The sequence below is a fragment of the Hippopotamus amphibius genome, chromosome 15 (assembly GCF_030028045.1).
Source record: "Hippopotamus amphibius kiboko isolate mHipAmp2 chromosome 15, mHipAmp2.hap2, whole genome shotgun sequence".
Taxonomy (NCBI): domain Eukaryota; kingdom Metazoa; phylum Chordata; class Mammalia; order Artiodactyla; family Hippopotamidae; genus Hippopotamus; species Hippopotamus amphibius.
In genome coordinates, this window is record NC_080200.1 from 28,728,670 (window position 1) to 28,799,461 (window position 70,792).

A 70,792-nucleotide genomic window follows, 5' to 3' on the forward strand; every position below is an offset into this window, starting at 1 on the left:
AGACAGTACCTGGTAAATATAACAACCATTACTGGATCTGTCACCTGCTCTAATGAAGGGCTTTCTTCTTTGGGCACCCCAGCACAGGTGGAAAGAGGAAAGATAGATCCTCTTGACACATTGTCCACACAGCTTTCCTTGAAGTTCGTCTCTTCTTGTGCACTCTTCTATAAGTATAAAGTATGTAAATTTGAAACTTCATGCTAAAACTCATTCATAAATCCTAACCTTGTGCACAATTTTTGAAGATACTGTGCATCCCTCTGCATTAAAAGAAATAATTGGGGCCATGATTTTCAAAGATCACTAGTATTCAGCACGTGGCCACATGGCACAACATGGCCACATGGTGGCACCAGTTAGGCAGTAACCAAATCGTTGCCATCGTTGCTTAGGATCTTGTAAGCCAGACGGCAGTATCCCTGCATCTCACCATCTGCAAGTGGTTTCTGTGACTATGCTATTTTAAAATTCTTGTCACAGTGTAAGCTTGGTATCCATTAGGTGGCAGGGCTCATGTCAGAGCTGAGAAACATATTAATCAGAGCTTGAAATTACATGTGGTAAAATGTTGTGAAGCAGACAAAACTTCTATGCTGCATGCCATGCTGTCATCCAAGAAAGAGAGTCTGTAAGGTAGCAGAGACGATGTGGAGAAGAGACAGTATTAAAGTAGAAATGCATGACAATAGCACCAAGAACACACGTATGCACATACACACACAGGTCTAAGGGAAAAATTAGTCTTCAAAAATGTATATTTTCAGTTATGCAGGGGCTTCAAAAGCACATTACTTCAAACAAAATGGAACGCTTGAAGACTTGATTGTGTTCCTAAATTGGGTCCCCAGAGCCAGGTAAAAAGAATCAAAAGAATCAAATCTAGTTCCCCACAACAGACCGTGAACTATTTGAAGATGGGGTGCTGTGGGCCAGTCTTTGGGGAAATGAGGTCACAGGCATGCCCTCTGTAGGGGGAGGGAATGGGGGCCAAAGGCAGGGTGACCCATGAGGGTGGGGTTGGGGCTGCTGGCATGTGTGGGGGCTCTACTAAGGGAGGGTCTTCCTCTTCCACCACTCAAGATGCAGCAGCAGCACCTTGACTGTGAGGCAGTGGCGGATCCTTACCATTCATCCTCCCCAGCTCTCTCCCTCCCTCCCTTCCTTTTTCTCACTTCAAGGGGACCACAGTGTACATTTTTCTTTGCCATTTGCTTTTTGCCACCTAACAACACCTCATGTGCTTCTCTCCACCTCAGTGCGTATAAAGCAATCACCTCCATTTAATGGCTGTCTGGTATTCCGTGATGCGTAGCTAAACAAATAATTTATTTAACTGAATCTGTTCTTGGGGCTCTTCTCTCACAAATGCGGAGATTTTGTCATACACACATTGTAACTCAGAGGCACAGACATATATGTTTTTTACCTATAGTGGGACGAAATTATTCTCAGGCACCATCCATTTCCACAGATGGTGTAAACAAACCTGTGCCTACACTTTTGTTCAACCATTTCTATGCTGAATCTCAGATCCTCCCAAGCTAACTCAATGTCTTTTTAGTCATTGCTTGGTCTGTCAAGGTTTCCCTCCCTCTCCATTATCTCCCCTCCTTCTTGAAGGTGATCTAAGTTTGAATGTCTTAGAGGCTCCCTGAAGTTCTTGCTTCAGCAGCAGGCTTGAGGTCTCCTGTCTTGGACCACTGGCATGTGTCTGACCAGTCTAGTGCCCTGCTGTGGCTTCCAACTGTGACCACAGCTCCTCTAGGCCATACCTGCTGAGTGCATGCTGTGGTAACCCGTCCAGGGACCTCTCTTTTGCCCTCCTGGCATGCACGGTAGAAAGCCATCTCTGGGAGGCTGCCTTGGGCCTGTTATTGCAGGCATCTCCCTTGGCCCTTGCTTGTTTACTCTCCACAGGCTGGGGACTCCAGCACTGTGCTAGACATGGGCATCTCTGTGGTGCCCGCATTATTCCTGGGCTACCCCCAAGCGAACAAGGCACTGCCTCTGTGCCCTGAGCTATCCCCCTAACAATCATCTCATGGCCCCTTCCTGGGGCAAGCCCGAAGTACTGGGGACATCAAGTCCCTCTGAGGACCCAGGCCTCATCAGACTCCTACTCCAGTCCGTACTCTTCCTCCTGTATACCTATGACACATAGGCCTTTCCAGGGCAGTGAAAACTCCCCTGTAATAGTGGGTGTGTTTGTCTAAGCCCACAGAATGTACACCACAAGTGAACCCTAAGGTAAACAATGGACTTTGTGTGATAATAATGTGTCAATGTATGTTTATCAGTTGTAACAAATGTACCACTCTGGTCGGTAATATTGATCATAGGGGAGGCTAGGCCTGTGCGGGAGCTGGGGGTATAAGGGAAATCTCCATACCTTCCACTCAATTTTGCTGTGATTCTAAAATTCCTCTTAAAAAGTCTATTTCAGGGACTTCCTAGGTGGTGCAGTGGTTAAGAATCTGCCTGCCAATGCAGGGGACATGGGTTCGATCCCTGCTCCAGGAAGATCCCACAGGCCGCAGAGCAACTAAGCCCATGTACCACAACTACTGAGCCTGTGCTCTAGAACCCGTGAACCGCAACTATTGAGCCTGTGTGCAGCAACTACTGAAGCCCATGCACCTAGAGCCCGTGCTCCACAACAAGAGAAGCCACTGCAATGAGGAGCCTGTGCACCACACTGAAGAGTAGCCCCCACTCACTGCAACTAAAAAGAAAGCCTGTGCACAGAAAAAAAAAAAAAGAATGATGTTGGTTGTGGGATTTTCAAAGATGCTCTTTATAAACAGGTAAATTATGAAAATATTATAGAGCTAAAAACATTGTCGGTTACCATTTAAAGTGCAGAAATTTCATTATTAAGATTAATAATGATTTACTGAAATCATTAAACCTTTAAAATTTTTGAGTAGAAACCTCTCCCATGACACAGTTACTTTCTTGAGAATAATATTTTAGGTCATTGCCTGAAATTTAAAAAAACATGAAATATGTGGGAAAGCAATGGCATTTCTACCTCTTATGCATGTAGTTATTTATTTTCCTTTACTGTATATTAATTTAGTGGTTACAATCTAATTAACATTAGCAGACAGCTTCAGATAGGTAAAGAAAAGCCCTGAAGCAAAGGTCTCCATAATTCACAGACAATTTTAAAAGCATTAGGTAATTAGTCAAACTTAGAAAATTGTGAAGAGTGGCTTAATGGCTGCCTGATAAAGGAAATAAATTTATTTTGCTGCACGCAATTAGAACTGTGTTTAAAACAAAAACAAAAACAAAGATGCTCTTTATTAGGTTGTGGAAGTTCATGTCTGTTCCTACTTTTTAGTGTTTTTATTATGAAAGGGTATTTGATTTTGTCAAATGTGCTTTCTGCATCTATTGAAGTGATATTTTGGGTTTTGATTATGTATTCTACAGCAGTTGATTTTCAGATGTTACACCTTGCATTGCTGGAATTAATCCCTAGTATATAGTTATTTTTATTTGTTGGTGGAGATGATTTGCTAGTATTTTGTTGAATATTTTTGTATCTATATTCATAAAAGACATTGGGGTATAGTTTTCTTTCTTAGTGATGTCTTTGTTTTGTCTGGGTACCAGGATAATAATGGCCCTATAAAATGAGTTGGGAAGTGTTCCCTCCTCTTCCGTATTCAGGAGAGTTTGTGAACTATCAGCATTAATTCTTCTTTAAATGTTTAATTGAGCTTACTGATGAAGCCATCTGGGCTCGAGATTTTTCTTTGTGGGTAGTTTTTTATTCCTAATTCAATCTCTTTAGTTATTGTAAGTATATTCAGATTATTCCTTCTTGAGTCAGTTTTGGTAGTTTGTGTCTTTCTAGGAGATTTTTTATTTCATCTCAGTTATCTAATGGCATACAATTGTTCATAATATTCCTTCATAATCCCTTTATTTTCTTGTAAGGTCAGTGGTTATAGCCCACCTTTCATTTCTGATTCTACTAACTTGCAATACCTTTCTTTTTTTCTTAGTCTAGCTAAAGTTTTTTCAATATTATTGACCTTTTCAAAGAATGAACTTTGGTTTCATTAATTTTCTGTTGTTTTTCTATACTTAATTTCATTAATTTCCATCCTGATCTTTATTATTTATTTTCATCATCTTGCTTTAGGCTTACTGTGTTCTTATTCTAGTGTCTCAGGGTGGAAGGTTAGGTTACGGATGAGATCTTTCTTCTTTTCTAATATGGGCATTAACAGCTATAAATTTCTTTCTAAGCATTGCTTTAGCTACATCCTGTAAGTTTTGGTGTGTGTGTCTCTACTTTCCTTCATTTCAAATTATTTTCTAATTTCCCTTTTGATTTCTTCTCTCACCCATTGGGTATTTAGGAATGTGTTTAATTTCCACATTTGTGAGCTTCCCAAATTTCTTTTCTGTGATTGATTTTTAATTTCATTTTATCATGGTCAGAGAACTTACTTTGTATAATTTAAATCTTCTAAAATTTTATTAGCATCTCACCTCTTCTAAAGACTCTTACGTCTGCTCTTGAGGATAATGTTTGCTTCTGCTGCTGTTGGGTAGAGTGTTCTATAAGTTCTAATTGGTTTATAGTGTTGTTCAGGTCTTTTATTTCCTTGTTGATCTTGTGCATACTAGCTCTATCCATTATTGAAAGTAGGTTATTAAAATCTTTAACTTTGTCATTAATAGCCCCTTTATTGTTGTCAGTTTTAGATTTATGTATTTTGATATTCTGATGTAAGGTGTATCTATGTCTAGGATTGCTATATCTACCTGATGGATTTATCCTTTAATCATTTTAAAATGTTCCTCTTTATCTTTGGTGACCTTAGTTATTGATATTTTAAAGTCTGTTTTGTCTGATATTAACATAGCCAGTTCAGCTTTCTTATGGCTGCTATTTACATAATATATCTTTTTCTATCCTATTACTTGTAATTTATTTGTATCTTTGAATCTAAAGCATCTCTACCCTAGATAGCATGTAATTGGATCTTATTTTTTATATAGTCTGACAGTCTCTGCCTTTTGACTAGATCATTTAATCTATTCACAATTAACATTATTATTTATATAACTGGATTATGTCTGCCATCTATTTTTTTCTGTGTCTCATGTCTTTTTTGTTCTTCTATTCTTCTTCTACTTTCTCCTGCATTAAGTGACTATGTTACATTATGTAACATTTAAGTTACATATTTATATATGTTACATAATTATGTAACATTTTAAGTTCTTTAATGATTTTTTGCACTTTTTTTTTTTTTTTTTGCTGCTTCACTAGTGATTGCTCTTGGGCTTACATATACATCTTAGTCAATCAGAATCTATTCAGATATATAGTAACCTAATTCCAATGAGATATAGAAGTGTTACTACTATATAGCTCTATTTCCTTTTCCCATTTTTTGGTATTTTTATACACAATTTCATCTATAAATATTAAAAATACAACAATATGTTGTATAATTATTACCTTATATAACTTTATGTCTTTTAAAGAAGCTGATAAAAGATAGGAGATCAAAGATATAGTTAATAGCTTTTGTCATATTAGCCTTCTAATTTACCACTTCCAGTTCTCCTCATTTGTTCCTGTGGCTTCAAGCTAACATCTTGAGTCATTTCTTAGCCCAACACAGATTTGTTCCCATACTCCTCCTTTGAGATATCGTTCCTATATGTTAAATGCCCAAAACACAAATATATACACATTATTTTATACAATTGTTTTTTTTAGATCTGTTAGGAGTAGAAAGAAAAGGAAATATGCATTTATACTCTCTTCAGTATAATTACTTTACTGATGTTCTTTGTTTTTCCATGTGGAATTAAATTACTGTCTGAGATTACTTGCTTCCAGCCTGAGGAACTTCCTTTGGTATTTCTTGTAAGATGTGTTTTCTGGCAACAAATTCTCTCAGGTTTTGTGTATATGAGAATGTCTTCATTATGTCTTCATTTTTGAAATATAACTTTTTTGGACATGTAATTCTTCATTGACAATTTTTTTTCATTGAATACTTTGACTATGTTATCCAAATGTCTTCTGGCATCCATTGTTCCTGCTGAGGAAAGAAATCTGAGGTTACCTGGTAAGTGATGATTTATTACTGAGGTTACCTCATAAGTGATGATTTATTTTTCTCTTCTTGCTTTGAAGATTTTCTCTTTGTCTTTCAGCATTTTTCCTATGATGTGTCTACTTGTGAATCTCTTTGTGCTTATCCTACTAGCAATTCATTGAGCTTCTCAACTGTGTAAAGTTTTTCCTCAAATTTGGGAAATTTTCAGCCATTGTTTCCTCAAATGTTTTTCCTGCTTTCACTATCTCCTATCCTCTGGCACTCTTCTTACACATATGTTGATGAACTTAATGTTGTCCCATGTTCTATGAGGCTCTGTTCATTTTTCTTCTTTTCTTATCACTATTCTTCAGCTGATATAATTTCTGTTGATCTATCTTCAAGCTCACTAATTTTTTCTTCTAATAGCTCAAATCTGCTGTTGAGCCTCCTACCGTGAATTTTTCATTTCAGTTATTATACTTTGCTCTAGAATTTCCATTTGATTCTTTTTAATCTTTTCTGCCTCTTATTGATATTTTCTATTTGATGACACATTTTCATCTTACCTCCTTTACTTTAAGCATGGTTTTCTTTAGTTCTTTGAAGGCATTTATAATGGCTACTATGAAGTCTATGTCTGTTAAACCAGACAGTTCTTCTTTCTCCAGGCAGTTTCTGTTGCCTACTTTTTTCTCCATGCAAAGATCAAATTTTCCTGGGTTTTTTTCCCCCATGTTTTGTAATATTTTTTTTTTGTTGGAAACCAGACATTTTAAGTAGTGTATTGTTACTGAGTCCAAGCTTGCTTTGCTTACCACACAACAGGCCAATAAATTGTGATATGAGGTGTTGAGGCAAGGAATACGACTTTATTCAAAAAGCCAGCAGACCGAGAAGATGGCAGACTAGAGTCCCCCAAAACACCATCTTATTGGGGTCTGGATGCCAGTTTCTTTTATGGAATCAGAGAGGGAAGTAAAGTAAAAAGGCAGAATAGAGAGGAGAGGTAGGGAGGAAGTAAAGTAAAAAAGGACTGTCTCGCAAAATGTCTCCTGAAATGGGCAGCCTTGGGGAAGGAGTGTGTTCGTTTCTTCTTTCTTACTGCTATTCATAGGTAGGTAGGGTTTCCTTAGGCAGGCCATTATGTATGATTATAATAACAAAAGCAATGAAAAGTAAAGCCTAAAGTCAAAGAAACAGATCCAACATGGAGTCCAAATTGGCTCTTCCCCGTTACGATATTATAGCAATTCTGGGTACTGGTTTCTGTCCTCCCCCTCCCCAGGACTTGTTGTCATTATTTGTTGTCTATTTGCTTAGTGACTCACTGAATTATTTTAGTGAAGTCAATTTCTCCCCTGCAGTGTGAAGTCTTGGAGAGTGCAGCCTTAAGCATGTGCACACTCACCCTGGGAAAATAGTGATTTTAGCCTCTTTGTCTCTTTCCCTGCCCACACCCAGATGTTGAGCTCCACTAATTGCTGACTGAATGCTCTATTGTTTTTAATAATGCCCCAGGGTTTAAATTGTTGCACAGACTGATCAAATTAAATTTGGATTCTCGTACAGGGACAGATTTTGAAGTCAGTGTTTGAGATTTGTTCTGCCAACAAAGAGCCCAAGGAGGGCTCTTCTTAGCAGTCTCATTTCCTGGTTCTCTGGTAAACTAGGCACCGCATGGTTTAGCTTATAGTTCTAAGAAATCTAGCAGTGTCCCCTTTCATTGTTTTTTACCACAACCTCCACTATTTTTTAGCGTATTCCTTAGGCTTGAACAGTCCAACTTTCTGTTGCAAATAAGCTCAGTTCCTTTTGGAAGAGGTTCAAAGTATTCTGTTTTACACCTACCTCTCCCTCTGGGCAAAAATCTTGGTGCCACATCTCTAGAGTTGGGGGGACAGTGGCATGCTTCTCTCTGAGAAAAACACCTGTTATAAGAACTGGGTGCTCCATAGAAGAAGAGGGCAAGCTGCAGCCTCTGGTCTTCTTGGTTTGCCTCTCCTGGTATGGAATCTCCACTTTACATGCTGGCTGGGGTGAGGGCAACCCATTGTATTCTCAGCGGACCACACTTAAAGCAGACCCTATCTTTCATGAGTGGAGACTGGACAGAACGTGGGAGCCCCCCCTCTTGACCACATTCACCAGGAACTTAGCCTCTACAATGGATAGCCAAGGGCAAGATGAGAAATCCTGATGCCCTGTCCTTCCTGGGCCTCCAACTGGGGGGAAGGATGCCCTGTGTTCTTGTCTGAAATGGAGTTTCCAACACTCTGAGCTGGGGGAAGGGAGGGAGGGAGCAGGTTGTTGTTCAGTTACCACAGACGCTCACTGTTTTTGCCAAGTTTTAGCAGGTCTCCTTGAATAAATGTTTCTTCCTTTTCTGTATGCTTCACACCATTTATAGAGACTTTAAATGTTTAAAATAATTTTAAGCAGTGTCCACAGAGCTCCTCACACAGCCATAACAGTGGAATCTGTGCTACCATTTTTACTAGGTTCCTATCTTTTGTATGTGTCCCTGATGACGTCTGTGAGTTTTATGCCCCTGGTCCCATTTCCCCAATACACTCCATGGTTTTAATTGTGGGATTTTGTATGGCATGATGAGTTTTAAGAACCCATATGTTGAATTAAAACAGAATTGATTGTGGGTTGAAAGTAAAAGATAAACCACGCAAATAAAAACCAACAGAAAGCTGGTGTGTCTATAATAATGTCAGACATATTACACTTTAAGATGTATTACAAGAGATAAAAGTTACAAACATTACACACCACTAAGAGAGTCAATTCAATAAGACGATGTAAACAATCTTAAATTTGCATGCCTCTAATAATTCTCTTTCAAAATACATAAAATTGATGATAGGAGCTTCCAAGTTGCATTGTAAAGGGCATGGATAGAAAGAGAGGTAAAGGACAGTGACTGCCTTTGCCATCCATCACAGTAACAGAAGATAAAAAACTATAACAATAAAAAATACTTGATTAATCCATTCCAAAGCAAAAACACCCATTTCATTAACTCATAGGAAGCAAATATATAAACATGTAATAATATATATTGGAATTATGTAAAGCAATAATTAACAAAACTAAAAGAAAATTTGACAAACCCCAATTATAGTTGGAATTTTAGCATATCTCTTTCAGTAATTGCAAAGAACAAGAAAACAAACAAACAGAAAGTTGAGGATATAGAACATTTGGAGAGCATGATTAAACAACTTGACTTAGGGACATGTATAGTGCCATGCTACACCAAACAACCTTGTCAAGGTTAGTAAGTTTACCAAGATAGACCACATGCTGAGCCTAAAAGCAAGTTTCAATAAATTTCATACAATTGAACTCAGTGAGAATACATTCTCTTATCACATAAAATTAAACTGGAAATAAAAACCTCCAAGTATTTGTAAATTAAACAACATATTTCTAAATAACCCATAGTTCAAAGAAGAAATAACACTGGAAGTTAGAAAATACTATGATTGGAATTATAATAAAAAAAAAAAGGTAAATCGGGGCTTCCCTGGTAGTGCAGTGGTTAAGAATCCATCTGCCAATGCAGGGGATACAGGTTCAATCCCTGGTCCGGAAAGATCCCACATGCCATGGAGCAACTAAGCCCATGTACCACAACTACTGAGCCTGGACTCTAGAGCCCATGAGCCACAGCTAATGAGCCCATGCTCTGCAATTACTGAAGCCCATGCACCTAGAGCCTGTGCTCTGCAATAAGAGAAGCCACTGCAATGAGAAGCCCACGCACCACAACGAAGAGTAGCCCCCACTCTCCACAACTACAGAAAGCCTGGGTACAGCAAGGAAGACCCAATGCAGCCAATAAATAAAAATAAATAAATTAATTAATTTTTAAAAAATAAATCAAAACTACAAAGTGTTATAGATATAAATAAAAGAAAAACTAGATAAATAGATTGACATAGCATATTGATAAGTGAAAACTGTTAAGATGATAATTCCTCCAAATTCCTCAATGTAATTCCAATCAAGGTTCTAGCATATTTTTTGTTTCTGAAAATTGACAAGCTGATTCTATAATTAATATGGAAATGCAAAAAGCCAATAAAATGTAAAACACTGTGGAAAAAGAAGTATGAATTTCAAGGACCAACGTGACTACCTATTAATAGTTATTACAAAACCACAGTAATTACAACTGTGTGGTACTGGGCAAGATAGGCAAGCAGACAAATGAAACATAACAGTCCAGGAGCAGATTAATCCATATAAGGTGACATGGTTTGCAGTCAGAAAAGTCTGGTTATTTCCATAAAATACACTAAATCAATTAAATAGCAATACAAAACCAATCTTGATACCAATCTAACACCATACACAAATCAGTTCCAGATGGGTTGTCAATATAAATGGAAAGAGGAAAACTAACATACTGAGGGAAAAAAAGTGGAGGAAAATATCCTGATCACTTTCGGATACACAGAAAATTTTTAGAATATAACACACAAAAATGCACAAGAGGAAAAATTATAAAATGTACTACATTAAAAATAACTTCCATACTCTAATGAAAATTGATTTAAAAATAACTAACTCTCATTTACCAAAGACAGTGTTAAAGTAAGGCAAAGGCGAGTCACTGAGTAGATGATATTTGCAACGTAAATGCCTATTGAAGGGTTTGTATCTAGAATACATAAAGAAGTTCTACAGATTAAAAACAAAAAAAGACAACCACAAAAAAAAATAGACAAAAGAACTGAACAGAGACTTCAAAACAGAGAGTGTCCAAATAACCAATATACACATAAATGCAAATTCGACTAAAATTAGAAGACTTCCACTTTCACCATGACAAATTCTCCCTCTGACTATAAACAACTAGAAGAGCATTCAACATATATCAAGCGATGCTTTTCAGGTATTGGACAACAAACCAGGTGAGTTCTACAAATAGTCCAGCTGTCTGACTGGATGAATCAGACAAAGTTTTAAACTTTCTAGATCATGGCACAAGGAAAAGAAACCCAAATAAAGCAGAGTCGACCTGCTGAGTTAAGACAACATAGTTTAGAATTAGGAAGGCCAGGGAGGCTGGAATTTGTGGTACAGAGTTCAGGACAAGATGAAGTTATGCATAAAAAGTACTCCAGAAATCTGTAAATGAGTCACCTCAAGTTTTTGCTGAGTGTCAAGCTGCATTTGCCTTTGCGTGAGGCAAAACTCCAAGAGGCTGGGAAGAAGGCTATGGGCTGAGCAATTCCAAGAACACACAAAGGACTAGAAGCAATAGCCAGAAAGAGACTTTCTTGAACACCTGAGACATTCATTAGAAACCCCAAGATAGTAAAGCTTTAGTAAGATAATACCACATCTCCACAACAAAGCTTAAAAATGTCAAAAGAAACAAGCTGATCTACAAACAACTTGACTGTCTACCAGAACAAATATTAGTGCCTTCAGAGGGAACATAACAAACCCAGACATTCATAAGTATAATATTTAAAATGCCTAACATCCAATAAAAATTACTAGACATGCAAAGAAGCAGGAAAATGTGACACAAAACCAAGAGAAAAACCAGTCAACAGAATACAAACCCATAAATGAGAGAGAGTATGGAATCAGCAGACAATGACTTTAAAAGTCATAAATATGTTGAAGAATTTTAAAAGAAAAACAAATGAACCCAATGAGCATAAAACTAGAAATATATGAAAATATCAAATGGAATCCTAGAGCTTAAAATTATAATATTAGAATTGAAAAATTCACGGGAGGGGTTAAATAGCAGATTACCCGAAGGAAAACCCAGGAACTTGAAAAACAACAATAGAAACTATCCAACGGCAACAAACTAGAAAAAAAGGCTAATGGAAAAAAAACCAACCCAATTTTTTAAATGGGCAAAGAACTTGAATAGACATTTCTCCAAAGATGTACAAATGGCCAATAAGTACAAAAAAAGATGCTCAACATCACTAACCGGGAGGGAAATGCAAATCAACCACCACAAGAAGATACTATGTCACACCCATAAAGGATGGACACTATCGGGGGAGAGGAAAAAATCACAAGTGTAGGCGAGGATGCAGAGAAATTGGAATCCTTGTACACTCTTGGTAAGAGTGTAAAACAGTGCAGCTGCTATGGAAACAGTATGAAATGGTATGAAAATTCCTTTAAAAATTAAAGATAGATTTATCATATGATCCATCAATTCCTTTAGGAATTGAAATCAGGGACTCAAAGATTATATGTGTATATATATATATATATATATATATATATATATATATATATATATATGTCATGTTCCTAGCAGTGTTATTCACAATAGCCAAAAGGTATAATATCCAAGTAGACAGTGATAGATGAATGGATAAAATGTGTTATATATATACTGTATTATATTTATATTTATACATGTAATGGAATATTAAGCCTTAAAAAGTGAGGAGACTCTGATACATCGGTGATCACTGAGGACACTGTGCTAAGTTAAATAAGTCAGTTACGAAAGGACAAATACTGTATGATTCCACTTACATGAGGTACCTAGAGCAGTCAAATTCATGGAGACAGAAAGCAGAATGGTAGTTCCCAGAGACTAGAGGTGGAGGGAATGGAAGTTGTTGTTTAATGGATATCAAGTTTCAGTTTTACAGGATGAAATGAGTTCTGGAGATGGACAGTGGCAATAGTTGAACAACAATGTGAATGTACTTAATGCCACTAAACTGTACACTTTAAAATGGTTACGATTCCCAGGACCTTTTTATCGCTCTTCTTCTGGAACCCCTATAATGAGAATGTTAGTGTGCTTGATGTTATCCCAGAGGTCTCTTAAACTGTCCTCATTTCTTTTCATTCCTTTTTCTTTTTCCTGCTCTGCAGTAGTGACTTCTACTACTCTGTCTTCCAGCTCACTGATCTGTTCTACTTCATTTATCCTACTATTGATATATATATGTACAATGGAATATTACTCAGCCATTAAAAAGAATGAAATAATGCCATTTTCAGCAACATGGATGGACCTAGAGATTATCATACTAAGCGAACTAAGTCAGACAGAGAAAGACAGATATCATATGATATCACTTATATGTGGAATCTAAAAAAATGATACAAATGAACCTATTTACAAAGTGGAAATAGTGTGGAGCAAAGGGAACCCTCATGCACTGTTGGTGGGAATGTAGGTTGGTACAGCCACTATGGAAAACAGTTTGGAGATTCCTTAAAAAACTAAAAATGGAACTACCATATGACCCAGCAATCCCACTACTGGGCATATACCCAGAGAAAACCATAATCCAAAAAGAAACATGTACCATAATGTTCATTGCAGGACTATTTACAATAGCCAGGACATGGAAGCAACCTAAATGCCCATCAACAGATGAATGGATAAAGAAGATGTGGCACATATATACAATGGAATATTACTCAGCCATAAAAAGTAATGAAATTGAGTTATTTGTAGTGAGGTGGATGGATCTAGAGACTTTCATACAGAGCGAAGTAAGCCAGAAAGAGAAAAACAAATACCGTATGCTAACTCATATATACGGAATCTAAAAAAAAAAAAAGGTACTGATGAACCCAGAGACAGTGCAAGAATAAAGATGCAGATGTAGAGAACAGACTTGAGGACATGGGGTGGGAGGGGGTGAAGGGGAAGCTGGGATGAAGTGAGATAGTAGCATTAACATATATACACTACCAAATGTAAAATAGATAGCTAGTGGGAAGCTGCTGAATAACACAGGGAGATCAACTCGATGATGGTTGATGACTTAGAGGGCTAGGATAGGGAGAGTGGTAGGGAGTTGCGGGAGGGAGGGGATATATGTATAAATACAGCAGATTCACTTTGGTGTACCTCAAAAACTGGCATAAGAGTGTAAAGCAATTACATTCCAATAAAGAGCTTAAAAAAATCACAAAACAAACAAACCAAAAACAAAGAAGAAACCACTACTTTATAAAGTTATTAGAAAAGTCTGAGGAAATCTCAATGGACAGTTTGGAGGAAAAACAAACTAAATTAAATGTATCTAAAGCATGCCAAATTCTCCAATACATACAAAAAATTAAAATTTAAACCTAGTTATTAAAAAATGGAAATAGATTCACAGACATAGAAAACAAATTTAAGGTTACCAAGGGGAAAGGGGGGGAGGGATAAATTAGTAGTTTAGGATTAAAATATACACACTATTATATATAAAATAAATAACCAACAGGGACCTACTATACAACAGAAGGAATTATACTCAATATCTTGTTATAACTTATAATGAAAAAAGAATCTAAAAATGAAAAAATATATATATGTAGATCACTTTGCTGCACACCTGAAACTAACACATTTGTAAATCAACTATATTTCTTTTTTTTAATACAAATCTTTATTTTTTTTTACAATAAACTGGATATATTTAAAGTGTACAATTTGATTTTTTTTCTTATTAGTAATGTATATATGGCAATCCCAATCTCCCAATTCATTCCCCCCACCCCCCACCCCCCACTTTCCCCACTTGGTGTCCATATGTTTGTTCTCTACATCTGTGTCTCTATTTCTGCCTTACAAACCAGTTGTAAAAACTATATTTCAATAATTTTTTTAAAATAAAAATTGAAAAGAGATACTACATTTTCTAAGTGTATTTTACCACAATTTAAAAAATAGGAAGGCTAAAAAACAATGAAGAGAGTCTCAGGAAACTATGGGACAATATCAAATTGTTAATATTCATAATATTCATATCATCAAAGTCCCGGAATAGAGAAGAAGAAATAAAGACTTTTCAGATATACCAAAGCTGAAAGAATTCATCACTAGCAGACCCATAGTAAAAGAAATGTTAAAAGAAGTCCTCCAGGCAGAAGGAAATTGATACCTGATGATATCTGATGAAAATATGAGATCACAAATGATAAATATATAATATTTTTCTTTTTATTTAAATATCTTTAAAAGTGACTAGCTTATACAAAAGTAATGACAATGTATTGTGGAGTTTATGATACATATAAATAAGATGAATGAATGACAACAACAGCATAAAGGCTGAGAGGGAAGAATGGAGATAAACTATTGCAAGGTGTTTTTTATTACACATGTGGTATATTATCAGTTTAAGGCAGATTACTATGAGTTGAAGATGTATAACATAAACCCTAAAGTCAGAAAACAAAGAGATGCACAGCAATAGTAACCAGAACAATAATAACCAGAACTGGCAAAGGACTCATATCCAGAATATATAAAGAACTACAAATCAATAAGGAAAAGATAATGGGTTGTACTAAGAAGCAAAAGATTTGAAATCCAAACGGACAATTACAAAAATGTGCTCAAATTCAACATTAATTAAGGAAAAGCTAGTGAAAACCATAAACAGATGCCACTACAAACCAACTAGAAAGGCTAAATTTAAAAATTAAAACAGTATGTGTCCATGAAGATGTGCAGCACAGGGAGCTAGTTACACTGCTGTGGAGCACCAAATGGTACCAAATGAAAAAGTAGTTGGTACCACTTACAAAGTTGAAGATGCATATACTAATAGGGTCACTCCTAGACACACTACCTAGAGAATAGGGCACGTGGACACCAAGAAACATATAAAAGCAGGTTTGTAGCAGGAAAGTTGGAAGCTGGTGACAACTCAAACGTCCATCAACAGTATATGGACAAAGGAACGATGCTTTATCACACAGAGGACTATGCAGCAATGAAAATGCCTGAAATATAGGTCTTCATAGCAGTACACATGAATCTCACAAAAGATGCTGAGCAAAAGAATGTGTGCACGATGAATCCATTTAAATAAGGTTAAAAAACAAGCAAAACATATTTGGGCAATAAAATGATAAAGAAAAGCAAAGAAATGATAAAGCCAGGATTTGGGGGTTAGGGAGGGGAAAGGGAGGGCTTCTGGAAAGCTAGTGCCATTCTATACACCTTGATCTGGGTGGTTGAAACATAGGTGTTTGGTTTAAAATTTACATTTATAATACATTCATATATACTTTCCAGATACTAAAACTAAACAAAAATCGAAAGAAAATCAATACATGGTTGAGGAAAAAAATCTAACTTCATTTATTGGGTTGCCTACTTTACCCAACATTACTTATTAAATCATCTATATGTGATTACAACTTAATATATTCTTACTTGCACTGAAGATTTGGTAACAGTTGTCATCAACAATGGTTTTTGGCAAGGATGAATGGACTTTTACAGGGGGTAGAGGGGAGGGATAGTAAAAGTGTGAATTAAAAAGCAGGAGAGGGAGACAGTCATCCTCACGGGATTTGTTTTTAAATAGGAAAATTCTAGAGACAGTACAGAAAAGAGAAAGGAAGTCTGTGAGAGGGTCGCCAAGTCACAGAGCAAAGTGTCACCTGATAAAAGGACTTATGAATGAGCTCAGAGCAAAACTATTTGGAGGAAATCTAAAGAGGACATGCCTGCAGGATGGAGGTTGGTTATAGTGAGTGGCTTGATCCAAGTGTACAGCCTCCATCTACACCACGTAGGCGGTAAGATAAAGTCTGCCGAATATTCTCAAAGATTTGATATATTGCCATTTTAAATTATATTTATTGCTCTTTTGTTTTTTTCCCTTACTTTGAACATAGTATTTATTGATCGAAGAAAATTACAGAAATATACGTGCGGCCACATTTGGTCCAACCTTGACGGCGGGGTTTGTTCCCTTTTTAGCGCACAATGAAGGACTGGCCGTAGCAGCCCCAGGGCCGGCCTGAAGGGGCTGCGATTGATTCGGAAGTGGGGCAGGGACCAGCAAAGCCAGCGCAAAGCCAGCACCCTCAGATCTAGGCGGGAGTCTCCTTAGGAGGGAGGGCGGGGCTGAGAGGTGCGAGGGCGGCTTTAGATGCCAGGCCCCGCCCCGGGAACCCCGCCCCGGCCCCGGCCCGCCCCGGCCCCGCCCGCGCCTCCCCTGGCGCCCACACTTCCAGCCCTAGCAGCCGCAGCGCATCTGACCCGAGCCGCAGCGGCCGGAGATGCAGCGGGGTGCCGCGCTCTGCCTGCGCCTGTGGGTCTACCTCGGACTGCTCGACAGCCAGCGTGGTGAGCCCTCCGCCCGCGCCAGTGCGCAGCTGGCCGCAAGGGGGGGAGGCTTTCCCTGGGCGGATAGTGGGAGCGCACCGACGCGAGACGGGCGGGGGACAGGGCTCCGGGGACCCTCGAACACGCGGGGAGACAGGGTCGGGAGCCAGGGATTCAGACGCCGGAAGGAGCACGGCGAGTCGGGCCGGGCTGGCGGGGATGAGGAAAGGGCGGGGACGGGGCGCCGGGCTGCACCGCAGCGCAGAGATGGTGTTCATTCCCGACTTCGCTCCACCGTCTGTGGCTCAGCTCCCTTGGCCCTGGGCCCCTTCGCTTGCTCACACGCTTTCTCGTGGAGTCCAGGCACCGCACTGCTCTGTCCTCCGACCCGCGCGCACCGGGGATTGTCCGCCGGCACAGAGGCTGCAATCCCCGCCGGGTCGCAGACCTTGGTGCGCACTTCCAGACGCCTGTAGTCTGCGCTCGAGATCGGTCCTGCGCTGGGAACTCTGGTTGGTGGCCACCTTCCCCAGGCCGAGGACTGCGCGGGTAGGGGCTCGGGATCGTGGGAGATAGGCGCCGTGGGGCAGATTGGGCTCAGGTAAGTGCTGAAACTTGAGGTGAATCTTGAGTCGGCAACTCATAAGTGATAAGGGTGGCAGAAGAGGCAGAAGGCCGGCCCTAGCCCTATGTGAGAGAGTAGGACCCTGCAAGGCCATGCTAAGGATCTTGCATCACAAGGCAGGGCCCGCCAAGGACGGGTCTTAAACACAGGAGAGGTAAGGTCCCGTTTGTGATGGGAACATGATTGGAGGTTGCTGCTGGAGGGATTGGAGGGAAGAGAGTGTGCGGGATGAGTGAGGGAGCAGAGGGGTATGGTGGTTCTGAGATGTCAAAATAAAGTATCAGGAATGAGGGGACGATGAGCTGGAAGCCCGTGCAAGATCTGGCGCCCCTGAAAATCAGAGGAGGAGGGGTCATGGGTCCCCAGTGGTAGAAGGAGGAGTTCTGGGAGGCCTGAAGGGAGAGATGGGGACCTCGCTATTTTTAAACACCGTGGGCTTTGAATGATGGCTTTACATGCTTCATTTCTTTTAATCTTCACAAGGGAGTGTTAGACCCATTTTACAGATGGGAACACTTAGACCAAGGACACGTGTAACTTCCCCCAAAGTCCCTGGGAAGACAGTGGTAAGGGAAATGGTCATCCCAGGTCTTTGGGCTAACAGAGCTCTGTTCTCTGTGCCTATATGGGCTGAAGGGCTGGGGATAGTGGAGGTGAGTGAGGTGTGGGTGAACCTAGGGGGAGGAGGAGAGAGGAAGACATCTGTGTGGCCTTCAAGTCAGGGCAGGTCTGAGCAGAGGGGCTGCCATGTGGCCCTTCCTTGCTCCTCTGCACCCTGACCAGGACCAGGCTGGCACAGGTGCTCAGCATGTGTTGAGTGACTGAATGAGTGTGGGGAGAGAATTGAATGCAGCTGTGGCTGGGCTTCAGGGCTGAGGAGTGGGAGATCCCACCTTGAAGAGACATCGAGCAGGCAGTGGATGTAGTGTCCAAGGCTCAGGAGAGAGATGGGGCTGGGGAGCTGGAGAGGAAACAGAGCAAAGGGTCCAGGTTGGGACCCTCTCCCCCAAGGAGGGGACCAGAGAGGGAGAGGTTTCCAGGGAGACAGGAAACATTCTGCATGCAGGGTGTAATGAAAACCAGGAGGGGCTTGTGTTCTGGTGCTCCTCACTAGAGCAGAGTGGGAGGTGGAGAAGGCGGGGGGATGAGGTCAGCCTTGCAGTGAGTGCAGGTGATTCTTACCAAAGTTGGGCAGTGAAGGGGAAGAGAGAGAATGAAGCTAAGGGGCCCATGGAGGGGGGTGGCCCAGGCTGGACCAGGGCATGGCTGTTGAGAAGATGCCCCATGCAGAGCAGACCATCGCCACTGTTCCTGAGCCTTGCTTGTGTGCCACCCATTTCTGGGCTGAGGAGGACCTGAGGAGCTCCCAGCCTGATGGGGGATGCTGGAGCAGAAGTGCTCCAGTGCGGGCAAGTGTCAGTGCAGCCAGCGTGGGAGGCCATGCGCTGGCAGGTGAGCAGTCTGGCCCTGAAGCTGACCCTCAAAGTTGTGAGATTGGGCCCAGAACCAGACTCTTGTCCTAGCTCTATTCCTAAATTCTTTGCTATATTGCCTGGGCCCCTCTCTTCCTTTCCTTGTGCCTCAGTTTCCCCATGCATAGCAGGGCAACAAGCTGGCAAGCACTGAGGGCCTGTGCTTGGGGCTGGACTTTTTGCCCTAGTAGTGTCCCCATAGAGAAGGGAGGTAGCAAAGGTCACCTCCAACAGGCTTTGTTTCTTGCAGCTTAGTCTAGAGAGAGGCTGCTTGTGCCTCTGAACAGTGGCAGTCAGCTGAAGGTCATGTAGGGGAAGGAGGCAACTGCCAGAAGCTTGGTTGGCCCAGCCTGAGGATGCGGGCACTTGCCATGGGCTGAGCGCACATGACCATCCTAGCTCTTCGCCGTCCCTGCTCCTCAGCCGTGAGCCAGACCCAGGAGTGGACAGAGGCGTGGGGCTAGGGTGGGGATGCAGGTCAGTGCAGGCAGAAGTGGGGGCTAGGCCCATCTCACTTGGTGCCTGTGGATCACCGGCCCCAGCTCAGTGCTCAGGGACTCAAATGCAGGTGCTGCTTCCATACCTAGCATGCCTGAGGCACCGGCTCAGGGTGGCTGAAGGGCTCTCTGCCTCCCCAGAGCACGATGCCCACACGGCCAGGCACGAGACTGGGTAGGAGGTGTAACAAGGGGCCTATCTTGTCAGCTTCTTGCTGTGCCACCCCCACCCTGACCCCCAGGCAGTGGCACCCCAGCCCAGGCAAGGGGACTGCTGTTCTGTGCAAGTTGAAACGTATAGTGTCTGCTCAGGGTGGCCTAGGGAGGATTTGGACCAAGCTCATCCTGAGGGGGCTTCCTGAGCAGGGACACAAACATGGCATCATAGCCCAGGGACAAAAGTGCTCAGTGGCCCCAGTGAGGCCCAGCTGGTGGCTGTGGGCTGCACAGGGTTGCTTCCAGCTTGGGGCTTTCTGGAGGAGTCTGCAGTCTCCAGGGAAGCGGATTCCAAGTAGGGCAAAGACCCCCTCCATGGCCCAGAGGCAGAAAAGTCAGATGGTGCTCAGATGAGGCTAGACTCCTGGGGGCGGAGGCATGGGGTAGAGGAGACAGGCAAGTGGAGGTGGCAGGAGCCAGCAGCACACCTGGAAAGGGGAGGTCTGAGGAGGGAGCTGCCTGGTCAGACTCCCTTGAAGGCATCCCCAGAGGGGTGAGACCAGATGCAAGCCCACAGCAAGGAGGCTGTGGATGAACCCAGAAGATACGCCAGGGAAGGAGGCAACAGGGGATGGTGGAGAGAGAGGGATGAGTGCCAGTCTCTGGCTTAAGCAACAGAATAGGTCATGAAATTGTTTGCCAGATGGGGACCCTGAGAAGAGGAGGATGTGTGGGGAAAGAGGACACACTCCACTGGGGAGGCAGGGCCTCCAGTCGAAGGCAGGAAGGAGGAAAGCTGGGAGCACTTGAATGTGATGAAGCAGAGGGGAATCAGGGAACCTAGGGAAACTAAGTGGGGTCTCAGCAATGAGGGGAAGTTCTCTCTGTCTAGCTTACATCCCTCCTGCTGCCATTTGGGTGTTTCCCCCCATATTGCAGATTTCTCTCTACGAGGGCCTAACCTGTGATACCCCCCCAGAGAGGGGTATGGGTCGGGAGAGGAGAGCCTCTCACACTCCTTGCACCAACCTCTGAGCAAGACACGGCCGACGTGTCCAGCTGGAGCCAGGGATTCCTGAGTTTCGATCCTTTTCAGACACTGGCTTCCTCTGGGATCTCAGTTTTCCGGTCACTCCGAAGGGAGAAGTCTGGGAGCAGGAAGATGCGGGCTTTGGTGCTGGCTGCCGCAGAGGCTGGGTGTGGCCAACAGCAGGCACGCCCCTGCACGGCTCCAGTGCCCCAGGCCACTCCAGTCCCCGAGGCCTGGCTGGGTTGAGGGTGGCCCAGTGAGCAGGCACAGGTCAGGGTGGCAAGTGGGGGAGCCCCGCCACGTGGCCAGCGAGGTCAGCATGGGTTCATGGGAAAGGACTTGTCAGCCACAGGAGAGGACATCCTGCCTGCGTTTCCCTCTTCCTGCGGCAGGAGCCCGTGGCCCAGATTTAGCAGCGCTGGGGGGCCACCTCTGAGCCAGCTGGGCTGTCTGATAACACCACCCGTCCTGTCGCCACAGAGCAGAGCCCTGACCCTAGAAAGGCCAGGGCAGCTGCCTGGCATAGCTGACTGCACCCACAGCTGTGCTGTACTGGGAGCTCCGCAGCTACCAGGGTGCCCGTCCTTCCCCTCTCACCCCCAGGAGGTACTCAGGCAGCCCTCGGTCCCACTCAGCCACTCTAACACTCCCTGCTTCCCAAAACTGCCTCTGTGCTGCTTCAGCAGGACCACGCTAAAACACATATCCGAGCCTTCCTCAGCGCCCCCACCCCCTGGCTCCCCTCGGACTGATGGTACAGGCCCTCCTGCTGAGGTCCCAAGGGCAGCCATACGTAGCCCCGCATCCACTTAGCCTGCACCCATCACATACCCCAGCCTCAGCGCATGACCTTTCTCCTGCTCCAGATACTGTGGGAGGCTGCTCTAAGTGGGAGGGGTCTGCTAGGACAGGAGCAGGGCCTCATTCCCACTCCCTGTGTGCCCTGGGAGCAAAGTATCTAGGCTTTCAGGCAGGTTCAGGGGAATCTCTTATCCTTACCTAACCTAAAGCACCATCCTCAAAGCTACCCTGAATTCTGCCAAATGGAGTTTCATTTGTATGAAGCAGCACTCGTGCACACACACACACACACACACACGCACACACACCTCAGTCTGAAATGGTTAACTAAATTTCTTCACACTAGAGTGTGTGAAGATTTTAGCCTTGTGACATAGGCTATTGTGCCCATTTTGGAGATTAGAAAATTAAGACCAGAGGAGTGAAATGGCTCATTAGATGCTATAGAGCAGCTTTGAGGGAGCTGGCAACTGTCTGGTGTCTGGTGCCAGATGGCATAGGGGCTGAGGGGCAAGAAGGGGCAGGCATGGCAGGTGTTGTCTACAGTCCCCAGGGAAAGCACTAGAGAGGTGGGCATGTGGGATCCTAAATTTCTGACCACCTCATGGACATTTGCACCTTGATGTCCCAGAGAGCTTTCAGAAGCAGGCTGCCACTAGACACATTGCTTTCCCCTAGTCCTACCCCTGGCAGATGTGCCTGCTTCAGTGCAGGACATCTGCACCTCCGTCCCTCGCCACCGAACCTGCCCACACACTTGTGTGCCGTAGCTTTATTCCCTGGAACCACAGAAGGCCAGTCAAGAGCAATCCAGGGCCAAGTCCCATGCTGGGGTGCCACCCTGGAAAGGCTCTCATCCTTGCATTGAGGGACTGTCAAGCCACTGCATGAAGCTATGGAAACATGCAGAGAGGCCCCCAGGAGGGAACCTTTTTAGGTTTTTGCGTGACCCTGGGGCTAGAGTGGGCATCCGGCAAGTGATGAGGGTGACTGGAGAATCATGTGAGAAGATCACATTCCACTCCCAAGCAGTGGAGAGGCAGGAAATGGTTTTAGACAGAACAGGGATTTGTGTTCTAGAAAGACACTCTAAATAACCGCTGGGAAAGGCCTGGATCCGTGGGGAGACACGGGTGTGGGAGCCAGAGGAGGGATGCTGAGGCTGGGCAGGCAAGGAAGGGGCCTGGAAGGGGCAGCCCCGGAAGGTCTAGGGGTGGCACTCGGGCTGGAAGGCATCTGCTGCTAAGTATCTGAGCTCTGTAAGCGCAAAGCACTTTGCCAGGGTGGCAGGGAGAGGAGAGGGGCAGGCCTGGTGCTTCCAGATGCCCTGCCGTTGGTACTGGTTCTGATGAAGTATGGAGTAAATAGCAGCTTCCCATAATCCTGTCCCCCAAAGATAATCTCCGACTAGCAAGTCAACCTTTGTGTCTTAGTGTTCTCATCAGCAAAATGATAAGAATGGTACCCACCTCTGGGGGGACAGTAGAGGGGTATGGTAGGCACAGTGGCGTAGGCTGTGCTGGCATACAGCACGTGTTTGTTCTTGTCTGTTGTCGTAACAGGGTGTACTGGGGAGAGCAGAATTGGGGGATCAAACTGTAGGAGCATTTTTTCATGCCCGTGAGTACCTGTTTGCCCATGTTGTTGCCAACACTGGGGATTCTCTATTCTTTTATTTTATTTATTTATTTTTTATTTCAAGCTCTTTATTGGAATATAATCGCTTTACACTCTTGTGCCAGCTTTTGAGGTACACCAAAGTGAATCAGCTCTATTTATACACATATCCCCATATCCCCTCCCTCCTGTGACTCCCCTCCCCACCCCACCCTGCCCCGTCCTGGCCCTCTGAGGCATCACCCATCATCGAGTTGATCTCCCTGTGTTATACAGCAGCTTCCCACTGGCTATCTATTTTATAGTTGGTAGTGTATCTATGTCTATGCTACTCTCTCATCTATTCTTTTAAACACTTGCTCATCTGGGCTGGAGGACACTTCTGTGCCCCCTGGCTGTCCTCCTCAGTGGTGGGTGTGGTCGAGGTCTGAGTGGGGCGGGAGGGGCACCTGGCAGGAGACATCTGGGAAGCAGAGCCCCCTAGGGCTGGAGCTCAAGAGAGCTGCCAGGGAGGGTGGGGGAGCTCAGAGATGGGCTCGAAGCCCTGGGGCTGTGCCATCTCCAAGAGGAGGGAGCACACCTTGAGCAGGGCTGCAGGTAAATGAGCCAGCCCCGAGTCTAGGGCTGGGCCTCATTGCCCCACACCACGCTCCATGTGTTCCACCTACCTGACAGCCCAAGGTCACCTGGTCTTTGCACACATCCCTCTGCCCTCTGTGCCCTCCTCCTGGGCCAGCAAGCTCCTGTTCAGTCTACAAAGCCCATTTCAACTCACACGCACACTCCCTCCCACTGGCCCGACTTTCTCTGACCACCCCCCCACCTTGGCACAGTGACCACAACACAGAGTCACAGTGCGATGCAACAGCTGTGACATGCAAAGCACTCAGCAGGCAGTGACAGAGAGGGTCTCAGTGTGCCCCAGCCAGCAACAGTTTATTCTTACAACGGTTCTTAGTGTGGTATTATGTTATTTGGGGTCTTGGGGACAAGTCTCATTTCACAAGCTTGGAAGGGGGAAGTGACTTGCCCAAGGTCATACAGTCAGAGGGACATAGCAGGGCATGCAGCTTGGCTCACGGAGCTCTGAGCACTCTCTCTGAACAGCCCTTCCCATCTCAGCCCTCTCAGTCCTGTGGGGTGGGAGGTGGGAGGACTGATGGACTCTTGCCCTCACCCCTGACCGCTGGAGGCACAGAGGCTGCTATCCAGGTGGGCATGGGGGCAACTCCAAGACAGAACACCCCTGAGCCTACTCCCAAGGTCTATGCACAAGCCGGGCCCCAAGAGTGAAGGGAGAGGGCCCTAGAGCAGGCTCCCCAACTCGGCCCAGCCCTGGGACTGATGCATGGAGACACCAGCCTGGCCTCACCTGCTGCCCAATGCTTTCCCTTTGGCTTGCCTTTAGTCTGCAGCCACGCGCCTGGCCCTGGCTGCCTCTGTCTTCCAGGGCACAGCTGCTAAGGAGAGTGGGAGCCAGATTAGCAGGACTGCCATACAGCCCTTGTCACCCACCGGGTGACCATGACAGGGCTTGAAATAAGAAATTGCCAAATGCAAAACCCACTGCTGCTACACTCTGCTGGAGCATGGAGGGGCATCCCTGAGCTCTCAAACCCTCCTGACATCATCTCTCAGTTGGTTGTGCTGGGCCTGAGGACAGAGCCATGGGCCAATGACATCCTGGCCTCCAGGAGCCACCCAAAGATACAAAGCTTCCCTGCGTGGTGGGTGAGGGCCTGGTGTGCTCAGCAGGGGGACACTGGGTGTGGCTGGTATCTTGCCTGTGTAGCAGAAGCATGGGGAGGTGAAGCTGGCCAGAAGGGGGGCCTGTTGGAGGCCAGGCCAAGGGTGTTCACACCTCCAAAGGGCCACAAGGAGCTGTGAAGGTGTCCTCTAGGCTGAGGGACAAATTGGAGGCCAGGAAGGAGACTGCTAGGGAGCACAGAGGTAGGGAGAATGGCACTTGGAGTGGCAGTGGGAGAGAAGGAGATGGAGAGATGTGAGGGCTGGGTCCCAGGCAGGGATGGGCCTGGATCGGCCAGACTTGGGCTCCTGCATAGCTGCTGGGTACCACTGATGTGGAGCCTGGAGACTCAGTTTCCTCACTGCTGACTGGACTCATGACCCCTCCCTCCCTCCCAGGCTGTGATAATCAGGTGAAGCAGTGACTGCTGGGCTGTGGTCAGTACCTCACCCACAAGACTTCCCACCTCCCTGCCTGCCCCTCACCCAGGATCTTGGTGTGCTGTCCCACAGCCAGTGCCTGTGGCTGATCTCAGGGCCCCACTGCTCAAGGCTGCTGACAGCACAGAGAAGAGGAGGTATGCACTCTGGCCTCCCTGACCTCGGCCTGGAGCCTGCCCCGACCGCTTTGCTCAGGCGAGGAGGCCAGGGCCGCTGTCCAGGGGAAGGAAGAAGCCAGTTCCTGGGCCAGGAACAGGAAGGCAGGGGGAGTGCGGCAGAGGCCAGGATGACAGTGCTTCCTGCTTCGGGAAGGGAAGGACAGCAGGGACAGACAACAGCCAGGCAGGAAGGATGGGCCTTCTTTGGGGCTTCAGGTGGGGGCTGGGCAGCATGGAGCCTCTAGGCATGGCAGCCCAGGCCTGAGTCTGCCCCAGCTGCAGAGCAGCCTGGGGGACACATGGTCACCAGGGAGCCGGGCCTTTAAAGCTGAAAACATCTTTTCCAAAGGAACAACAAGGTTTGACACAGTTCCAACCCAAAGGAAGACATCAGAGGTTTGTTTAGCCAACTAGTCAGCCATTCATCCATCTTTCCATCCACCCATCCTTCCATCCATTTTATCCATCCATCCATCCATCCATCCATCCATCCATCCATCCATCAGCCCATCCAGCTAGCCATCTTTCCTTCTATCTTTCCACCTGTCCATCCATCCACCCATCCTTCCATTCATCCACTCATCCATCCATCTGTCCATTCATCCATCTGCCCATTCGTTTATTTATTCAGCAAGGATTTATGGAGCCTTGACTCTGTTTCAGGTGCAGTGCTAGGCATGGAGTGGGGTAGAAAAAAGCACTGTTTGGGTCTTTACCCCATTGAAACTGTCTAGTAGAGGAAATGGAAAAACGTAACTTATATAAATGAGTAAATAACAATTACATATTGTGACAAGGAGAATGAAATAAGCAACCAGGAGGTTAAGGTGGAACTTAAAAGAGCACTTAGGTTTTTGATGGGGGGGATGCAGGTGAGGCCTGAAGGTGAGAAGAAGCCAGCTGTGCAAGGCATGTGAGAGGAGGCAAATCAGAGGTGTGTGTAAAGGCCCTGGGCTAGGAAGGAGCATGGCATTTTATGGAACACCCTGGAGGCCACGGTGGCTGGAGGACACGAACAGGGCATAAGAGTGGACCAAGTGGGTGTGGAGAGGGGACGGGGCCAGGCCATGGTCAGAAGTGTGGATTTTCTTTAAAGTGCAGTGGAAAGTCACTGACAAAATTTAAACATGAGCGCGATTTGGCCACTTTGTGTTATTAAACTATCACCATCAACTTTGTGAGGGACTGGAGGAGGGCAAGAGGGGGCCAGGGGGCCACTTTGAGGGCAAGTGCAGGTGGGTAATTTCCCGCAGGAGAGCGGAGGCTGGCTCTGGGATGCTTTGGTGGCGGATGGATGGGCCAGGGTGGGAGAGGTGGGCACCCACAGGCACTCCCGTTTGGGGAGATGGGAGCTATCAAGGGGAAGCCTTTGGTAGGGGTGGAGAAAATGTGTCTGGAGTTCAGCATCAGAAATGTAGAACTCAAGGTGTCTGTGGGGTGGCCAAGTGAAGTGGCAGCTGGATACTTAAGGCTGGAGTTGAGAGAAGGGGTCTGGTCTGGAGGTAGAGATTTTGGAAGTATAGGGACGCTTAGGAGAGAGACTGGTAGAGAAGAGAGCAAGGAGCAACAGCATTTAGTGTTGGCCAGAGGGGATGGAAGACAAGGGGAGAGTGAGCTCACGGAAGCTAGCAGAAGAAGGAACAGCTCTCCTCCCTGCCCTGGAGTGCCGCCTGCAGCAGCACAGAGGTCACAGGATACCCTGACCAGCGGCTCCATGAAGCAGGGGAAGGGGCTGCGCCCTGTGGGAAGATGAGCAAACGTGAGGAAGAAGATGGAGCAGAGCTTTTGCTCTGAATGGGAATAGGAAAGGGGAAGGGAATATAGGGTCAAGGACTTGGAGAGTTTTTGTTTGTTTATAAGTTGGGAGATGATTCCATAGAGAAAAGAAAGAAATTATCTGCAGTGGTCAGTTTTGGGGGATGGGATCCCCAGCATGATGGAGGGCATGGCCTTTGGAGCAGGCATGTCAGAGAGTTTCCAGGGCCTAGGGCAGGGGTGTGGGATTTGGATGTGGGAAGATGAGGTATCTCTCTCTGATGGCTTGACTTCATTAATGCTGAGAGTGAGGGAGGAGGGAACACCTTGAACTTCAGCCTGAGGGCTATTTAGGGTCTGCCAACAGGAAAAGAAAGGGGGAGGCAGCAGCACAGGGCTCTGGCTTTGGGCTGCATGCCGACCTACTGAGGGACACGGGTGCTGCAGGGTTGGGGTGGTGGGCAGGGTCAAGGGAGCATTCCGAGTGACGGGTGATGGGCCGCACGGTGCCGAAGAGGGGTGAGGCCAGGAGCAGGCCGCCTTGCTGAGAGGTCCTTGGCCTCAGAGTTTGGATGAGGTTGAAGAACTTAGCAGTGGTGAGATAGGGGCACCTATCAAGAGGCAGAGGAGGCAGGGAGAGAAGTACAAGAAAATAGGCACTCAGGGATGGCGCAGCTTCTGGTGGGGCCCAAGTCCAGGGTATGCCCAGGAAGTGAGGGGCTGAGGGGGGGACGGAGGACAATGGAGACAAGGACCGAAAAGGCCAGGGTGCTGGTGACTCACCCGTGTGAATGCTGAAGTTATGGGGAATGGCCTGAGTTGGGGTGGAGGGGCCTGAAGAGTCAGGAGCAGAGAATGTGGGGAAGTGACCAGGACAGCAGCTGATGACAGCTTTAGTGGGGAGTGGGTGGTGCTGCTGGAAAAGGGGAAGTGACTGCAAGGAGTTCTCTGATGTCACCCCAGGGGCAGTGATGTCCTCAGAGAGCCAGGTTTCAGTCAAGGCAGGAAGGATGGAGGAGGCCAGTGATGCCTCCAGTGAAGACTACTGGTCACTCAGGGTCCAGCGGACATGAGTGAAGAAATGAGTGCTGTGGAAATTCTGGACACGTGGCAGCAGAGGAAAGGCTCTCTCAGATGGGCGAAAGGGTTGGCAAACACTGTGGGTGGTCCTCCATTTGGCACCATGATGCAGATGCTTCCTTTGATGGTATGGTGACCTCTAGGGAGGAAGCTCCTATAGGCTCCATCCCCCATCTGTCCACTCAAGCCACCCACCCTCCCACACATCCATCCATTTATTCATCTGATCATCCGTCTTCCATCCTACCGTTCTTGAATCCATCCCCTCAGTCTCTGGTGTGCACCTCTTTTGTACTAAGGTTAGAAAGATGAGTAAAATACAGCCTCTGTTCAGATGTGGCCAGAAAACCACAATTGAGTCCAATAAGTGTTCTAACAGCATGAGGCTTGGAAGCCAGAGCTGCCCGAGTAACAGGGACTGCCTCATAGAGAAGAGACTCATGAACTAGATCCTAAAGAGGGAGCTCCACGGGAGCGAAGGAAATACAAATGTCCAGGGCAAAAAAAAATGAGTAGTCAGAGACGTCAAGATATGAAAAACCTGGCACTTTGGGACAATGGTGAGAGGTCTGTGGCTCTCAGATGTGTCAGGAGTTGAAGCTGGAGAGCACGGGAGTGGACAGAAGGGAGAGGCCTGGGGTCCCCCACTTTATCTTGGAAGTAAAGGGGAGCTGTCCAAGGAAGCTGGGCCGACCACTGCCATAGCTCTGTTGTCAGGGGTACCAGGTGTGTGCCCTGGAGGAGAACCCCGGAGAAGGAGACCCTTGATTGGCCTCCCCAGGGACCCCAGGGCAACGCTGCGGACCTCACCATGGGGCGTGCGTGACCCAGGGCAGGTGGGTCCTGGCCGCTACACCTCTCCTCTTGTACCCACCTACCAGCCTCAGGCCTGACTCCTGAGTGGTCCACTGGGAGAGCCAGTTCTTTCATCCCCTCACAGATCCAAACCCAAGTCCATCATCCCCCTCACCCCTTCTGTAGCTCAGAGGCCAGTTTGCCTGGCATGGCTTTATTTACTTTCCACTGCCTGGAAAATCCTACTTTGCTTTCAAAGCCCATCTTGGAGGTGTCCTTCTTGGATTCCTCCCTGGGCCCTCACCACCAGAGGGGAGGCTCCCCGCTGTGGGGCTCCTCCACCGCAGCCGCCCCAGGGTACATGGTGGGGAGGTGTGATACGGGGCTGGTACCACCCTGGGGAGGACTGGACCTGGTGGCAGAGCCCAGGTCTGCTTTCCCAGCTCAGGGCCCCAGGGTGGGGCTGCTGCCCTGAGTGCCAGGAGGGGGTGCACTGGATTCAAGCTAAGGAGAGACTTCACAGTGGTCACGGCAGCTGGCCAGAGGAGGGGCTGCCTCCTTAGGGCTGCGGTAGAGGCCAGCTGGAGGGTCTCAGTTTCTCTGGCTGTACTAGATACTAGTGGGATTACATGCTGGATGAGGGCCTTCTGCCTCTGACCTACAGTGGTGTGGCACCCAGAGAAGTTAGGCCAGCAGGAGGCACATAAGGGAGAGGCCGGCCAGGCCCTGGCAGCTATCTTGTCCGTGTGATGCCAAGATGAGAGCTTGGTGTGCAGAGTGTGCTGTCCTGGTGCTGCTTCCTGAGGCAGCTTGTAAGGTGGTGTAGAACCAAGTATGGTGGGGCTTCCCCTAGGCTCTGCCTCCCACAGTTACCCACCAGGGCAAGACCCCGAGCCAGGGAGCTGGGCTGGGAAGGGCAGAGGAGCTGAACCTGTGGCGCTGGGGGCTGGGGCAGGAGAGTGGGCTGTGCCCCCCAGGAGGACAGGGACTCGGGGGAGGGACAGGACGCAGCCCTGGGCCTCCAGCCACATGGTCCTCTCTTCCTGTTGTCTCAGGATGGTCCTGGCAGGATGCATCTGCCAGAGTTCCAGGTCCAGACCTCCCCTGGGGCTGCTCCCATCCTCCCCCAGGATTACACACACACACACACACACGTTCACATGCGTGCACACGCAGACGTGTCAATGACACATGCACAAAGTCACACACACCACTCATATATCCGTCTTATAAACATAGATCTACCCGCACGGATACAGAGACAGCACACACGTGCACACTGTCCTGCTGGGAGGAGGCTGGGGAGTAAGGAGCCGCATGGGCTGCAGGAGGGTTTTTAACCAGGCAAGGCAGTTATTTGTTTGGGGATTAGCTCTGTTGAAAGATGGGGTGCTGAGGCAGGGGGAGCAGAGAAAGGGGAGCTGAGGCAGCCAGAGGGTGCCTCGGGGGTGAAGAGAAACTGATGGGACCAAGGGCATGTGAGGTGGACTCCACGGGACATGGCACAGGGCCAGGGCACAGTCAGAATTCCGGGGAGAAACTGAGGCCTCAGTTCTGGGTATGTCTGGGGGTCTGCACTATGCAGGACCCCCTCCCAAGCAGTAGCTGTGCATCTTGTGGGAGGGTCCTCCAGGCCGAAATGTGGGGGCTGCAATGCCGAGGAGATGCGCTCCAGGCCTCCCCCAAAGTACGATGAGGCCTGTGGTCTCCCCTCTAGACTTCATGTTGGCGACTCTCCTCCTGTGGGGCTAGGGGTCTGGGTTCAGTCCAGGCCTCAGTCAGGGCTCCCTTGGGGCTGGGCCCAGTCTGCAGCTAGGAGGCAGCCTGCAGTGGTGCTTACCAGCTGTCGTGGGGCCTTATAGGTACTGCTCAGGGCTGAGAGCCTAGGCGGCCCCTGCCCTGGGTGCGGCCCATCAGTGCCAGACTGATGTCATCTGGTGAACTCATGACCCAGCCTAACCCGATCTCCCACCCCAGGCCTGACGAGTGGCTACTCCATGACCCCCCCAGCCCTGAACATCACGGAGGAGACACACGTCATCGATTCCAGTGACAGCCTGTCCATCTCCTGCAGGTATTCAGCCCTCAGCCAGGGGAGCAGGGGCCTAGGTCCCTCCTACCTGGCAGGCCAAAGAGACTACAGAAGGGCGAGCAGATGGTGGCAGAGAACCCAAGAGGCAGCCCCTCCCCAGGGCAGAGAGGCTTTGAGGCTTAGGGGTGCTCCCAGGTGGCTTGACTGTAGGTACCTGGAGGCATAGACCATCCCCTGCCCTGCAGACACAGGAACCCTGCACCCCCGCCCCCCATTTCACCCACACCCACTCCTCATAATTTCATATGGACCACAGGTCAGTCACCCTATGTCCACCCTTGGGTCACCCCACAATGGCCCCAGGCTACCCCATGCCCATCCCCAGGTCATCCTGCATGGACCCCAGGTTGCCTGCACCCACCCTCAATCACCCTTCCCTGGCCCCAGGCCCACCCACACAGACCCCAGCCCTGCTATCTTCCCTGAAGCCGCAGTTATAATCTGAAGCTCAGGCTTCCCTGCAGGATAACCTGCCGCATGCAGGCCCAGGAGCCAGGCAGAGGCCCCAGGGGGCTCAGGGAGCACCCTGTCCCGGGTTTGCGGTATGCGCCCAAACGCTGGTCTGCCCTGACCTCTGGGTGAGATGAGCTACAGGCAAGCCTTTGCCCCTGAGGAGGCTCCACCGGGACGGTCTCCCAGGGCTGCAGCCTGGGCCCCTCTTGACCTCCTGCATTCTCTGCAAGGGGGCAGCACCCCCTGGAGTGGGCCTGGCCAGGGGCTCAGGATGCACCAGTCATGGAGGAGAAGGACGGCGAGGACACGGGGATCGTGCGAGACTGTGAGGGCACAGATGCCCGGCCCTACTGCAAGGTTCTGCTGCTGCAGGAGGCCCACGCCAATGACACGGGCAGCTACCACTGCTACTACAAGTACATCAAGGCTCGCATTGAGGGCACCACTGCAGCCAGCACCTACGTGTTTGTGAGAGGTGAGGGAGGCCCAGCACCCGCCTCCACGGCCGCACAGAACCCATGGGCAGAGTCCTGGGTCCTGGAGGGGTAGCTGGCACCTGCACCTCCACCCCCAGCCTTGGGACTCCACGGGGCTGCCTGTGGCCCCAGACCTGGGCAGAGACCCCCTGAGGCCCACCTTCCGCTCCCACAACCTGGCCCCTCTCCTCAGATTCGGGGCAGCCGTTCATCAACAAGGCAAACACACTGCTGGTCAACAGGAAAGACTCCATATGGGTGCCCTGCCTGGTGTCCATCCCTGGCCTCAACGTCACGCTGCGCTCGGTACAACCCCGCCCCGCCCCCTACCCTGGATCGGGTCCTCCTGTCCTGTCCCTGGGGAAACAGCTGCTGGTCTGGCCGAGAAGAAGGGGGCAGCCGGGCGCTGACAGCCACCGTGTCTCCACAGCAAAGCATGGCGCTGTGGCCTGATGGGCAGGAGGTGGTGTGGGACGACCGCCGAGGCATGCGGGTGCCCACGGCCCTGCTGCGCGACGCCCTGTACCTGCAGTGTGAGACCACCTGGGGCGGCCGGGCCTTCCTATCCAACCCCTTCGTCGTGCACGTCACAGGTAGGGGCTGCCTAGGGCTGCGGGGCCCTCCCCGAGCGACCACTCCCCACGTCTTGGGAGGAGAACTGCAGGAAGAGGACAGGGACCCCGCTCCGCCCCCCCCCCGCCCCCCACAGTTCCCAGTAATGGGGCTATAGGTGCCACGGTTTGGCTGCTCTCAGGGGGCACCCTGTGCCCTGTACTCTGTGCGTGCTGTCCTACAAGGGGCATGGGGGTCACTGTGCGTGTGTCACCAGGCAACGAGCTCTATGACATCCAGCTGTTCCCCAAGAAATCCCTGGAGCTGCTGGTTGGGGAAAAGCTGGTCCTGAACTGCACTGTGTGGGCCGAGTTCAACTCGGGTGTCACCTTCGACTGGGACTATCCAGGGAAGCAGGTGAGGTCAGCAGCCCTGCCAGGGGCTGTGCCTAAAGTATCCCCAGGAATCCCCATCACTGTGCACACTCGCCCTGGTCTGGCACACACTCACCTCTGTGTACAAGAGGTGAGGACTCAGTCCTGCCCCAGGAGCCCCTGTCTGATAGGGAGGTTTTCCTATCCCAAAGAAAACTCTGGGTCTGGGTCCAGGGCTTCTGGAGCTATCGCTGGCTGGGCTGGGGTGTGTGCCTATGGGAGTCCATTCTGCCAGAGCCAGCCTGCTCTAACCCTGTGCTTCCCCTGGTCCTGGGCAGGCAGAGCGGGGTAAGTGGGTGCCAGAGCGGCGCTCCCAGCAGACTCACACGGAGCTCTCCAGCATCCTAACCATCCACAACGTCAGCCAGCGTGACTTGGGCCCATACATGTGCCTGGCCAACAACGGCTTCCAGCAGTTCCAGGAGAGCACTGATGTGATCGTGCATGGTACGGCCTGCGAGGTCATGGTACCCAGCGTGGCCTGGGCGAGGTCAGGTGTCAGTCGTCAAGCCTGGGGAACAAGGGTTCTTGTGTAGTGTGGGCCCAGGGTCATAGGTCACGGTACACCTGAGCAGTGTGGAGTCCAGCCAGAAGGAAGGGAGGGCCGTGAGTGGATGGACCGCCCAGTTCCCACACCCCAGAGAGCAGGACATCTGGCCACTGGGAGTGGCTGCACATCCCTGGGTGGTGGTGGGTCAGTGATGCTGGCCCTGGCTTTACCCTGATGCCCCCCGTCTGGCAGAAAAGCCCTTCATCACCGTCGAGTTGCTCAAGGGTCCCGTCCTGGAGGCCACAGCAGGAGACGAGCTGGTGAAACTGCCCGTGAAGCTGGCAGCATACCCCCCGCCGGAGTTCCAATGGTACTTCCCTCGCTCCTGTCCCTCACTACCCACCAGGTCCAGTGCAAGAAAGGACCACAAGGAGGGAAGGGCAGCATTCTCCCCATCAGGGCTACTCCCTGAGACCTCGATAGGGACCTGTCCCCCCCATCAGGGCCTGCACCCTGGCTGGGGAACCCCTATAAAAATTCTAAGGACTATGCATATAAAGCAATATTTTGGCTAGAGGGAAGGTTGGCCTGAATTGCTGCTAAACTGTACAAGAGTGTAAATAGCGGCCTCCTGTGACGTGTGTGTGTAGTGGGCGCAGCACAGGGCTTTACCTGTTTCCTGCACCCACTCAGCCTCTCAGAGGGTCCCTGCTGGAGGGTATCCTAGAGGGATGGCTTTGGGTGTCCTAGGCCCCTCTCCAAACAGGTCGCCATGCCCAGGATCCCTCTAACCAGAATTTCAGCAACGTCACAGGGGTTTCACAAATTATCATGGTGCTGGGTCCTGGGCTGGGCCTGAGCTGTGTGGCAGTGAGCTTTGGGGTCCATCGGGGGCATCTGGTGCAGGACCAGGACCCTTGAGACAGGGTCCTGAAGAGCCTCCCTCACAGGTGCAGCGTCCTGGAGATGTCTAGGGCCCTGTCCCCCGCCCTCCAAGGCCAGTAGTACGGACCCTGTCTGGGAGGGTGGCCAGCTCTGTCGCATCAGAGGTCTGGCCCAGGTCTGCTCCTCAGGCAGCTGACTGCCTCTCACCATTCCCACCACATCTGGCCTTTCTTTTCTCACTTGGCCCATACCCGCCTCCAAGAAGTGCTCAGCTGGGTCCACTGTTCACTGAGACACCTGCGCCAGGGCGCTAACGGTGACCGTTGCCCCATAGGGGCCCAGTCTTCTGGGTAATCGTGTGATGACTGTGAGTAACTCAATGGATGGAGATCTAGTGGACACAGGCAGGCTGGTCCTGGTTCCCAAAGCAGCCTCTGTGTGTCTGGCATCATACTGACCCTAAAGGCCACATCTCAGGGAGGCCTGACAACACCTGCCAGAAGGTGCATTTGGTTTCCCTGGTTTTCAAATGAGGACACAGGGGCTTGGGGGCTGAAGCAGTTCACCTAGGATCACAAATGCAGCAGGTGGCAACCAGGAGTCTGCACCAGCGCCCAGCAGGCCTCACAGCCTGGGTCCTGCCCTGCCCTGCCCTGCCCTGCTGTGTGACTCCTGGCAAGTCGCATCTCTTCTGACCCGTCTTTGGTGTTGCAGTTGAGAGCCAGGCCCCTGCCTCCCCTTCACCGTCACTCTCTGCCCCAAGGGCTATGCTTCTCCTAGTGTCTCCCCGGCCTAGTAAAGCAGGGAAAGGCACCTGCCTAAGGGAGAGCTGCTTCCAGGCAGAGTCCAGAGCTTGGGTTACAGGGGCACTCCCAGCTCAGGACTGGGGAGGTGCCATCCGTTTATTCCCATGTGTACCGAGCACCTACGTGTGCTGGGTGCCGCTCTGCGTGTAGGGGATATGGCAGCGAAGGGACAGCCCCGGTACAGCTCAGTAACATAGCTACTTGTGAACACTGGTGTGCGGGTGGGCAGCCAAGGCCCGAGGGCTGGCTCTTGATTCCCACAGATTCTCTGACGAGTGGGCGATGATGAACATGGGAGAGAGGGTGCAGGTGTCTAGCATCCAAGCAAGGCAGGACAGCGAGTTGCAAAGGCCCTGGGGAGGGGGCAGGGCAATGAGAAGGCCCCACATCTGGAGAGCTCCAGGAAGGGCAGAGCCAGGGTCAGGGCTCCTGGACCCCCGTGTGGTAAGGGGCTGAGCTGCGCCCCTCGGGGACTGCGCCTCCCCCCCTTCCCAGCACACACCTGCGAAGCCTATGAGAGAGAGACAAGGCCCCCTGGGGACTGCAGTTGGTCCTGAGCCTGTAGGCGTTGTGAGACCCGGACACCATCCCCATAGCCTTTAGGCCATCTGTTCCCCAGTCCAGAGGAGCTGCCGCAGCCCTGCCACACTCCCTAGCAGCCTGCTCTGGTGCAGGAAGGAACTCTTGCTTCTGGCCTCTCCTGCCTCCTGACGTATATTCCAGTCATAGGGGCTGGTGTGCTTTGGGGAAGGAGTGCCAGGACGGGGCTGGGGTGGGGTCCCCACAGCCCCCTGAACTCCCTTCCTGGGCCAGGTACAAGGACAGGAAGGCCGTGTCAGGGCGCCATAGTCCGCACGCTCTGGTGCTCAAGGAGGTGACGGAAGCCAGTGCGGGCATCTACACCCTTGCCCTGTGGAACTCCGCGGCTGGCCTGAGGCGCAACATCAGCCTGGAGCTGGTGGTAAATGGTATGTGTGCGTGGGACGGGAGAGGAGATGGTGGGCAGGCAGGGGGGGTGGTGGGGGCTGACTGACTGGCTGTCTGCCTGTGTCCCCAGTGCCCCCCCACATCCACGAGAAGGAGGCCTCCTCCCCCAGCATCTACTCCCGCCATAGTCGCCAGGCCCTCACCTGCACTGCCTACGGGGTGCCCCCTCCTCTCAGCGTGCAGTGGCACTGGCGGCCGTGGACGCCCTGCAAGACCTTCGCCCAGCGCAGCCTGTGAGTGTGGCTCCACCCTGTCTTCCCCTTCTTCCCAGCCGAATCTCCAACTTCAGCCATAACCCCCACTGACTGCCCACATCCCTCCCGAGAGATCTGCTCTAAATCCGAACCCTATCACGAGTCAGGGATTGTAGCCAGTTCCTGATCACACCTCGCCTGAGCAAGGCTCAGACCCTTCCTGATATCCGTCAGGCCAGGCTGGACACTGGGGATGGTCCAGCCCACACCCACATCCCTTGAAAGCAAAGTCCCCCAGACACACAAGTGCGTACCTGGAGGGGACCAAAGGACATGCCTCTGGGCACCAGCGAGGACGCCTATCACCAAACAGGTGGACCTGGGCTAGTTTTGTGAGACTTGTACTGAGACTCAAGGCTCCTCAGCTCATCTGTGCAGCGTTCACCGTGACCCCTTAGAGAGGAGAAAAGTGAAGTCAGAGAAGGGACGTGACTTTCCTAAGGTCACGGCAGTAAGCAGCAGATCCTGCCCAGCTGCTGGGCCACACTGCCCTACCTGAGTGGGCACCAATAACACAGATGGTCTGGGAGGACAGGGAAAACTTGGACAGGCAAGGGCCAAGAATGGAGGCCGCCAGGGTGGTCAGTGGTCTGGAAGGCACTAGAGAGCCAGTGAATGGTGCTGAGTAGAAGAGTGACTAGTCACATTTGCCACTTAAACCGAGTTTGTGGAGGATGAAAATGCCATTTCCTGATGGGCAAGGTGCAGGGTCACAGGCTGGGGAGGGCCGGGAGCTGGGAACCTAAGGGACACAGGGTGGCTATAGCAGCAGCGGGGCTGTGGCCCTTGCATGGTCAATTAGGAATGTTCAGTGGGGGTGGCCAGCCCACAACATTCAAGGCTCATGAGAGATGCTTCTAGACCACAACACTGCAGGTCACTGGCACCTCCAAATGTGCTTCCCTCTGACTCTCTACCATTATGCTCTGCGTGATTGCAGTGTGCTGGGGCCAACTGCTCCATTAGGGACAGACAAGAGCCTCCCTTGGCTGCCCCTTCCCCCTAGACCCCCATCCCAGCAGGAGATCAAAGGTGCTGGGATGCACAGCCAGCCCAGGGAGGGGCTGCAGCTCTAGAAAGGGGAGGGAGAGGCCTTCCTGTAACAGGAGTGGTGACTTTGCTTCCCCAGGAGATCTGGATGGACTTTGCAGGAAGGGACACATGCAGGCAGGAGCAGGGAGCACATCTGACTGTAGGATGACCACAGAGCCAAGGGCATAAGGTGCTCTGCAGGTGCAGGTCCTAGCTTACTGGGGAAGGCTGTGTTCAGCTGCCCGTGCAGGATGGGTCACCGGGCCCTGAATAGTGTTCTAGAAACAAAGTCCCTTCCCCACCACTCCCTTTGGCCCAAGGGCCAGCCTTTACCCACCATGACGTGAGATGACCCTGAGTATGAGCAAAGCTCGACCCTACCCCCAGTGTGGGCCCTCCCTGCCTGTAGCCCTGACCTGCCCTTGCCCCTCCTTGCCTTCAGCAGCCGGCGGTGGCAGCAGCGAGACCAAATGCCACAGTGCCAGGACTGGAGGGAGGTGACCACACAGGATGCTGTAAACCCCATTGAGAGCCTGGACACCTGGACCGAGTTTGTGGAGGGCAAAAATAAGGTATGGGCCAGCCAGGCCACTGAGTGGCTGGGGGAGAAGAAAAGAGGCAGGGTGGGGCCCCCTGCTGGCCTTCCAGGTTTCCACTGGGCTTGCAGAGCTCTCTGGATAGCAGCTGAGAGTCGGTCACCTTTCTGCAGTGTCTCTGGGCATCAGCTTCCCCGCCTGCGTGTAGACTGTGGGGGCCAGATTCCAACTGCTTCCCAGACAGGGAAGCTGAGGTTCGAGGCTGTGGGCCCAAGCCACCTAGGGCTGGTAGGGTTGGGGCTGAGGGCTGGCTCCATCCCCACCAAAGGCTGCTGAGCCGCTGGCCCAGGCTGGGGGCAATGCCTAGAAGAGGCCAGGCAGGGGAAGGACTGAACAAAGGCACCCACTTCCTATAGTCACTTCCTGTTTTCCTACACACCTCCAGAGCCTCTTCCTGTTCCAGGCTGGCCAGGAAGTGCCCGGCTTGGGGTTGGGGGGGTGGGGTCTTTGGATGGTGGGCAGGGCCTATGGCCCTCTCTCCTCTTCTGCTTCCAAGCTTTCTAACCGCACCCCGAGGCTAGAGTCCTTCAGGAGCCCTGGAAGCCAGCCCCTCCTCTTGCCACTCCCCAGGGCACTGGGAGAGGTGACATGGGCAGCCACACGGGATTTCTGGGCACATCACAAGGATCTCAGTGACCAGCTGCTGACCTTGGACCACAGGCCGACCCTTGATGTGACCAGAGCATGAATTCTAACTCTGGCTTGGACCAACCCAGTGCTACCAGGCCCCTGTCCCCTCCTCAACATGGCCACAGCCTGAGCCCACCCACAGCCAGAGCTCTCTCTGGTCCTACCTAATGCTGCCCTCTGACCTCAGCCACAGCTGAGGCCAGCTGTCCATAGTGCTGTCCCCTGAGTTTTCTGGGCAGCCACCGCTTGCTGCTGCCCGAGGGCCTCACCACCTTCTCCCTGACTCACTATTCCTGGTACTGTCTCTGGGCTTTCGTCATCCCCAGCCCATAGCCTGTTTCCCCCATTACTCTAGTGGGCACAGCAACCTCCATGCAGAAAGAGGAGGTTGGGGTAGGGGACCTCGGGCAGGAAATGGGTCCTTATGCCTGACCCACATCCTGTCCAGACGGTGAGCAAGCTGGTGATCCAGGACGCCAACGTGTCCGCCATGTACAAGTGCGTGGTCTTCAACAAAGTGGGCCAGGATGAGCGGCTCATCTACTTCTATGTGACCAGTGAGTGACTTGGGCAGGCCTGGATGGAGGCCAGGAACCAGGTGGGCACAGGAGGAGAGCAGACCTGGAAGAAGATGATATGCCTAGATTGGGGTCCATTGAGTTTCTCGTGATCTTGAGGCACACAGGAGAGAGATCCGGGCCCAGTGGGCCCCCGGTTCTGGGCAAAAGGGATAGGTTTGGAGGCCATCAGCCTGTGGACCAGGGTGGTAACCCACTGGGATGGATTGGCACCATCTGCCCCCAGACCTGGAGGTGCCTCCCCTAGGGGTGCCCTCTTTTTCTCCACAGCCCCACTTAACTCCACTTCCCACCCGCTGCCCTTCCCGAGCCCTGGATCTGGCACAGCAGCTGGCTCGTATGTGTGTGTAGCCCTGAGGAGAAGGTCCATAGTTTCCTCAGATTTTCAAACTTGTTAGTGACCTCAGAAGAGCTAAGAAGAACATGGAAGGACAGTCATTGGGCCCAGAGGTGTAGATGAGGGCACCTGGAAGAGAAATGGAGCCAAAGAGCACATTTTTTTTTTTTTTTTTTTGAGGGGAGAGGAGCCCATAGGAACTTGACAGTGGTGCTCGCTTCAGCAGCACATATACTAAAATTGGAACTTGACAGTGAGCACCCAGAGGGGATACAAGGAAATTGGGAGGCATTGCGAAAAGCTAACAAAACCAGATTGTTTCAGGGAGAGGACAGTGGTGAGGAGTGTGCTCAGCCATGAGGGAGGATGAGCCTGAGGGCCATGCTGAGCCTGCGAGCAAGGAACCTATCGATGATCTGGGCTCCTGGGAGAGGTGGGGGCAGCAGCCAGCTTCGGCTTGTCCAGGAAAAAGCTAGAGGGAGGCAAGGCAGGCGGAGACCCTGGTGGAACTGACTTCAGAGAACTGGTCCCTTGTCAGTGAGAGGGAGAAGAGGGCTCCAGTGTGGTGTCCCTGGCCCAGCTACGAGGGATGTACACCCTTAACTGAGAGCTCAGTGAGTCCAAAGGCCAATGAGAAAGGGGGAGAGAGAGCCCCTGGCCAGGGGAATAGGTGAGCCAGCACATGCCACAAGGTCGCAGCTGCTCCTCCTCCCTCCCCAGCCATCCCAGACGGCTTCAGCATAGAATCGGAGCCGTCAGAAGAGCCCTTAGAGGGCCAAGCCGTGCGCCTGAGCTGCCGGGCCGACAACTACACATACGAGCATTTGCGCTGGTACCGCCTCAACCTGTCCACTCTGCATGACGCCCACGGGAACCCACTGCTGCTGGACTGCAAGAACGTGCACCTATTCGCCACCCCGCTGGCCGCCAGCCTGGAGGAGGCGGTGCCCGGGGTGCGCCACGCCACGCTCAGCCTGACCATCCCCAGCGTGGCACCGGAACACGAAGGCGACTACGTGTGCGAGGTGCAGGACCGGCGCAGCCAGGACAAGCACTGCCACAAGAAGTACCTGGCAGTGCAGGGTGAGGCAGGCAGGGCCCAAGGGGCAGGGCCGCGGGGCGCTTCTCGAGGAGACTTCACCCCCAGCCCAGCACGCTGGGCGGTCCATTCCCGAGCTGGAGCCTGCAAGCGCATCCCCCTCCCCAGTCCCCTCCGTGGAGGTGTGCAGCCCTGCCCACCCCGAGCTCAAGAGAGCTTCAGCTTTGAGAGCTCCCAGCCCTAGGGGAGATTTCTCCAGTTCCACTTAGCTCCGTCTCCACCCCGCCCCCAGCTCTAGAAGCCCCACGGCTTACGCAGAACTTGACTGACCTCCTGGTGAACGTGAGCGATTCCTTGGAAATGCGGTGCCCAGTGGCCGGGTCGCACGTGCCCAGCATCGTGTGGTACAAAGATGAGAGGCTGCTGGAGGAAGAGTCCGGTACGGAGATGGATGTGGGTGAAGGGCAGGGTGCAGAAGCTCACGAGGCCATGGCCCCATACTTACCGGAACCTCCACCCCACTCGCTGCAGGAATCGACCTGGCGGACTCGAATCAGAGGCTGAGCATCCAGCGCGTGCGCGAGGAGGATGCGGGCCGCTATCTGTGCAGTGTGTGCAACGCCAAGGGCTGCGTCAACTCCTCAGCTAGCGTGGCCGTGGAAGGTCTGGCTTCTCCCCTTGTGCCCCTCCATCCTCCTTCCACCAGCAGTTGGCGCAGTCTTTTCGTGGCCACCTCACTGCAAGTCGTGCCTACCAGAAGGGACACTTCCCTCAGGGTGCACCCTCTCCCCCCTCACAGCACGCACACAGTAGCCTCTTTCTGCCCACTCAGGCTCCGAGGATAAAGGCAATATGGAGATCGTGATCCTTGTTGGCACCGGGGTCATCGCCGTCTTCTTCTGGGTCCTCCTCCTCCTCATCTTCTGTAACATGAGGAGGGTGAGCACTTCTCCCCCTGCTGAGTCTCTCCCCAGTTCCTCATGGGCTCTCCACCCTATCCAGCCCTTAAGCTAAGGAATATGGTTCCACCCAGGGTCACCTGGAAGCCTTGTAACCTGGGAGGCCTCCCTGACCCCTCCATGCTGGGCTCTTACAGGACCAGAGGTTGTCTGTCCCCTCTTATATTCAGAGTCCCTAAGGAGATCCCATCTGTCCTGGGCAAAGTTCTACCCAAGCCAGTGTGGTATGGCCAAGTCAGTGAGCTGTCTGCATCCCCACCCCCAGCCAACCCATGCAGATATCAAGACTGGCTACTTGTCCATCATCATGGACCCTGGGGAAGTGCCTTTGGAGGAGCAGTGTGAATACCTGTCCTATGATGCCAGCCGGTGGGAGTTTCCCCGGGAACGGCTGCACCTCGGTGAGACCCGCACCCAGCCTGTTTCACCCAAACTGTAATGCTAGGTAGACACAGCTTCAGCTGCTGTGGAGCTGGGCAGGCTGGAGCCCTGAAATGCCTCCATTCTCAGAACTCATGCCATAGAGTCCCACCTGGCCCCCACCTGGCCCGACCTGTCCATCTGGGCGTGCATCCCCAGAGCCGTGATTGGGGCTCTCAGTTCCCAGGCCCCCGAGGTCACTTCCTGCTGCTCTGAGCAGGGTGGGCCCATCACACCTGCTGGGAGAGGATGCAGGCCTTCCTGTCTGCCTCTCCTCTCCCTCACTTCCCACTCCCGATCCCCATGCACTTCCTGTTTGGCAGAGGGGCCCCCAACTTTCCTCCCCCTCCTGGGCCTTCCTTCCTGGCCCTCCACAGGGGTTGTCCCTTCTGCCCAATCCTCTCCACCCTCACCCCCATACAGCTCACCTGGAACCGGCTCCCTGCTCCCACAGGGAGAGTCCTCGGCCACGGGGCCTTTGGGAAGGTGGTGGAAGCCTCCGCCTTTGGGATCAACAAGGGCAGCAGCTGTGACACTGTGGCCGTGAAAATGCTGAAAGGTGTGGGGTCAGTGGGTAAAAGGGGTGGCTGAGCTGGTGATGATCGGCAGTTCTGGGTGGGCTGGTGGGTCTGTGGTGCAGGAGGGGAAACTGAGGTTCAGAGCTGCTTCTCACCCTGGGTTCTACAGGGAGTCTGTGGGAGTCAGAGCCCGGCCCGGGGCTCACCTCTGAGTAATACTTACCAGTTCCACCTAAACCCTTTGCCTCAAAGAGGCAGGTGGAATGTGCTGTGCCCCTACCAGCAAGACCTCTGGCCATGCCTCAGCTAAGCCCAGGAGGAGAGGCGTGCGGGGGCTGGGTCCTAGGCCCAGCGAGCCAGGCACCATGTGAGGCCCCCGTCTTCCCTGCAGAGGGCGCCACAGCCAGCGAGCACCGTGCCCTGATGTCAGAGCTCAAAATCCTAATCCACATCGGGAACCACCTCAACGTGGTCAACCTCCTAGGGGCATGCACCAAGCCCAACGGTAAGGAGCTCAGGCACCCTGGCGGGAGGGCCAGGCCCCCAGGGTGCTCTGTCTTTGCGGACGCGAGGGGCCAGCTGGGCTGGGGATGGGCAAGGACGAGGAGGGGTGCAGGAGGGCTTTGGGGCGGGGCCGTGGCTGCGGTGTTCACCCTCCAGCGCTTCCTCAGTCACCAAAGCGCCTGGCTCTTGCCCTGTCGCAGGCCCCCTCATGGTGATCGTGGAGTTTTGCAAGTACGGCAACCTCTCTAACTTCTTGCGCGCCAAGCGGGAGGCCTTCAACCCCTACGCGGTAGGTGGGCGCTACCCCAGGGGCCAGAGCTCTGCTGGTGAGCGGGCAAGGCGCCTAGGTGGGCCGGGGGGAAAAGGGCGGGGAGGGACGTTGCTGCGGATGTCGAGCCTCCGCCCCCTCGGACCCGCTTTGTGCATCGCAGGAGAAGTCCCCTGAGCAGCGAAGGCGCTTCCGCTCCATGGTGGAGGGTGCCAAGGCTGACCGGCGGAGGCCAGGGGGCAGCGACAGGGCCCTCCTCACAAGGTTCCTGATGGGCAAGGGCGCAGCAGGGCAGGCCCCTCCGGTATCAGAAGGTGAGAGGCTGGCTTCCTCTTTCTGAGATGGCTGGTGCCCCCTGGGATAGCTGACCTGGGGCCCTCGGGGAGGGGCTGCCATGCGAGAGAGAGCATGTGATGCATTCTGCCCTAGGAAGAGAGGACACCTCAGAAATAGTTTTCACAGAGACTTGTTTGTTTGTTTGTTTTTAAAGCTCTTTATTGGAATATGATTGCTTTACACTGTTGTGCCAGTTTTTGAGGTACACCAAAATGAATCAGCTGTATTTATACATATATCCCCTCCCTCCCACGCGTCCCTCCCACCCTCCTATCCCAGTCCTCTAAGTCATCACCCATCATCGAGTTTGTCTCCTTATGTTATGCAGGAACTTCCTACGAGCTATCTATTTTACATTTGGTAGTGTATATATGTAAATGCTACTCTCTCACTTCGTCCCAGCTTCCCCTTTGCCCCACCCCCACCCCCATGTCCTCAAGTCCCTTCTCTGCATCTGCATCTTTATTCTTGCCCTGTCGCTGGGTCCATCAGTGCCATTTTTTTTTTTTTTTTTAGATTCCATATATATGAGTTAGCATACAGTATTTGTTTTTCTCTTTCTGGCTTACTTCGCTCTTCACAGAGACTTTTGATGTTTGATTTGGGCATCTGTAGATGAATAGGAGTTTGCCCTGCAGAACTCCAGGCAGAAGTAGCAGGGGCAAAGGTCTAGTGTGGCAACAGTATTTATTGCTCTGAGAGTAGTTAGTGGGTGTCACCGAGAGAATGGAAGCTGAGGGTCAGGAGAGGGGGCCAGCGTGCTTGTTAAGCCCAGCAAGGAGGGATGAAGCCAGGTTCAGTGAGCAGACGCTCCCTTTGGAGCTGGGTGGAAGATGGGAGTCCCAGATGGGGACCCTCCTGAGCCAGCCTCACTTCTTTGTGCAGCTGAGGACCTGTGGCTGAGTCCACTGACCATGGAAGACCTCGTCTGCTACAGCTTCCAGGTGGCCCGAGGGATGGAGTTCCTGGCTTCTCGCAAGGTGACTACCCTGTCAGGCTCTTCAGAGAGAAGAAAGGCCAAAACACATCAGCATGTCAAGCTTGGTCCTAGCTCACCCCACAGCAAAGCTGTGGTCCAGGCGCATCTCTCCCACTTTGCAGAATTGTAAACTCAGCCCAAAGGGTGGAATTGACTTCCCAAGATCTCCAGCTAGTCAGAGGCAGAGCTAGATACAGAATAAATCTGTCCCACTGCATAGCCTCCTCTGCTGTCCCCACAGTTCCAGGAGCTCTCTCCATGGCAAGTCCTGGCAGTACGCAGAAATCTGTTCTTAAAAGAGCAGGGCTCAGAGGGGGTACCCTGGAGCTCTGTGTGTGGGTGTGGCCCCGGGGGCCTGAACCGGTCACTCCATTGCACCTCATTGCACCCCTAGTGCATCCACAGAGACCTGGCTGCTCGGAACATCTTGCTGTCAGAAAGTGACGTGGTGAAGATCTGTGACTTCGGCCTGGCCCGGGACATCTACAAAGACCCTGACTACGTGCGCAAGGGCAGTGTGAGTGCAGGCCATGGAGGGCGAGTGAGGCTTGGGGGCCATGGAGCAGGGTGGGGGACTCGTTGCCATCTACATGGAAGGTCTGAGGGCCTGCGCCTGCAGGGATGCTGGTGACCCTGCTGAGGCACCTGGGGCAGGTGAGTGGAGACAGAAGCTGACAAACAGCGACCACAGCACTGCAATTGGAGCCTGTGTTTGGCCCTGCACCTTGGTCCATTAGGTGCACTGACTCCCCATGTCTGCCCAATGGGGGCTTGGCATGCAGAGGTGGACCTTACATGGCGTCTGACCGGGAGGTGGACAGACCTGGTGTAGCATGGCCCAGAAAAGTACATGGGTGCTAGGTGCAACTTGTGTCTCATTGGTGGTGCTCAGAGGCGGCCAGGGAGGCATCTGAGCACCCAAAGCTGATTAGGGTTTTGCCCCAGGGGAGGAAGGAAGAGGCTTAGAGGGAGGTCAACAGGCAAAATGGGTCCAAGCGATGAGAGGCCCACCATGCAGGCTTTTGTCCTTCATTCTAACTCACAGGTGTGTGGGGGATGTGGCGATAAGAGTCAGGTGTGCTGTCCAGAAGCCCCCTCTGAGGCTGTGAGGAGAGGGGAATGGGGGTGCGGAGGTGGAGGCAGAGGCAAGTCAGGAAGGGCCGTGGCCCTCAGGGCTCTCAGGTAGAAGTCACAGGAAGGAAGGCACATCAGGAGCCACAGGAGGAGGGGTCAGGAATGACACCAGGCTTCCAGTGCGGGAACCAAGTGAGCGGATAGAGGGGGAGCTGGTGAGGGTGCGCAGGGATACAGGGCTCCTCGGTGTGCTGGGCCAAAGGGTCTGGAGCTGGAGGAAGGCTGCAAGTTTTCCCTGGGAGAGCACAGGGGAAGAGAGGGGCCCAGATGAACCCAGAGCAGAAGCCTTCAAGGGAGGCACCAGGTACCTGCGGGACGCGGGAGGGGAAACAGGGCAAATTGCAGGAGCCACCTGAATACACACAGGGTGGATGTGACCCAAATGTCTTTCTTGGGTTGTGACTCCAGAGTCCTGGGGAGACTGGGGGGCAGGAGGAGGGGTGCCCAAGGATTTGGCCTCTTCCCTCTCTTCCCTCCCCGACTGGGGACACTTGTTCCTCCCACAGGCCCGGCTGCCCCTGAAGTGGATGGCCCCCGAGAGCATCTTCGACAAGGTGTATACCACACAGAGCGATGTGTGGTCCTTTGGGGTGCTGCTCTGGGAGATCTTCTCCCTGGGTGAGTACAGGCCAGGGTGCAGGGGAAGGGGCAGTCTTCCTGCAGGTGAAGGGGAGAGGTAGGGGGCTCTCCAACCACCAGCCCCTCTGCACAGGAAGCTGAGCAGCCTTGAGGTGGAGTGAGCAGCCCAGGTTGCTCTGAGGCAGGTGGTGGGAGCGCCCACTACCTCTCCCCTTCACCTCCAGCCTGTGTCAGGACAGAACCCTGTGTTCACTCAGCAGCCACTAGGCTCTCCAGAGGTCACAGAGGATAAGGCCTTACACGTTTCTGCAGATCTTTCCGTCCCTGGCTGAGCCCCTTCCTCACCTGCTGTTGGGGATGCTGCTTCTGCCTTTGCAGGGCTGGGAAGCAGCTGGGAGGAGACTGGGTGCTCACTCAGTGACCACATCTGCACGAGCCTAACATGGGAACCTGGGCCCCACTGGGACCAAGTGAAGCCCCCCCCACCAGGGTAGGGGTGAGGCAGTGAACAAGTGGAAAAGTGAAAACACTGAATGGCAATCATGACTGATGCAGTTACTAAAGACAAAAGAGCAAGAGAGCACAGGGAGGACAGTGCTGTGTGTGAGCTGAAGGGGCCAGGAGGGGCCGGGCTGATGAAGGTGCGTGGGATAGAGGCAGATGGGCCTGTGAGGACCGCAGTCCAGGGTGAGGGGTTTGACAGGGCCACGGTCCCCACGTGTTGGAGGCGGGCAGGGTGTCAGCAGGTAACATTGGGAGATGCGGCGAGAGCTAGGAGAGGAGGCCTGTGCAGCCTCTGCAGGCCCCCTGGGATGCAGACCTGGAATTGAAGTCTACTGAGAGCCATGCAGCGTTCTGAGGGAGGGATAGGGCAGTCTGACTCTTGCCTTAAAGGGGTCATTCTGCTGCTGTGTGGCTTGCAGGGGCTGTTTTTCCCCTGGTCAGGAGAGGCAAGTAGGGCGAGGAGGGGTTAGATCCTGTTTGCTGGTAGAGCTATGGGACGAAAGGAAGAATTGGAGAAGGCTTCTCCAAAGAGGGGTCATTGTGACAGAGCAGCTCAGCTGCTCATCAAAGCTCTGCTGACCCTGGTGGTCCCAGGACGGGACATGTTTTCACTAATGTGACTGTGAAAGCGCTGAAGCTCGTGGCGGCTCTAGCAAGCGGGTGCCGCCGTCCTCTTAACCGAATGAAGAACTACCCCCGGGGGAGGGAACAGCAGGATGAGCAGCCTGCCATGGGGGGCTGGGACAGAGGCGGTTTGGGGTCTGGGCTGAACAGCGGTAGCCCACTCCCCACCCACACCCCCCCATCCTGTGCCTGCCATCAGGGGCCTCCCCATACCCTGGGGTGCAGATCAATGAGGAGTTCTGCCAACGGTTGAAAGAGGGCACCCGGATGAGGGCCCCAGAGCTGGCCACACCTGCCGTGTGAGTCTGTCAGGAAGCCGTGAGGCACTGGGGGGCTGGAGGGGTGGGTGGGCATGGGGAAAAGGGAAGGGGAGTTGTGTACAGGCATGGGAAAGGGGGCATGCCGGCCAGGGTGGAAGGTGCAGGCACAAGGGTGGGGGTGGAGTCTGCAGACACAGTCTCTCACTCCATCCCTGGTCCACTGACAGCTCTCCTCCCTGCAGGCAGGAGGGACAGCCCTGCCTAAGCCCTGGGGAGGGAGGGGTCGACATTAGGCAGGGGGCTTGGGGTCTGCTGGGGCAGGGTGAGGGGTGCACTCAGACCACAGAGTGGCATCTGGCTGCACCCGCAGACGCCGCATCATGCTGAGCTGCTGGGCTGGAGACCCCAAAGAGAGGCCTGCCTTCTCAGATCTGGTGGAGATCCTGGGGGACCTGCTTCAGGGCAGGGGCCAGCAGGTGAGCCCCCACTCTCCCTGTCCTGCTGCAGCAACGTCTGACCCCCAGCCCAGGGGCCATCAGGTGGATGGTCGGAGCCCAACTCTGACCATGAAGAGCCCCAGGCCGGTCCTCAGGGAGCCTGCAAGGAGCCCCATCTCCAGGCAGAATAGTGATGTGTTCCTCCACCTCCCTCTCTACCCTTCTGCCTCCTGCAGCTCTGCCCCCTGCACCTGCCTTTGACTTGTATCTCCCCCCACAGGGGTGGGGAACAAAGCCAGCTCAGGGCTGGCTCAGGGCAGCTCAGGACCACAGCTGGTGCCCCGGGACCTGGAGGAAGGAGCAGGGAGCTGCCTGCTTCCCCAGCCTCAGGGGCTAGAGATGGGCACTTGGGGTCCAGTTCTGCCCCCAAAAGAGGGTGAGAAGTACTGGTGCTGGTTCTTGAGGCTGTAGAGCAGCCGGGGCTCTGGAGTGAGGACGCTGTTGTTGTGTCTGCCTCCACCTTATACGGGGCACCTGGGAGGGCTGCGGGAAGAATTTGCCTGGCTCACTCAGTCCTTGAAGCTCTTGAGCACAGCACTTGAAGGGTCAGAAACTCCAGCAGTCCTGAGCTCAGGGGCGGGGGCTAAGAGGGGCCCAGGGGCCTCTGACCCTGGCCATCTGTGCCATTCCTGCCAGGAAGAGGAGGACGGCGTGGCTCCCTGTGGCTCTCAGAGCTCAGAGGAGGGCAGCTTCTTGCAGGCGTCCACCACGGCCCTGCACATCGCGGAGACTGATGCTGACACAGAGGACAGCCCGCCGAGCCTGCACCGGCACAGCCTGGCTGCCAGGTCAGCCACCTTCTCTGGGTCCAGGGGTCCCCTGGGGGAGGGGAAAGCAGTTTGGACATAGTACGTTATATCCTCATCAGTCATCAAGGAAGAACGAACTACAAGGACTTGGGAGGCCATTGTACACCAACTCAAAGAGCAAAGTGACATTAAACGACAGTGCCAGTGCGGGTGGTGGCCTGGTGGGCCTGGTTAGCCCCGGGGGCCCTCCAATGCTGCGGCCTTGCGACTTTGCTTTTCTCCATGCCTCCTCAGTGCTTCCCTCTGGCCTCCTCCACTTGCCCACACTTCTAGCCCCGAGAGGCCCCACTGCCCAATTTCAAGGGAGTGCCCAGCTCAGGCACAATGCCCTGGCCAGCTCCACACTGCGGGGAAAGAAAACGGAGCGGGTGGGGAGAGGGGCGAGTCCCAAGGACCACTGGCAGGGACCCTGGGAGCAGGACAGGTCACTCACTAACCTGCATTTAGGATTTCGAATGTAGCCGAAGTTCCCAGAGTTTTGGGTCAGAGGTCTCTGGCCAGTGGATGTTTACAGTCCAAGAAGGTCATGTATCGACATTCCCATTGGCATTGCTGAGAGAAGAGCTCTGAGATTCCCTACCCCATCTCCCCCAGCATAAAGCACAGCCAAGCCTGGGGGACAGCCCCCAACAGGCACTGGAATGTGCACCCCATATACACACGTGCAGGGCAGGCAGCAGCTTGCAGCACTGGGACTGCCTGCCTTGTACAGGGTGGCCCATCCTGGGGTGAAGTCCTGCCCCAGTCTCTCTACGGTTCCGTGTCACACCCAGGCTGGGTGCCCTGCATTAGCCTTCCATGCCCTCCCCAGCGGAGAGGGGTGCAGAAGGAGAGGTGGAAGAGCTTTCAGGAGGGGTGCTGAAGTGCATTTCTCAGCACTCTTCGTTTTCTCCTCCCAGGTATTATAACTGTGTGTCCTTTCCGGGGTGCCTTGCCAGAGGGACTCAGACCCAGGGTCCCTCCAGGATGAAAACGTTTGAAGAATTTCCCATGACCCCGACAACCTACAAGGCCTCAGTGGTAAGTGGGGTGGGTGGACCTGTGCCCCCTAGGTCAGGACCACTGGGCTCTTTCCCCAGGGAGTCAGATTTTAGGAAGTCCTGAGGCCAGCGGCAGAAACCAGCTTGAAAACGTCAAGTCCAGGTTGTACCTGAGGCACATTGGGGTCTGGGCACCCATGTAGTGTCACCGTATCTCAGCTGCTTTCACCTGTGCCCTCCTCACTCACACAGGGCCTCCCCTCCCCAGTGTCCCAGACTCTCTCTCCCAGCAGGGAAGAAGCCGCAGTAAAAAGATGGCTCCTCCTTCTAGATGGTTCTCCCAGGATCAGCCTGAGTCAGGGCCCCCCTTTGGTGGCCATCAAGCTGCATGGCCAGAGAGGAGGAGATGGTGTCACTAGAGGAGGAGGCTGGGGTAAGAGGCACAGGAAAACCACCTCTGTTCTCAGATGCAGTCAATCAGCTCCTTGAAGCTGGAGGCAGTCTGACCATTTTGTAAAAGCATGGACAGCCTCCCCGCTGGTGAGTGAGTGCAGGCCCAGGGGAGGCTGGACACAGGAGTGGCAGCGGGTGCCCTGGACCAGAGCCATGCAGACCCGGGCCCCCGTCCCCAGGGCCAGATGAAGACAAGAGTGCAGTTCCCCTCCACAGAAATCAAAATGAAAACTATGCCAAGTCACACTAAAGGTGACAATGACGCAGCCCCAGTAAACCTGGGCTGTGTCTGAGGATCACTTTTCTATGCTAGGAACTGCCAGATTCTTTTGATACTTTCCTTGCTTCTCTGGTACACCTGCTCTGCCTGTGCCCTGAGCATGTGTATAGCTGCCTTGTATGTCTCCCAACAGGGGTGTCCCAGTTTTGCCACCCTCCTAAGTAGAGAGGCATGGCCCCGCCAGACCTCAGTTTCCCCTTCTGTGGTGGGGGCATGTGACCCTAACCTACAGTCTCCAGTGATGGAATGGATGCCTGTTTCCCTCACACCTCCCTCAGGATGAGTGTCAGGTCAGCAGCGGGGCAGGTCCATGGGGACCACAGCCTTGGCTTGTTCTCTCTGCACAGGATAGCCAGACGGACAGTGGGATGGTGCTGGCCTCCGAGGAATTTGAGCGGCTGGAGAGCAGGCACAGACAAGAAAGCGGGCTCAGGTAGGGCTTCTGGAGCCTCTTCCCCTGCAAGGGGCCAGGGGAAGGAAGCCGGGCCTGCGTGTGCCTGTCACTCTCTTTCCTGAAACCTTTCATGGCTCCATAGTACCTTTTAGTGTGTTCAAGGCAGGCCACTCTGGGACTTGAGGCCTTTGTCCACCAGCCTTCCCAGAGGACCCCCCTTCCCCATCACTGTCCTGACCCAGCACACCTGGTGCTGGTCCCCAAACCTCCCTCCCATTTGACAGACACTCAAACAATACCTCTTTGTGAAACCAAGAAAGATCCACCATGCCAATGCTTGTAACACCCTTCTCCCAGCCCAGGGGAGGCCACAGATCATGTGACCTAGAGCTGCCTGGCATCCTACTTTGATAAGAATTACAGTTACAGAGAAATCCTCCTGTGTGCTTGCATAGGGGGTGACCTGGGTAAACAATGACCTCCATTTACCCAAGAAGACAGCTCCCCTCTCTAAAAAAAAAAAAAAACAAAAAAAAACAAAAAAAAAAAACCTGAATATTTAAACTTTTAAAGGTATATATAAAATAGTTAAATGTCTACTTATTCTCTTTACTAGCTGACTTGCTCATAGCTATTTAAATGACAGGACCTACAATATTATATAAAACAGTGTTCTTTTCTGCTTTTATCAGATCCTTGTGTTCAGACTGTTCACTTCCGCTTTTGAACCTGTGTCTGTCAGGGGCCCCTTTTCAGCTCACCTGACATAGGTTTTCAGAGCAAATCTTGGCTTCTGCCTAGGCTGTGTTTGAATCAATAGATGTTGTCACTGAATATTTTACCCTAGACCACAAGTGTTAATCTGTATCATATTAGGATAGTTGATGTCATTGTTCACCTTTCTGGTAGGTTTAGTTAAGACCTCTACAACTTAGCCAAGTATCGTTATTTTCCCAGAAGCCTGCAAACGGCGTGTTTGTAGCACTGTGAACACTTGTGGTTGTGGGGTCGCATGCCTGGGGATAATTACTGCATCTGTATCATGCATCTTGGCCTTTTTGTTTTTATTGATTCTATTGGGTGATCTCTACTAGTAACCTAGTTTTGGAAAATGAATGCTAATTTCTTTGACAGAACTAGTTTCTGGCTAATGTTTCTTTACCAAACATTTTTTTTATCTCCCCCAAAAGTAATTCAGTATAAGTGTGAGCCAGAGGATAGTAGCTACTTAAATTCAAATCCCCACACATCTTCCTAAAAACAACACATGAAACAAGGCCTCTCAGAGCCCATGCCTGTGATATAACCAGGGGAGAGACTCCCGTTACGTGTGGGTAGAGAAATCCGCAGCAGAACCAGCAGAGGCATACCCAAGCCCTGGCAGAAGGAGAACAGGATGGGGACTGCCCTGTGAGAAGGGAGTGTAAAGGTCCTTGGAACAGTGGCCACACAGACTGGGGAGATAATGGAGAATGAGGACTAGGACAGCTGTCTTGGGAAGGCACTGCTTCTGAAAGGGCCATGAGCAGGAAGTGAGCGTACACTTCAGGTGCCTGGTGGTGAAGGAAAAATAAAGTTGCAGAAGAGTCTTATGGAAGCAAGATGGTGTTAAGAATCCAGAAGACAGGTACACACCGAAGGATCTGTTCATTACAGAGACTGCACCTCATGGCAGGGGTAACAAAAGGCACTATTCTCTCTCCAGGTTCCCTTAGAAACACATTATGATGAGCCACAAAGGGGTCACTTTGCAGGTGCATTCACTTGGCATATGGACCATTCTCCAAACAGGTTCAAGGATGGACTGTGCCTTGGAGGCATCTGTCAGGGACAAGGAGGGAGTTTATCTGCCTAGTTCTTTCCTATCTCCTGTTAGCCACTGGTTAGTACTTACCCTGTGGGAGGTTAACTCATCTTTACTTCCAGGTGGTCCACCCAGCCCTTTCAATGGCCACTCAGGATGCTAGGTCCCATTCCCTGTGATGTGGTATTTCACCCGTCTGTAGGGGGAAGGAAGATCTGGAAACCCTGGGCTTGTGGTTGATAAGTATAGCTGCATGGCAGCAGCCAAGAGGGGGTCAGCACTCCCTGCTAAGTGACTGGCTGGTCCCCAGTGGTTATACAGCATGGGACATAAATGGAGCCTTTGGAAAGAGGGATGCAGTTCAAGGAATTCAAGGTGATGTGGATCTGATACAGCACTCCTGGATGAAGAAACCTAGGGAGATACCCACTTCCCTGGCCCCCCTTCCAGAGCATAATCTCAGCATGACTAATCATGAACAGAAAAAATAAGCACTATCCATACAGAGTAATTATAAGAATAAAAAAGAAAATTAGAGTTAAAACTTTTCAGTAACTGTAAACACTCAAGAAAAGCATGGAAAAACTGGGATAAAACACAACATGAATTACATTTATAATTACATAAGCAGCTGCACAATGAATCATAAGTTTTAAAATTCAGCATAGAAATGGACCCTGTGAAGATATCAAATGGGAGCTGACAAATTCATGGAAGAATTTGAAATAAAAGACAAACACTCTCAAAAAAAAGAGCAGAGTGCCCAAGAGGCAATTAGACATGATCAGATTTACAGTGGGGGGCACATTTGATAGACATGAAAAGAGGTCACGTAAGAAATAAGTAAAGAGGCCAAAAGGGTCAGAAGGAAAGTGAAAAATTTAAATGTTGAGTAGAAAATATCTATTGTATGTACAACTGGTGTCTCTGAAGAAGAAAAATGCCAACAGTGAAATAGAACTAATATTTTTAAATATGTAATTCAAGATAACTCTCTTAAATAAAAGGAAACCTGAATCTCTATATTGGAAGGGTACCTGAGAGACCTGGCCCAAGAAGAGTAAACTCTGAGACATATCCTAGTTGTACTATTAGACTTTAGAGATATACATTCTGGGAATTCAGGCAAAAAGACCAAGTCACTTACAAAAAAGAGAGAGAGAGAGAGAGATTGGCATCAGGCTTTTCATTAGCACTATGCAAAGCAAAAACAAAAGCAAAAGCAATGAAATAAATTTTCAAGAAACTCAAAGAAAATGAGTGCTGGGGGCTTCCCTGATGCAGTGGTTACGAATCCACCTGCCAGTACAGGGGACATGGGTTTGACCCTTGGTCTGGGAAGATCCCACACGCCCTGGAGCAACTAACCCCATATGCCGTAGTTACTGAGCCTGCGCTCTAGAACCCACGAGCCACAACTACTGAGCCCACCTGTCACAACTACTAAAGCCCACACCTAGAGACCATCCTCTGCAACAAGAGAAGCCACCGCAATGAGAAGCCCATGCACTGCAACAAAGAGTAGCCCCTGCTCGCTGCAGCTAGAGAAAGCCAGCACGCAGCAATGAAGATCCAACGCAGCCAATAAATAAATAAATAAATAAATTTATTAAAAAAAAAAAAAAGAATACTACCAACTGTAAAATAGTCAGTGGGAAGTTGTTGTATAACAAAGGGAGCCCAACTCAAGGATGGAAGATGCCTTAGAGGACTGGGGCGGGGAGGGTGGGGGGGACTCGAGGCGGGGGGAGTCAAGGAAGGGAGGGAATACGGGGATATGTGTATAAAAACAGATGATTGAACCTGGTGTACCCCCCAAAAAATAAAAAAAATTAAAAAAAAAAAGGCAAAAAAAAAAAAAAAGAAAATAGGAATGAGTGCTAAGGAGGGAGAATCATAGGGGACTGGAAGCTGCAAGGCCTCCTGGGGCAGGGGGCGAAGCTTGGATTTTATCCTGAGAGTGACGGGAAGCTATTGAAGGGTGAGGACAGTATCTAACTGGAAGGATTTCTGAAGACTGGCCTATAGGGAGGCATGAATGAAAGAAGAAAGATGTGCTACGGCAGTGCAGCGCATGCAGTGATGGCAGCTTACTCTAAAGTAGGGGCAGAGCATGGATTGAGGGGCATGGATGCATTTTGGAAAAGAAAGGACAGGACTTCTGGGTGGGCTGGACATGAGGGATGAGGGAAAGGGAGGAAGAAAGGATGCCATTTACAGAGATGGGCAAGACTGGGAGAGAAGCAGGTTTGGGGAGATGAAGCTGGGCTTTCTCCATCATCCCATGCCCAGGCTTGGGACAAAGAAAGCTCTAGTGTTTGCCAGCAGTCACACTGGTTTGTTTTTCTCAGTCGTCTGTGTGTGTTGGCTGTGCTTATTGCTCTGGTTGTGTCTGGTGATTCCAATCAGACCCCAACACAGTTCCAATCACTCTTCTTTTCTCACTGACATCACCTTCCCTATCTCAGCAGCTGTAAAGGACCAGACGGGAATATGGACGTGACCATGGCACACCCTGACCCCCAAGGGAGGCGGCGGCAGCCGGACCGGGGGGCCCGGGGCCAAGTGTTCTACAACAGCGAGTACGGAGAGCTGGCGGGGCCACCAGAGGAGGGTGATGGCACCCTGTCCACCCAAGTACACTTCTTCACAGACAGCAGCTACTAAAGCAGCTTCGGGCAAGGCCCACTGGACCCTGGGCTCCGACAGGTGGTGGGGGCTGTGCCTGGCCAGCAAGCAGAGGGCTGGAGGCCCAGGCTGGGAACTCAGCTCGTTTAGTTTGGTCCAGGAGGCGTTTCTTCCTCCTTAGTTAGGAAGAGTAAAACCCAGGCTCCAGGGCTCCCTTGAACTCCATCCCATGTCTGCCCAGGACCACCCTGTAGATCCCTGGGGCCCTTCTCCCCTTCAGGTTCGGATGCCACTTAGCTCAGCGTCTGCCGGGGCCAGCCCCAGGCCAGGCCCTCTCACGGGAAATATCTCTTTGGGTGCCTCCTCTCAGCGTGGTGGGTGGTGTGAGCCCTTATTTCCAATGAGGAGTGTGAGGGTCTGAGAATCACAAAGTAATCGAGATTGAGCTGTGGTCTTACAGCTCCCTTCCCAAATGCTGCCCCCGCTGCACAGCCTCTCTTCCCGTAGGAATGGCTTTCTTCACTTGCCTCTCCAGGGCTCAAGAGAAGATGCCATATTTCCAGCTCAGAGCAACACATGAGAAATTTGCTGGGGGATTGGGGGATGTTCTTTCCTGAGCCTGGCCAAACTGATCAGAATAGCCATCTCTGTGGTGCCAAGCCAGTTCCAGCAAGCTTTCTTCTCCTGAGCGTTGAGACGAACTACTCAACATTGTTTTTCTCATTAGAACTTCAGAGACTATTTGAGCTGCTGTGAAGAATTTACTTTTTGAAACTTCAGTCTGAAGGGAGCGCAGGGAAGGTTTTTCTGAATCTGGATGGTCCTTGCCTCTGACACCCAGTCAAGTGCTGTCATAAAAGACCCCACTATGGCCACCTCTCTCTGGAGAAGGTCCCCAGCCTCACCTACCTGGCCCAGAATTGGAAGAATCACCTGATGATCTAGAGCTGCCCCACATGAGAATCACCTGGTTCTTCCCTCTGGGGCCTGGACCTGCCACCCAAGGCACCACCCAAGCTGTGAACATCCTTATGAGAGGCAAACACTGTGCGTTGCACCGAGGAAGGCTTTTGGGCTGGCCCAGAGGACCCACCAGCATTGCTCTGTATCAGGAGGCAGATGTTCCTGTGGCCCCAGGGAGGCCTCATCTTCTGCCCCCAGATCTGTACCTGACATCAGTGCCCTGGCAGGTCAAGCCTCTGCTCTCACAGAACAGCAGAGGACCCTCTGGAGGCTGCAGCCATTCTGCCCAGGCCCCCGCAGCCCAGTCCACACTGCCTAGCTACCCACACCCCTAGCAGGAGAAAGACCCTCATCCCAGTTAACACCATAGAGATGGACACCCCACCCCTACCCTATGAGACGCTTGCAGGACAGGCGTCCGTGCAGCGAGCTGGGGCTTGCCCGGCAGGACCCTCCCCCCAGCCCTGTGTATTGTTCCTTTAAAATATGTTAAATGCAGGTGTGACTGTAATCCTCACTGTCCTCAGTGGACCTCCTCCTCTGATGTCACCTGCCTGTGAGTCTTGGGTCTCATGTTTACCTGGTGGACGTTTAGAGGCTCTTTTCAATCAGAGGAGCAACTCATGATTTGCGTGCAGGTGCCCAGGCCCGAGACCCCTCCCCACATGTGTACCACCTGTTTGTGTCACATCCTCCTGTCACATAACTGCACACACAAAAATGTACTGGGAAGAAAATCTACCCCCCACCCCCCTTGTAGAACATATGCTCTGAAAAGATAAAATATTTAACAAAAGATAATAATAAATTTGATGCCAGTCTTGAGTTACAATGAATGGGTTCTCAGCTAAATCCAGCCCTCTGTGAAGATTTTATTCCGGTCTTCCACCTGCCTGAGCATCCGCCCCACGAGGCCACTGGACAGGCCACGCAAACGGAAGGGCAGCAGAGGCAGCTCAGTCCCCCTTCTCTGCCCAGTGGGCTGTGGTGTCCGCCAAAGCCACCAGCAGAGGGCGATAGCAGCACCAGGACGCAGGCTTCTGGGAGAGCTAGGGACGCACTCCCCTGATGTTTACTTTATGGATAAAGTGAAAGCACTTTGTCCCCACCTGCTAGAACCAAATGCTGCCTCAGGCCTTGAGCAACGGTGGCCCATGGGCCTGAGAGCACAGCCCAGGCTGGGTCCCTGCCACCAACTCCCTGAGTCTCACCCCGCGCCCCCTCTGACCCCAGAAAGAGCCTATGACCACCTCCATCACAGACCACAGACGGGACAGGACAAGAGTGGTGCAGCGTGCACCCAGAGTCACCTCAATGACTGCATGCACACCTGGACCCCAAGATCAGGGGTTTCTGAGCTAGGACCCTAACTTCAATCCCCACCCAGAGAGGTGAACTCCAGCCAGGTGAGTGTGGCAGGGCCCTCCACACCCCTGCCCTGGGATGTTTGTGTGACTTCCCTTCACACGTGAGCCGCTGGCAGAGGTGGCTTTACAATGGGGTGTGACCCTGGCCCTCTGCACACGGCCTCAGCAGGCTTCCCAGGAGGGGTTAGCCCAGCAGCAGTCCCAGGGACTCAGGAAGGAAAGTGGGCCATGTCCCACGGACCCAGCTGTCGGCACAGCCCAGTGGGCACCTCACCCAAGGCAGCAGACAGAAGCCCAGCAAAGGTCAGGAACCAGAGGCCACCTTGAGGCCAGGCCCTCTGCCTACCCTGTCCCAGCCTCTCTCATTCCTCAGGGGCCGGCTATGTGCTACACCACCTGGCTGCAATGCCCACTGTCCTGGCCTCGTTTTCAACTCTCATGGGCAGAGTTCCTCCCCACAAAGGCAGCTTTTGGTGGTAGTGGGTTTGCTGTCATTTTTACCTCTATAATTCTACATGTGAATACAGAAAAGATCCCCACTGAGTTTGGGCATTTTAACTGTACAATATCATTGGTTGAATTTAGCCACTTTCCCTCAGCGAATGTCTCAAGCCAGGTGTCAGCCATCCGGATGCCTGGCTGCTCACCCAGCTCAAAGTGCTCCCACATGTTGGGGGGAGCCAGTGCCTCCACTGTGCCCTGTTTGAAGTGGGGCTGCCCATCCGGGCTCCTCTGGTCCCACCTGGGCTGGATGCTCAGGGCTGCACTGAGTGTCCGCACCTGCCCTCATTCCCCAGAGCATCAGAGACTCCAGGTGTGAGTCACTGTCATCGCGGGGTGGGGGGGGGGGGGGGGGGGAGGGGATCGCACCAGGCAACCGTGTATTCCCACCTCGGGGTCCCTCAGCCCCTCCGACCTCCCAGGAACCTTCTCTTCGCTCCTTCTCTCAGGCCCTAGCCCTTCACAGGGTGCCCGCCCACCCCCTCCTCCCACCTCCCCTCCTCCCCAGCCTCACACTCCTATTCATTTCTACCAGAGACCCATGAATTACCTCCTTTAGGAGGAATCAGGGAAAGAGCACACTTGAGTATCCCTTGATTCTGTCCAAATGTCACCACTGTCTCTTGGCATCAGGCCCTGCTCTGAGCCAACCATTGTCCTAGGCCCTGGGACACGGCAGAGTCCCTGTCCCCACAGGCCCCTCTATAAGGAGGGACAGGTGGGCGCAGCTCTGCACAGGAGGAAGATTGGTGTGGAAGGCCTTGGGTCAGAAGAAAGGAGGGACCTGGAGTAGGGGGAGGTAGGGAGAGGCTGGCAGGAGCCCATCCTATGGGGTCTGGGAGCCCCAAGTTAGGAGCTGGTTTCTTGTTTTAAGGCGAAGTTTAGAGAAAGCGATGATGAGCTCTGACTTCCATTTATGCTCTGAGAAGCACACCTCTTGAAGGAGCAGAACAGGACCTCCTGGCAGCCGGGTAAGGCCTGGGTGGGGAGTGGCTGGGCTGCACCAGGGTGGGCTGTGAGGGGCAGAAGAGCACAGCTTTGGAAGACTCAGGAAGGGCAGAGGAATTCTGCTCTTAGTTGGGTCCTTATCCAGGTTAGATATGTGGGAAAATCCCTTTTCCTAAGTGGTCTTCTCCAAGAGCCAGTCCTAAGACCTGCTCCATCCCCATTGCCTGAGGCCCAGGGTATTCTCAGTCCAGGAGGAAGGTCCAGGAGCCTAAGTACCAGGGGAAGAGCCTGGAGGATGAGGGAAGGATGGGGACACAGAGCTTGACCCATACCCAAGGAGGGGTCTTCCTGGCTTCCTCAGGCCTGGGAAGGGGCCAGGGTCCAAATGGGAGAAGAAGTAGTTCCAAAGAGAGGGGAAAGCCAGCATTGGAAGCACCCAGGATCTTCTGGATGGGGTGGTAGTGCTGGTGTCCTGGGGGAAGACAAAGGGACACCCAGAGTGGGTAGGCCAGGATGCCAGCCCTGTAAGCACCCTCAGACCTACAGATTCCCTGACCTTGATGCTCACTGTTAGTAGGGGGAACCCAGGAAACAGCTTGCAGCACAGACACTTGGCTTCCCCCACCCACATGATAGATCCCCCCAGGCCACCTGTCCCTAGAAGGCCCAGGCCAACTCTTGAGGCCAGGCACCTCAGCCTAGATAATCAGCCACAGAGGGTGCCCGAGATGCTGGCCAGTGCCCATGTGATGGGGTCCGCCCCATCAGACGTCCACATGCAGGTTCAGAGAGGGAACTGTAGCATCACTGAGAAGGAGGCCTGCCCTGTGGATCCCTGAATGAAGCCTGGGTGCCTTGAGCCACCAGGCAGAGAGCCTGGGCCAGGCTGTGCTCTGAAGGCTGCTCGTAGCTGAGAGTAGAGAATGTGGCACCCTGAGGCTGGGTGGCCCTGGGCCAGGCACTGCCCCTTGAGGCCTTATTTTCTCATTTGTGACTTGCCACATTGCCACCTCAATGGTGAGATAACAATTGAAATACCCCTAGGAGTGACCACACTAAGGAGAAAGCCCTGCCCTCACCAAGTCATGTCTTTCAAAAGCAACATTAAAAGTCAACTGGGAAGGACACTACCTGCAGTGGTATCCATCCTCCACACCTCCCCTCCATTGACTCTCCCACCCACCCATCCTCCAGATACCCATTGCTCCATCCACCCACCCATCCACCCACCCATCCATCCATCCATCCACCCACCCATCCATCTCTCCATCTCTCCATCCACACATCCATCCATTTCCCCATACATCTGTGGCAGAATAAATAGGAACTCACCCACCCACAAATGCCCCTCTCTGGAATCACAGAGACCTTTTGGGGTTTCAGCCAGGGAGGATGGGGACAGAGTTATTTTCAGCTAATCGATGAGGGCTTCAGTGAGGAGAACAGACAGGGAAGGTGGGAAGCCTCTTTTTAGAAGGTCAACACGATGTTAAAAAAAGAAAATGTATCCCTTGTATGAGACCGAATGGGGGAGTTCTGAAAGTCAGTGAGCGCCCTCTGAGGGTCTGCTGGAGCAACTGGCTGTAGTCATTTCTGCAGAGCGAGTGAGTTGTTCCTGTCCTGGACTGCAGTGGAGTGAGTGCACCTCTGTCTCTTCAGAGCCAAATGGAAACCCCTCTACTTCCCAGCTGGAGCCATAGGTGGCAAAATTTGCCATAAGCCACACGTCGGGGGCAGGAGGGATACTGAAGGGGCAATACAAAGCATTCTATAGAGGACCCTGGTGAAGCTTTACATTGCAGAGTTTGGGAAGCATCAGCAATTAGTGGCAGGCAAAACTCTACAAACATCAGCATGAGGAACTTGTGTTTCATATCAGAAAAAAATTTACCAAAAAAATTTATTTATTTAGGCTGCATCAGGTCTTAGTTGCAGCAGGCAGGCTCCTTAGTTGCGGCATGCATGTGGGATCTAGTTCCCTGACCAGGGATTGAACCCAGGCCCCCTGCATTGGGAGCACAGAGCCTTATCTACTGCGCCACCAGGGAAGTCCCACAAAAAATGTTTTTAATGTAACCTTATTAAATACTTTTATCGCCCTTCTGATCTCAGATGTAACGAGTATCTGCTTGTCCTGGCACCGGAAGCAAAGGTGAGAGCCAGTTGGGGGCGCGGTGACAGCAGCTCTAATGAAGGAGGTCAGGGAGCTCTAGATCCCAACATGCCCTGGCTCTGTAATTCCAGGTCAACTCTTCAACCATCTTCCCTGGCTGATCCCCGGCCCTTATTAATCCATTTGATCCAGAAGGTCAGATAAAGTACTAGAAAAAGTCACCTAGAGAATCTGCTGCTAGGATTGGGGTGCCATTAGGTGGGTTTTGGCCAAGAACCCACGGAATTCTGTCTTGCGTCAGCTGTCCATGTGGGACCCCCAAGGAAGCAATGGCAAAGAAAATCAAAAGGCCAGAGTATTTTGGGTCCTGAACTCCTATGTCTGATATGCTGGATTGGAGCCCAGAGCCTAGATTGCAGCCCGAAGGGGCTGTTTCCCTGGTTCTGTAGCTGCGAAAGAGAAGAGCCAAGGGGCAGAGAGGGCCAGCACCGGATAAACAACAGGCACCAGGAACACCAGGAAGAGCAGTGGCTGACAACTGAGGAGCCCCACCATCATACCATCCAAGGCATGGAATGGGCTGGCAGGAGTCATCTTTTGGGAGAGGAAGTGGCTGGGGTGGGGGGCAGGGAAGCAGAGGGGCTGAGATCACCTTCCCCTGTAGGAAACTTGGTCCATCTTTTTCTTTCTTCTGTAAACCCACTCTTTCTCACATCTAAGGATGTGCCCTACCAGGCCGGGTAGTGTCAGGGCCTCCTAATCCTGGCCGTCAGGGACATGGCTGTGGCTCCTTGAATCCTAAGGAATGCTGCCTAACGCAGCCCCAGAGCTGTGAAATGGGTCAGTAGTTACATCGACTCCAAGGAACCACTAACCCCGGATTCTGCCATGTTCCAGTGCCGATTGGGAATCACGCTCAGTTGTGTGGTCCAAGCTCTACACACAGGGCTGCTCTTCGACCACCAGATGATGAAGGGGTCTGGGTGAAGCCAACACCACCACAAGCTGCAGTGTGCCGTCTGTAGGAGTGCAGTCCCTTCTGTAGTTCTTCCAACAGAATGTCAACTGAAGAGAGTCGTGACTCAGGTCCCCACAGCAAACGGCAGTCTGACCTCAGCCCTCCTCAGTCTTTCCATGTGGCTCTCCTGGGCCAGAGCCTATGCCCACCACTGCTGGCCCACAGTGGGTCTGGGACACTGCAGCTGTGGGGGGACCTGAGCCGTCTGGGACCCCTGGAAACCACTGACTTCTCTCCAACCCGAAGCTGGCATGCACCATACCTGCTCTAGCAAGAGCCATGTCCCCAGGGCTCAAAGGGACAAGAGGGCATATAAGAACATTCTGGCACCAATCAGCACCACCCTCCCAACACACACACACACACACATACATACACACATTGAGGAAACCAGCCGTGTCTTCTTAGGGCACACATTTTCCATCCTGAGTCGAGGCCGTGGTTCTGGAGGGGATGTAGTGTGGGGGAAACCACGTCCCTTCTTGGGCCTGAGAAAATGGCAGGAGATTCACGCTGATATGGAGAAGAGGAAGGTGGGCAAAGACAGAATCTCCTTGGTTTGAAACTGGGAGAAACCTGTCTGCTGTGTCCACATTTTCCTTACCTGCCTTGTGCTACGTCCCCACTCACCCCAGAACCAGTCTCCACGTTGGGGAGCCCTTGTGCCTTGGGTTTCATAGAGAAGCCCCTCTGGTTTTCCCCTACCTCCGGCACCCTCTGCCTGTGGGGGAGGTGGCTACCCTGACCAGTGGGAGAAGGGAACCTCACCTTTTCAGGAGTGCCCTTTGAGAGGAGGAGGCTCTGGCTCTGGCCACAGCCTGCTGCCTTTCCCACCCTGCCGCATCCACACTGATGCTGCAGGTCTTGTCCCTGCCGCGTGAGCAGCATTCCTTCCAGGAGGTCCCTGGGAAGCTCAATGTTCATAACTTGAAAATGCATTTCTTCCTGAATTTGCTTCCACAATGACAAACACCAAAACATACATTTATAATACATACAAAAAACCCCAAACAAAACAGTCAAGGAAGAATGTAAGAAATGAGTAGAGACCATTGTAGTAGTGTGAATGGGCACACACTCTTGCCAGCTACTCCCCAGCCACTCTGTGTCTGAAGGATGAGCATGACACGCCCATAGAAGTGACGATGGCTTTGGGAGTTTGGGGCCAGAGGGTTGGAGATCCCTCAGGCTGCAAAGGTCAAGATCCGCTTATAACAATGATGGGGGTATTCTAGGACACTCACTGAAAAGTCATCCGCCCTTCTGATGCACTGATGTCACAGGGCTAAATGTTTTGTTTGTTCTCCATCATCATACTCTGTAGTGACAGATGTGTGAGGACTTTAGGAGAAATGCCCCAGTGTGTAGACTGATTTCAAAGATGGAAAAATGTCCAGCATCCTTCTGTTTGCTTTGGTAGCTTTCTGTGGCCCTAACCAGGGAGGTGGCCAGGAGTGAGGCCTGACCACCTGGGAGGATACCCAAGAGTTTCCCTCAGTCAACCTCCCTGACCTCCCCAGGACCAGAAGGAGCCATGAGGAGCCCCACTGCATGTCATTTCCATGGTCTAGGGGGAAGCATGGGGAAGGACTAGGGTCACGTACCTGCTCCTTTCCCAGCCACAGGACTACTGGAGGCCAGGTGGGGTTAGGTTAGAGAGCTCTCTGGAAAGGTGAAGGCCTGAGTGAGCCTTCTACAGACAAAGCACAGCCTCCATTCGTGCACTCACCGGAGGGCCCAGCCCTCTGACCCAGGAGCCCCTGTCAAGAGGAAGTCCCCGAGACCTAGGGTGGGGTAGGGGGTACAGGCCTCCCAGGACCCATTGGCCTGAGCAGGAAGTTGACCAGGGCTCTGTCTATTATCCAAGCAAACAGAGCTTTTCACAGGAGGATGGGGGAGGCCCCAGCCCTAGAGAGGGGCGAGGACGGGGTATATGAAGCCCAGAGAGCCAGGCTCTGGGAAGTGGAACTTTGGTCCTAGGAGCATCCACAGAGTCTGCCATGAAGCTCACCAGCACCTTCCTGGTGCTCTGTGTGGTCCTGCTCAGCCACTCCGGTGAGTGCACTCAGGCCTCGGCTCCCGGCCACTCACTCTGGGCCCCGACAGTGGTTCTGCTGTCTACCACCCTGGCCAGTCCTGACCCTGCTGCCTCCGCACCTTGGGGACCAGGCTCCTCGTGCCAGTCCTTCCAGTGCCCCAGAGGGACCAGGTCATTCCTCTGCTTACCACCTCCCAGGGTTCCCCATCTCTCTTGGCAGGAAGTCTTGCTCCTCCCTACGGTCTTCAAGCCCTCTGGGGTCTGCCCCATCTGATCCCTTAGGCCTTCTCTCATGCCTCTGCTCACCCCAGTTTCTCTTCTTTACCCACCAACACCAGGCTCTCCCACCCTCAGGCTAGTGGCAGCATAGGCCTTAGTCTGGGAATATTCGTATGCTCTCTGCTTCATTCTTTCAGGCACAGCCCAGGTGTCCCCTGCTCTGGGAAGCCTGCCCTTATTCCCACAGAGCTCACCTTCCCTCCCTCCACTCTTAAGGCACCTCCTATGTCCTTTTGTCCAGCCAGCTCCTTGCTAGGTCCCAGCTCTCAGCTTGCACAGCTGCCTCTCTCAACTGACCAGGCCTGCCTGGACTAGCACAGGGCAGCAGTCAGCGAGGGAGTAAGCAGGTGGTCAGGGGTGCTGGTCAGTCTGTAAAGCCACCCTGGGCACCTCCTGGTGGAGACAGGCCTTCAGCAGGTCCAGGTGGGCAGTTCATCTCTACTTGCGTTTGCAGCTGCTGCTTTCTTTGTAAGCTCGATGGCCAAGCCTGTGGCCCCGCCTGTGGCTGCAATCCCCACTGCCGTGAAGGCTGGGGCTGGGCCTGTGGCCAACCCCTTTCTCAAAGGCTTCAACCCTCTGAAGCTCATGCTGGCCAGCCTAGGACTCCCAGGGGAGCATCTCGTGGAGGGCTCCAGGAAGTGTGTGGCTGAGATGGGCCTTGAGGCTACAGGGGCCCTGAAGGCTCTGCGGATAATGTGGGCACCCTCCCTATGCCAGCAACCCCCTCCTGCTATCCTTCAGCTGGGTGGAAGTACCCCACTCCTCAAAATCCTACGAGAGGCATCCGGGTCCCATGTCGGGGAAACATCATTTCCCACCCCCAGGAGAACCTAGGTGTCCCTGGGCAGGAATCGGGATGATGACCATATCTGAACCACAGCAGGGCTGGGGAGGGCCAGAAGGGGTAAGGTACTGGACAGGGATGCTGTCACAGGGATGCTGCCCGTGCCTGTCCCAGCACAGATTAGGTGTCACGACCCACTTGAGAACCCTCACCAGAGTCGCAGCTGTGCCTTCCTACCTGAGGTCCCTCAGGTGTCTGGGGCCTCGCCTCACCCTCCCAGCGCCAGTGGCTGGAGGGGGAGCATGCTCAAGCTTGGCTTCTCCTTTTGAGGGGGCATTGACATTCTTTGGCTGAGCTGAGACTGGAATATCCCTGCCTGGGGACAAGATGCTGCCACCTACAGGCTTGGGACCAGATGCCCAACCCTGACCATTTCTACCCTTCCTCTATTCTCTCAATAAACGTAGATAAGAGCCCCTTTGGGGTTGAGGTCTTCTCACCTTGATGCTAATTTCCGTTCTTCTCCCTGCTGTGAGCAGTAGTGAAGGAAGAGGGCCCTCAGCCTGGGGCGAAGGCTGGTTTGGTCCCTACGCCTCAGGAGGTGCACGAGGCCTCAGCTTATGTGTCTGTGAGAGAGGGGAAGAGAGAGAGGGAGAGAGAGAGAGAATTACAACTGACACGTGGTAGGTGGCATAGAGCCAGTAATGAAAGGTGACAGGGATCAGGCAAGTATCTGAGTTAGACTGGATTTGAAAATTAACTAGGACTTTTTTTCCCTGTTATGCTCTTTAGTTGTTTACAAATCATGGGAATTATTTAATCCTTGAAGATCAGTGAGGACTCTCTAGACAAAGCCATTTGTTGCTAATGTTGAAAGTGTTTTCCGCCCCTAATTTAGCTCTCTTCCCTGTCATGGGGCAGGATTCAGGGCTGTAGGAAAACTGCAGGTGTGTTTGCTTTCCTTGTGGTTTCACTGAAATAACCTAATGACTTTGATTCCTTCTGTTCTACCAGAGGAGCAGCCGTCTCTGGGGAGATCCCCGCTGTTGGTGGGAAAGTACCAGAACATGGACAATGATGTCCATCTCAGGGGAGACTTCTCAGTAAACACCTTTGTTATTGATAAATTACAAGTGGAGAAAAAGCATAACCCTGCTTCACATTTCCTGGGAAGGGCTCTCCCTATTTTGCTTATGAACACACTGAATCCATTTTCATCTATTTTATATTAAAACGTGGTGTTACCAAACTAGATTTGTTATAGATAGGCTTAACTAAACTACAGGCCTCTGTGTGTTCAAATATAGAGGTGCTTGGCATGATCTGAGGGTGGAGTGTTCAGCCCTCTGGCATCAAAATGTCACCGAGTGGACACTCGCACAGGCGCAGTTGGAGGGTCAGCAGTCCTATCCAGTCTTAACTGGCTCAGCTCAAACTAGACACAGCTGACTCCAAGTTCCTGGAGAAAAACTCAGGCAAACATCTTATTGTTGAGGCCACGTGATGCATGAAGGTGATACAAGGGCATTTTTTAGCAACAATTAAAATAACCTTGATGAGTGAAGTCAGGTGACAGGTGTAATGGATTTAACGATTACCCATTCTTTCAATGGGCCTGGCCTTTTTCTGTTCATATTTTGACAAGGATATGCAGGGAGTTAAAATTTGTGCAGGGACCATTTTGATGCATTCACAGTTAAACTAGAATAGGGAGGAGGCCGCCTGGATCCACATTAAATTTAAATTTCATTATCAACACACTGACCACCAGATTTTCAAGGGTTCTAACCTTCTGTGTAAAGCTCTGGTCTGGACAAAAATGAGCCTGTAATGAGATGAATTATGTTGCATCTCTGGCCAAGAAGGCAGTAGGGACATGACCTGACCCCAGGCCAGTCTCTCTCCACATTACATATGTATCCAGGCTCTGTGCAGGTGATCTGGTAACCGTTCCTCAGTTAATACACTGGATGAAAATGCTCAGGGGAATCTCTGGGAGAACACTGTATGCACAGAGCTTGCTGGGACTGACGGTAGGCGTGGGGACTAGACAAAGGACCCCATCATGACCTGGCCCTGCTACCTCCCACCTAGGAAGACTTACCAGGAAAATACTGGAGGGGAAATCAAAGTGCCTAGAAGAGAAAGGCCATGAGCATCACTTGAAGACCCAAGGCTAACTGCAATGGCTAGATTCCTTCTTCCTACAGATTCCCGGGGAAAGAGTCCAACAATAATCCTGGGGAAGAGGGAATATAGTAGAGAGAAAGCTAGATTTCTTTAAGTATCTTATTTTGCCAATTTGACTTTGTAACCATGTAAATATTTTACATGATTCTAAAAGCATCCCCCCAAATTTTTAAAGCAACTTCAAAACATTGAATTAAAAAAAAACAAAAACAAGACTATCCACAAGCACATGAAAAGATGCTCAACATGATTAATCATCAGAAACAACAATGAAATATCACCTCACACCTGAAATATCACCTCACAAACTAGGGGTACAACACAGGGAATAAAGCAAATATTTTGTACTAACTATAAATGGAATATAACCTTTAAAAATTGTGAATCACTGTGTTGTACACCTGAAACTTATGTAATATTGTACATCAACTATACCTCAATATAAATAAATAGATAAATAGAAACAAGATGGCCCACAAGCACATGAAAAGATGCTCAACACTGACAGTCATCAGAGAAATGCAACTTAAAAGCCACAGTGAAATATTCCCTCACAACTGTCAGAATGGCTACCATCAAAAAGACCACAAATAATAAATGTTGGCAAGGATGTGAAGAAAAGGGAGCCCTCATACGCTGTTTGTGGGAATGTAAATTGGTGTAGGCGCTATGGAAAACAGTATGGAAGTTTCTCAAAAAACTAAAAATAAAACTACCGTATAATCCAGCAATTCCACTCCTGGGAATGTATCTGAAGAAAATGAAGACACTAATTCCAAAGATACATACACCCCAATTTCATACCAGCGTTATTTACAGTAGCCAAGACATGGAAGCAACCTAAGTGTACATCGACAGACGAATAAAGATATTATATATATACATACACACCCCCCCCCCCCACACACAATGGGATAATAAGTAGCCATAAAAAAAGTGAACTTCTGCCATTTACAATAATGTGGGTGGACCTAGAGGGTATTAACCTTAGTGAAAGAAGTCAGACAGAGAAAGACAAATATTGTATGTTATCACTTATATGTGAAACCTAAAAACATAAAACAAGTGAATAAATAAAACAGAAACAGACTCACAGATATAGAGAACAAACTAGTAGTTACCAGTGGGGAAAGTAGCTGGGGGAGGGGCAAGATAGGGTAGGGGATTAAGAGACACAAATTACTACATATAAAATAAATGTGACACGGATATATTGCACAGCACATAGAAATATAACCATTATTTTGTAATAACTTTATTTTATTTGTGTTTTGGCTGCACCACATGGCTTGCAGGATCTTACTTCCCTGACTAGGGATCAAAGCCGGGCCCCTGCAGGGAAAGTACCATGTCTTAACCACTAGACTACCAAGGAATTCCCTGTAATAACTATTATTTTTTTATAGCTAGTTTTATTTATTTTTTATTGGGGTATAGTTGCTTTACAATGTTGTGTTAGTTTCTGCTGTACAACAAAATTAATCAGCTATATGTGTACATATATTCCCTCCTTCTTGGGCCTACCTCCCACCCCTCCCCCATTCCACCCATCTAGGTCATGTCATCACAGAGCACTGAGCTGAGCTCCCTGTGCTATACAGCATGTTCCCATTAGCTATCTATCTTACACATGGTAGTATATATATGTCAAACTAAACACCCAATTCATCGCACCCTCCCCTTCCCCTACTGTGTCCATATGTCCATTTTTTACATCTGTATCTATTCCTGCCCTGCAAATAGGTTCATCTGTATTATTTTTCTATATTCCACATATATGTGTTAATATACGATATTTGTTTTTCTCTTTCTGACTTACTTCACTCTGTATGACAGGCTCTAGGTCCATTCACATCTCTGCAAATGACCCAATTTTATTCCTTTTTATGTCTGAGTAATATACCATTGTATATATACACCACATCTTCTTTATCCATTTATCTGTTGATGGACATTTACGTTGCTTGCATGTCCTGGCTGTTGTAAATAGTGCTGCAATGAACATTGGGGTGAAAGTGTCTTTTTGAATTATGGTTTTCTTTGAATTATGGTATATGCCCAGTAGTGGGATTACTGGGTCATACAGCAGTTCTATTTTCAGTTTTATTAAGGAATCTCCATACTGTTCTCAATAGTGGCTGTATCAATTTACATTCCCACCAACAATGAAAGTGTTCCCTTTTCTCCACAGCCTCTCCAGCATTTATTGTTTGTACACCTTTTGATGATGGCCATTCTGACCAATGTGAGGTGATACCCCATTGTAGTTTTGATCTGCATTTCTCTAATAATTAGTGATGTTGAGCATCTTTTCTTGTGCCTCTTGGGCATTTGTATATCTTCTTTGGAGAAATATTTATTTAGGTCTTCTGCTCATTCTTTGATTGGGTTGTTTGTTTTTTTGATATTGAACTGCATGAGCTGTTTGTGTATTTTGAAGATTAATCCTTTGTCAATTGCTTCATTTGCAAATATTTTCTCCCATTCTGAGAGTTGTCTTTTTTATCTCACTTATGGCTTTCTTCGCTGTGCAAAAGCTTTTACATTTGTTTATTTTTGTTTTTATTTTCATTACTCTAGGAGGTGGGTCAAAAAAAGGTCTTGCTGTGATTCATGTCAAAGAAGAACACTTTGTTCTTCCTATGTTTTCCTCTAAGAGTTTTATAGTGTCCAGTTTTACA

The 70,792-nt window shown here is 51.0% G+C and overlaps 1 protein-coding gene across 1 annotated transcript; it reads left to right on the top strand.

Annotated features, from left to right (window-relative positions):
* The first annotated feature begins 17,074 nt into the window (after positions 1-17,074).
* FLT4 (fms related receptor tyrosine kinase 4) lies at positions 17,075-57,686 on the top strand. Its single transcript, XM_057708856.1, has 30 exons — positions 17,075-17,187; positions 31,317-31,413; positions 32,115-32,359; positions 32,554-32,666; positions 32,791-32,953; positions 33,190-33,329; positions 33,625-33,793; positions 34,089-34,206; positions 36,341-36,495; positions 36,585-36,747; positions 38,246-38,372; positions 39,475-39,583; positions 40,662-41,024; positions 41,273-41,419; positions 41,512-41,643; positions 41,813-41,919; positions 42,205-42,340; positions 42,814-42,918; positions 43,269-43,382; positions 43,582-43,670; positions 43,813-43,963; positions 44,871-44,965; positions 45,359-45,481; positions 46,605-46,716; positions 48,005-48,104; positions 48,436-48,541; positions 49,199-49,350; positions 50,271-50,391; positions 51,432-51,517; positions 55,751-57,686. Exons 1-30 carry the CDS (start codon positions 17,121-17,123, stop codon positions 55,947-55,949), a joined length of 4,104 nt encoding a protein of 1,367 aa, XP_057564839.1. The 5' UTR covers positions 17,075-17,120; the 3' UTR covers positions 55,950-57,686.
* The last annotated feature ends 13,106 nt before the right edge of the window (positions 57,687-70,792 follow it).

What these genes read in the sequence shown, in the direction of transcription:
- FLT4 (XM_057708856.1), top strand. Translation starts at nt 17,121, where the DNA reads ATGCAGCGGGGTGCCGCGCTCTGCCTGCGCCTGTGGGTCTACCTCGGA. An exon ending in AGCCTGTCCATCTCCTGCAG is followed by an intron (nt 31,414 to 32,114) that starts GTATTCAGCCCT and finishes ATTCTCTGCAAG; the next exon opens with GGGGCAGCACCCCCTGGAGT. An exon ending in CCGGGAACGGCTGCACCTCG is followed by an intron (nt 42,341 to 42,813) that starts GTGAGACCCGCA and finishes CTGCTCCCACAG; the next exon opens with GGAGAGTCCTCGGCCACGGG.